We start from the raw sequence: 72,089 nt of genomic DNA, 5'->3' as shown, positions 1-72,089 counted from the left end.
GATAGACCCAAGCTGCAGAGCTTTGCGCAGGGATGCTTAAGGAATTTGGTGCGCGGGACAGAAGCAGCTCCCCTTTGGGGAAATCTGTCAGTGCGCACAGAGGGCACCCCTTCGGGGAGTTTGGGGGAATTTGGCTTGCGGGTCACAGCTCCCCTTTGGGAAATCTTAGAGTGTGCACAGAGGGGCTTCCCTTTGGGGAATTTTGCATGCAGGACGGACTCTGCCCCCCTTCGGGGAATCTGGGAGAGTGCACGGAGGCAACTCACCTTCAGGAATTTGAGAGTGTGCGCCGGAGCTGGTTTGGCTCAGTAGAGAGAGCACACACAGGATGCAGCTCCACTTCAGGGAATTTGGCACAACAGACACAGCTGCCTGGGATCCCTGACTCCCAGCGCATTCACACTAAGAGCCAGGGACCACAATTGTTGGTGCATGCACACACAGGGACCCTGATTCTCAACGAGAAACCGCACAAGGCAACAGAGACTCTGACACTCGATTCTTGGTGCAGACACAGGGAAACTCTGACTCCTGGCACATGCTAAGGATCTCATTTTCAGCACATACCAACAGTGTGGTGCAGACAGGGCCCCTGATTCTAAGTGTGCACACGAGACCACACAGAACACTGGGGACACTGACCCTGGGCAAGTCTGGTTCCCACAAACCAAAGGCAGCCACACGTCCTAGTGTCAGAGCACTTCAGTGAAACTCGGGTGGAGCGAAGTCCCCACAGCACACGGCCCAGGTCCACGCAAACGGAAGCTTGAGCTTTCTGGTGATAGCCAGAATGGGGAAACGAAATAACTCACAGAGGAAAGAAAATGTGGAGTTGAGAAGAAAGGAAATTAGTGAAACTGAAGCTTGCAACATGACTGAAAAGGAGTTCAGAGTAATGGTCGTGGAATTTATACATTGGATGGATGAGAAAATCAACAACTTATGCAAGAATCGGGAAGAAATGAAAAGTGATATAGCTACAATAAAAAACACCATGGAAAGTTTCAACAGTAGACTAGAAGAAGCAGAGAACCGAATTAGTGAGTTAGAAGATCAGGTACAGAAACAAGCTCAATCTGAACAGCAATTGGAGAAAAAAAATTAAAAAGCAGGAGGAAAGCCTAAGGGAGCTTCGGGACAACATGAAATGAAGTAACATGTGTATAATAGGGCTGCCAGAAGGACAAGAAGAGCAGCAGGGATTAGAAAATCTATTTGAAGAAATAATGACAGAAAACTTCCCGGATATGAGAAAGATAAAAGTTACGCGAGTACAGAGTGTCCCAAGCAGGATTAACCCCAAAAGACCCACACCAAGACATGTCATAATTTCAATGGCAAATATAAATGATAAAGAGAGAATCTTAAAGGCGGCAAGAGAGAGACAGAGAGTTACCTACAAAGGAACACCCATCAGATTGTCAAATGATTACTCAACAGAAACACAACAAGCTAGAAGTGAATGGAAGGAGGTATACAAAGAGTTGCAAAGCAAAGGACTGAATCCAAGAATACTATATCCAGCAAGACTATCAATCAAAATTGAAGGGGAAATCAGGAGCTTCGCAGACAAAAAAAGGCTCAGGGAGTTTATCACCACCAAACCAGCAATGCAAGAATTGCTAAAGGGAATACTGTAAAAAGAAGAAATAAACAGGTAAGAAGGAATACAGACACAAAAATAGATATGACTACAAACAAATACCTTTCAGTAATAACTTTAAATGTAAACGGACTAAATGCTCCAATCAAAAGACATCGAGTGGCTGAATGGATAAAAAAACATGGCCCATATATATGCTGTCTACAAGAGACCCACCTCAGAACAAGAGACTCACACAGATTGAAAGTGAAGGGATGGAAAAATATCTTTCAGGCAAGTGGAAATGAAAAAAAAAGCTGGGGTAGCAATACTTATATCTGACAAAATAGACCTCAAAGTAAATGCCATAACAAGAGATAAAGAAGGCCACTTCATAATACTAAAGGGATAAATCCAACAAGAAGAAATAATTCTGGTAAACATATACGCTCCCAATATAGGAGCACCCAAATACATAAAAAAACTCCTGGAGGATATCAAGGGAGAGATTAATAGCAATACAATCATAGTAGGAGACTTTAATACCCCACTATCACCATTGGGCAAATCCTCTAAACAAAAAGTCAGCAAAGAAACATCAATCCTAAATGATTCACTAGACCAGATGGAATTAATTGACATCTTCAGAACATTTCACCCCAAAGCCACAGAATATACATTCTTCTCAAGTGCACATGGGTCATTTTCAAAGATAGACCATATGCTGGGTCACAGGCAAAGTCTCTTCAAATTCAAGAAGATAGAAATTATATCAAGCATCTTCTCAGATCACAGTGACATAAAACTGGAAATCAACTACAATAAATACAATCCAAAGAAATCAAACACATGGAGACTAAACAGCATGCTATTAAACAAGGACTGGGTCACCAGAGAGATCAAGGAGGAAATAAAAACATCATGGCAACAAATGACAATGAAAACACAACAATCCAAAATCTATGGGACACAGCGAAAGCATTCTTGAGAGGGAAGTTCATAGCTCTACAAGCCTACTGCAAAAAACAAGAAACAACGGTAATAAATTACCTAACCCTAAAACTCAAAGAGCTAGAAAAAGAGCAGCAAGAAAAGCTCAGTGTAACCAGAAGGAAGGAAATAACAAAGATCAGAGCAGAGATAAATGACATAGAGACCAAAGAAACAATACAAAAGATCAAAAATCCAAGAGCTGGTTCTTTGAAAGGATAAACAAGATTGATGGACCTCTAGCCAGGCTCACCAAGAAGCAAAGAGAGAGGACCCAAATAAACAAAATCAGAAATGAAAGAGGTGAAATAACAACAGACCCGGCTGAGATACAAAGGATTGTTACAAAATATTACGAACAACTCTATTCCAACAAACTTGACAACATGGAGGAAATGGACATATTCCTAGAAAAATATAACCTTCCAAAAATCAATCAAGAAGAATCTAAACAGCTCAATAGGCCAATAACTATGGACGAAATTGAAGCAGTAATCAAAAAGCGTCCAGCAAACAAAAGCCCGGGGCCTGATGGCTTCACAGGAGAGTTTTACCAAACATTCAAGGAAGAATTAGAACCTATCCTCCTCAGACTATTATAAAAAATTCAAGAGGAAGAAACACTTCCAAGCTCCTTCTATGAAACCAGCATTACCCTAATACCAATACCAGATAAAGACAACACAATGAAAGAGAATTACAGACCAATATCCCTCATGAACATAGATACCAAAATCCTCAACAAAATTCTAGCAAATCGGCTCCAGCAGTACATCAGAAAGATCATACACCATGACCAAGTAGGATTTATCCCAGGAATGCAAGGATGGTACAATATCCGCAAATCAATAAACGTGGTACATCACATAAACAAACTGAGAGATAAAAATCACATAGTCATATCAATTGATGCAGAAAAAGCATTTGACAAAATCCAACACCCTTTCTTGATAAAAACTCTCAACAAGGTGGGAATAGAAGGATCATACCTCAACATAATAAAAGCTATATATGATAAACCCACAGCAAACATCATACTCAATGGACAAAAACTAAAAACATTTCCCCTAAGAACAGGAACAAGACAGGAATGTCCACTCTCACCACTTCTGTTTGACATAGTACTGGAAGTATTAGCCATTGCAATTAGACAAGAAGAAGAAATAAAAGGCATCCAAATTGAAAAAGAACAAGTAAAGCTGTCTTTATTTGCAGACGACATGATATTGTACATAAAATATCCGAAAGACTCAGTCAAAAAACTAATAGACTTAATAAATGAATTCGGCAATGTAGCAGTATACAAAATTAATGCCAAGAAATCTATGGGCTTTCTATACACCAATAGTGAACTTACAGACAGAGAGACTAAAAAGGCAATCCCATTTACTATCGCACCAAAAAAATTAAGATACCTAGGAATAAACTTAACTAAGGAGGTAAAAGACCTATACATGGAAAACTACAGGACACTGAAAAAAGAGATAGAGGAAGACGTAAACAGATGGAAGAACATACCATGTTCATGGATTGGTAGAATCAACATCATTAAAATATCCATACTACCCAAAGCAATCTATAGATTCAATGCACTCCCCATTAAAATACCAATGGCATATTTCACAGACCTTGAAAAAACTCTCCAAAAATTCATCTGGAATAAAAAAAGACCCCGAATAGCCACAGCAATCCTGAGAAAGAAGAATAAAGTAGGAGGGATCTCAATACCAGATTTCAAACTGTATTACAAAGCCACTATTCTCAAAACAGCCTGGTACTGGCACAAGAACAGACATATAGATCAATGGAACAGAATAGAGAACCCAGATATTGACCCAAACCACTGTGCTCAATTAATATTTGACAAAAGAGGCATGAACATACAATGGAGTCAAGACAGTCTCTTCAATAAATGGTGTTGGGAAAATCGGACAGATACATGCAAAAAAATGAAGCTAGATCACCAACTTACGCCATACACAAAAATAAACTCAAAATGGATAAAGGACTTAAACATAAGACAGGAAACCATAAAAATACTAGAGCAATCCACAGGCAGAAAAATCTCAGACATATGCCAAAAGAAATTCTTCACCAATACTGCCCCTAGGGCAATGGAAGCTAAAGAGAAAATAAACAAATGGGACTACATCAAAATAAAAAGCTTTGTTACAGCAAAAGAAACTATCAACAAAACAACAAGAAAGCCCACTGCATGGGAGAACATATTTGCAAATGCTATCACTGACAAAGGTTTAATCTCCAACATCTGCAGGCAGCTTATGCAACTTAATGAAAGGAAGATAAATGATCCAATAAAAAAATGGGCAACGGACCTAAATAGAATCTTTTCCAAAGAAGACAGAAGGAAGGCCAAGAGACACATGAAAACAAGCTCAAAGTCACTAATTATCTGAGAGATGCAAATCAAAACCACAATGCGGTACCATCTCACACCTGTCAGAATGGCTATCATCAACAAATCAACAAACGACAAGTGTTGGCGAGGATGCGGAGAAAAAGGAACCCTCGTGCACTGCTGGTGGGAATGCAGACTGGTGCAGCCACTGGGGAGAACAGTATGGACTTTCCTCAAAAAACTGAAAATGGAACTCCCATTTGACCCAGTAATCCCACTCCTAGGATATATCCTAAGAAACTAGAAACACCAATAAGAAAGGATATATGCACCCCTATGTTCATAGTAGCACAATTTACAATAGCTAAGATCTGGAAACAGCCTAGGTACCCATCAGCAGATTACTGGATCAGAAAACTGTGGTACATCTACACAATGGAATATTATGCTGCCATAAAGAAGAAGGAATTCTCATCATTTGCAGCAACCTGGATGGAATTGGAGAACATTATGTTAAGTGAAATGAGCCAGTCAATGAAGGAAAAATACCACATGATCTCACTCATTTATGGATAGTAAAGAAAATTATAAACTGATGAACAAAAAGATAGATTCAGAGGCAGTAAAGCATCAAACAGTCTGTCAAATTACAGCAGGAAGGTTAGGGAGAAGTGGGGAAGATAAGAGATCAATCAAAGGACTTGTATGCATGCATATAAGCATAACCATTGGACGCAAAACTCTGGGGGGTGAGGGCATATATGGGAGTGGGGTGGAGGGGGGCAATGGTAAGATGTGTACACATATAATACCTTAATAAAAAATTGAAAAAAAATTATATCTATTTTTTTGTTAGATTGGCAAAAAGTATATTTTTTGGTGTGTCACAGAATTTAAGTAATTTGTTTATGTGTGACATGAAATGAAAAAGGCTGAAAATGGCTGTTTTAGAGCCTCGCTTTTCCTATTGACCACGGTAGGTCCAGAGCAGCCTTTACTTTAGGCCTAACTGAACCTCACTGCTGAGATGTGGCCCTTCTAAGGGGTCCATCCAATGTCCTCTGTCTTCTGAGGTCTCCTCCAAGCCCTGAAAGAATTCCAGAAATTGTTCAGCTTATTTAGTGTTTTAGCGTTTTTTTCCCCCTGGTGTCATGGGGTTTCTTCCTCTACACACTCAGATCACTATTCAGTCAAAGACGCAAGGTCAAATCCTCTGTCCTCTAACCCTCCTGATCCCTGTAGCTGCCTCCTCTACAGTCATCTGTCCAGCCAATTCTAGCTGCCTCTGACTTCTCACACTCTGACCTTTATCTCCACTTAGTAAGACTGATGGGCTTTCTTGGGTTCTGCCTACAGCATTCTAGGTTAGAAACTTCCTTCTGGCCATAAGCTGTACAATGATAGGGCTCACTTTATTTGTTTCCCTTCTCTCTAGGGTCACAGTCTTGTGCTGCCTATTATACAATATCTAAAAACACTTGTTTAATATATTTTATTTTCCAATTTTCCGATTTGTTTTTGTGGTAGGAGAGCAATTACTAGCTTTAACAGAACCCAGGAAATATAAGCTCAGAGGGAAAACTAATGATATATTTAAAGAATGTGAATAACATAAAGTAACAGAATAAACAGAACAAATTACACCAAACAAGAATTAATAGGCCAAACAGAGAAAAAAAATTTAAATAAGCCTAAACACATCTTCAGATAGCTAAGAAATAATATTCAAACCATAGTAACAGAATAATGAGAACCAACCAAAGTTACTGGGTTTGAAAAATAAAATATTTTACTGCTTCCAGAAGTATTGCAGACTAGATATGCTGGGAAACTCCCCATGAAGACATCATGAAACTGGATAAATTTTTAAATGTTTTAAAATATAATACTGAATCCATAAACAAGTAAGTCTAGCCTCTATTTCCCCCCTTGTTCAACAAAAAAGAATGGCAACAAGTCTAGCCAATAGGGTGGAAATGATGGCTGCCCTCATTAGAATATAAGCTCCATGAGGCAGGGATTTCTGGTTACTTTATTTCTGACTAGACGCCCGGTGCATGAAAATTCATGCACTGGATGAGATCCCTCAGCCCAGCCTGCCCCCTCTCACAGTCCAGGAGCCCTCAGGGGTGGGAGGTGACCCAGCAATCAGGGGAAGGTGATGCCCCACCACACCTCTGCTGCTGCCACAGCCGGCAGCGCAAGCCTCAGCCGGCCCTGGTTTCCTGAGCCTTGGGCAGCACTGGGAGGCTAGGCAGCTGCTATCTGAGGCTTGCCTGTGCCTCGGGACGGCCCTGGACGGCCCTGAGGGGACTGGGGGATTCCAGAGGCAGGCGTGAGGAGTGGCCGGGCCTACCTGGGGGCGGACCCAGGCTTGCTGTGTGCCTGATGCCCCAGCGGGGTTGAGGGGACTGGGCACTACCATCTTCTGGCTGTGGGTGCCGCCATCTTTGAGGGCATGGCAGTAAATTAGCATAGTCCCTCCTTATTGGCTGTGTGTGCCGCCAGCTTGTAACAGTGTGAGGGTCAATTAGCATATTCCCTCTTTATTAGATAGGATGGAGCACAAGACTGGGAAACAATGCCTGGAACAGAACAGTGCTGAGCACAAATATGTTCAACAAATGGATGAGTGAATGAATGAATGTTCTAGGGCAAATGGTGATCTTAAAAACCTAGAACTTTTGAATATTAATAGCTTGTCATTACAGGTGTGTAGGACAAGGCCTGGCACACTGGAAGGTTGGAGGGCCACTGGACCTCCTCATATGAAGGTGGCCACATTTTTAGTGAAAGAATTAGCTTTAAAAAAAACACACCCACTTTACCAAAATGAAGGAATTATTCAGGAAACACATTTGTCTCCAGCATGATGTCTGGAAGGGAAAACCCAGCAATAATCCCCTGAGAAGCTGCAACCACTGGCCTTTCCTCACTTGGATCTGGTGTTGAATTTATATTTCCTGAGTGGTCAGAGAATGTATTTCACCTGAGATTATTGTTTGTCTGTCTTACTTTTTAATGTGGCTACTAGGAAATGCATTAGAGCAAGAACAAAAGGAGATGTAAGGTCTAAAAGGAAAGAGAACTATCACTGTTTCCTGATGATCTTTATAGAAAAATCTACAGATGCAACACACAAACTATTCACATATTTAGAAAGTTCAGCAATATTGTTGAATGCAAGATCAATTTGCACATATCCTTATACAGGAAATAATTATCTAGAAAATTTACTAGAAGATGAGATATATTTTACAAAACAACAGGAATGGAATATATCTAAGACTTAACCTAGTGAAGAAGGTGAAAAAACACTTTATGAAAAAATATTTTAAACTTTATTATACATGGAGAGATACAGCATATCCAGGCAACAAATTATGATGGTTTTGACGTAAGTGGTAGTGTTGGTATGACGTATTTTTATGGTAGAGCCAACAGAATGTGCTGATGAATTGAATGTAAAGTTTGAGAGAGAAAAAAGGAGTTAAGAAAGGATCTACTTTTTTTTTTTTTTTTTTTCCTGAACAACAGAAAGAATGTAATTCATGGTCTTCCCCCCTTCAGGGGAAGACCATGTAAAGTGGATCTGGGAGCAACGATGGAAAGTTTGTTCGTGGACACACTGCATGTGAGATGTCTGTTGGGCATCCAAGTGGAGCTGTTGAAGATGCGAGTGATATGAGTTGGAAGTTCAGAAAAGAAGTACAGTCTGGAGGTAAATACCAGGAAATCATTAATGAGTAAATGGTAGAAGAGCCCTGAGACTGGTTGGACTCCCAGAGGGAGTGAATATAGATAGAAAAGATTCAAGGATTGAGCCGTGGAGCCTTCCCACATGGCCAGAAAGGAAGAAAGAAAATAAAGAGAGAGCAGCGCCCACTGAAAATGTTTATTGGAGTAGGACGAGCTCACATTTTAAATTATAGGTAGAGTAAAAAAAGGACTGAAAATTGGTCATTGGATTTAGGAATAAGGAAGTCATCAGTGAATTGAAAGGACACAATTTACATAACAAATTCTCTCTGCTCTACTTTAAAGTATATTTGGTTGGGGCAATGCCTTCTTTGGAATGGGCTTGAAGGAGCATGAAAGGAGAACATTTGGAGAGGTGAGTAATAGACAATGTTTTAGAGAAGTTTTTCTATAAAAGAAGAGAAGTGAGGTTTTAGGTAGGAGAAGGTAATTCTAGATAAGATGTTTTCTCGTAGAGTGTAAAGGAGAACTAATGACAGGCAGGAAGTAAGTTAAGAAGTCAGGAAAGAAGAAAGATCAGGAGGGAGGAAAAGGAAAATAGAAAAGGGGATGGATGGAGAAAAGGGAATTAAAAGGTGAGAGAAAGAGAGAGTGAGGGAGACAGAGGGAGGGAGAATAAAACTGAATACTTTCCTTGTATTGCCTGTTCTTTCTACCTTTTCTATCTCCATAGCCAGACCGATAAGCCTTGGGAGGGAGGGACTTTCTGTAAATCCTAGCACCTGTTAGTGGCCAGACATGGCTGGTAGTTAACAGGCATCAAGAAACTGTGTATCAAACAGCAGGTGTGCATTTTGTAGCACAGACAGCCCTTTTATTGGTACTCAAGAGAGGAAAGCCCTGGTAGCATTTTACTGGAAACACTTTTAAGGCAGGGCCCTCTGTGATTTTATGACTAAGGGCTCCCCCAGGCTCCCACGTGACCCTATCATCATCTGGAGGGGCCTGTAGGAAACCTCAGTCTGACTCACTACAGGTGCACAGGTGCAGATCTTAAACACTCCTGATGTGCATACTGCTCCCACAGGACTCACCCACAGCAATACCACCTCGCTAGAGCCTTCCCTACTCTCACTCAGGCCTGCAGGCTCCCTGCGTGGGGCATCACAGCTGTCCCTCCATTCTGGCAGCTCTGTGCTCTCCTTCTAGACCCTGCTTCAGTTCTGTTGGGCTCAGCGGTCATTCCGTGAGGTCCTTCCTCATGCCAGCCCCAGGCCAGGTGCTGGGTGGGGTACCAGGGTGACTGAGTCATGGCCCTGCCCTCAAGGAGCTCAGGGTCTAGAGCAGTGGTTCTCAACCTTCCTAATGCCGCGACTCTTTAATACAGTTCCTCATGTTGTGGTGACCCCCAACCATAAAATTATTTTCGTTACTACTTCATAACTGTAATTTTGCTACTGTTATGAATCATAATGTAAATATCTGTGTTTTCCGATGGTCTCAGGTGACCCTGCTAGCAGTTCTCACGACCCACAGGTTGAGAACCGCTGCTGTAGAGCCTCAGACCATTGGAAAACACAGATATTTACATTGTGATTCATTAACAGTAGCAAAATTACAGTTATGAAGTAGCAACAAAAATAATTTTATGGTTGGGAGTCACCACAACATGAGGAACTGTATTAAAGGGTCGCGGCATTAGAAAGGTTGAGAACTGTAATGCCCAGTGTTCAGAATCCCCAAAAACCCCCCAGGAAGGAGCCAAGACCCGCTGTAACTGCAAGAGAACCTTTATTCGTGCTAGCACGAGCTCTCATCTCCAGCGCTCACCGGGGAAAAAGAGACCCTCTCTCGCCACAACAAAGGCTTTAAAGGGGGTCTCAAGCAGTGGGCAGGGAGAGTGTTTATGATTGGTCAGGGGTAGGGTGAGGGGTCCAGTTACACAAAGGCACACTGGGCAGCTTGCCTAAAGTGGACTGAGTCCACCTCTCTACATTCCTATTGGCAGGTTCATGCAATTGTTACATTCTCGCGGTTTTCTAAGAAAAAGGAGTTATATACATAGTTACACAGGGTGGAGGGTACAGTACATTTTGTGCTGTCCTGCTCTGCCCTTTCAAGAACCACTGGTCTAGAGTAAAAGACAGAAACAGAGAGAATTTCAAAATGAGGTGGCAAATGCTAAGAGAGCCACTAGCCCTCATCAGGCACCAGGCCTGGCCTGTGGTTCCAGGAAAGACTTCTGGGAGCTGCTGCCTGAGCTGAATCTTGGTGCTCATAGACTTTCCTCTCATAGTGCAGTTCTAAGCTCTGCTGCTTTTCCTCCCTAGACATTCCCAGGTCCGCAGGGGTCAGCTGTGCTCCTGGCCGCCAACACTACACATTCATCACAAGGCCTTTAATGATGGGGGAAAGTGGAGGGAGAGGAGCAAACTTTCCTCTAACTTTCTAGCTTCTTCCAGTGGGTCTAATAATCTAATCAACATGAGACAGGTTAACAAGAGAAAAATGAAAACAATTAATTACATGTATATATGGGAACCCCGCATACATGAGAGAGACCCTGCATACAAGAGAGGTTCAGAGACAGAAAGGGACAATGGTGTACACATGGCATTCTGAGCTAAGGAGAGGTAAGGCACCTTGGGGCTTCAGAGGGGAGGAAGGTCATGGCAGGACGATAAGAAGAGCAGATGCTCGGTAATTAGAAGTTTGCCCTGCCCTATAGGGAGGTCATAAAAAGTTATCTCTGGTGATAACTCTTTTAAGGAAGGGCAAGGCCCCAAATTTAAATTCTTTCAGGGAGAGAAGTTTCTCATGAGCCCACAGGGTCTCGATTGCCTACAGCTGAAAATAATCCACATGCCAAGCGTCACCTGGGGGAGGCCTGTTCTGACCCTTCAGGAGCACTGCCCTGAGATACCTCATACCTCACATGAGCTATCAGGAGCCACAGAACCAGAAGACCCTGTTCAAGTCCCAGGCCCATCTCTCACTAGCTGGGTGGCTTGTGGCAATTTACTTAACATCCCTCAGCGTGAATTTCCCCATCTCTGAAATGGGGCCAATAACATTCTCCTCAGAAGCCTGTCATGAGGATCGAGGAGGTCATGTTTTAGCACTCAGAGCCCTGGGGGTGGCACATGGTATAGTAAATACCATTTTCCCATTTTTGTCTTCTTCAGGGGGTGAAACAGGAGTTTTCAAACTGAGACTCGCAGAAACCTTCAGGTGCAGTTGCAGCTGGCTCAAGGCTGGCAGTCAGAGGGCATGCCACGGGGAAGGGGGCCTCCACAGTGTTGTGTGGGCAAGATTGCCATCTTTTAAGCAACCTTTTAAATAATGTGGAGGCATTACTTTCAAATCCAATTTTTCTTTTTATTCTATCTGCAATTACATTCTTATCTTCATCCTGTAGAGATAAATTTGTTCCCAAACATAATCACAGATTATCAGAAATCAAAACGTATAAGTGTTGTCACCTATGGATAGGGAATTTGTTACATTTGTTTTACAATGTGTGTGTGTGTGTGTGTGTGTGTGTGTGTGTGTGTTTCTGAGAGAGAGTGAGAGAGAGAGAGAGAGAGAGAGAGAGAGAGAGAGAAAGGGAGAGAGGATACATATCTCCCAAACCTCTGTGTCTCCACTACTTTCTATTTTTTTTTTTAAATTGATTTCAGAGAGAGGAAGGGAGAGGGAGAGAGAGATAGAAACATGAATGACGAGAGAGAATCATTGATCAGTTGCCTCCGGCACAATTCCTACTGGGATGGAGCTGGCAATCCAGGCATGTGCCTCAACCAGGAATCAAACCAGTGACCTCCTGGTTCATAGGTCGATGCTCAACCATTGAGCCACACTGGCCGGGCTCTACTATCTTCTACTTTAATACTTATTCATATCAACCCCACTTTATTTATTTATTTATTTTATTTATTTATTTTTAATTTCTTTATTGATTAAGGTGTCACATATTTGTCCTCATCTCCCCATTCCCATCCCCCACCCCTCCCCATGGATGCCCCCACCCCCCTGTTGTCCTTAATCATTGATTAGGCTTGTATGCATGCACACAAGTCCTTTGGTTGATCTCTCCCCCCTTCCCCCCACTCTCCCCTACCGTCCCTCTGAGGCCCGACAGTCGGATCGATGCCTCCTTGTTTCTGGGTCTGTTCTTGTTCATCAGTCTATGTTGTTCATCATTTCCCCTAGATGAGTGAGATCATGTGTTACTAGAAATATACTTATAAGAACTGAATGTGAGACGAGCAATAATAGTTATGCTGACAGGCAAATGAATCAGTCTGTAGTAAGTTTCTTTCTGGACCAACAGTTCTTTTGAGACCCAATTTCAATGTCCACCAGTTCCTTATGTGTACATGTCGGCACTGACTTTTCAGCTCTGGATGGTGGACAAATGGTGGTAATGCAGGTCTGACTCCCTCTGGTTTGGTCTCGCCTGGACCCAGGGGCGCGGCCTCACCCGGACTCAGGGGCGTGCGGCCTCACCCAGACCTGGGACCTAGCATCACCCAGGCCCCGGGGCGCGTGGCCTCACCCAGACCCAGGTGTGTGCGGCCTCACCCGGTCCCGGGACCCAGCCTCACCCGGACCCAGTGGCACGTGGTCAACCCCACTTTAATATATCTCAATTGAAATGCTTTCCAAAATCCTGGTTCTACAATTCCAAAGTATAAAAACATTCTAGGTATTCCATCTTTATGTTACTAACAGAAAATCAATTCACTGAAAGTCAATTCATCTAAGGATCATTTCCATAATGATGAATTTGTCAATTTTCCCAACTTATAAAAGACAGCAATTTATTACAGGTGCATGGCAGGGCCCAAGAGAGGCATGGGCAGTCAGGGATCCTGGGCCTCAAGTTCTCCTTTGCTCCTCATCTCCCTTTTCTCTGCTCTTCTGTCTCCTTCTTTATCTACACAAGCAACTAACCCCACATTAACATCTTAGAATGAGAATAACCATTTATTATTTCACGGGGTTCTTGTGGGTCAGGACTTCCTGGTGGAGGAGCTGGGCAATTTGGGGGCCGTTTATAAGGTTATAGCCAACAGAACAAATCATCTGAAGGCTGAATCTGGAGCACTGACTGCCCAGATGGGGCTCTGTAGTATACGTGCCTGACAATGAGCTTTTTTATTGTAATTTAAGTGCCCGACAGTAAGCTTTGGATTGCTGAGTCTCTCTTCAAAGACATCCATCTCAAATAAACACATTGCCAGCTACACAACTAGATAGAGAGCCAGCTGCCCCACTCATAAAGTCCCTCTTTTGGGAAGTCCTGAGTAACAAAGATAACTGGCTGCTTGAGTGAAAGAGAAAAATAAAAGAGCGAAAAAAGCATGAACCCCAGAACCTTTAGGCTCCACCCTCTACCCCAATAAGATAAAACCCCAGGTTCTCTATCTCTTTCTTTCTTTTCTTTCTCTCTTCATGACCTCACTGTGTGACCCTGGCATGCCAGTGTCCCTTTTGTACTTATAATTAACTAGAGGCCTGGTGCATGAATTCATGCATGGGTGGGGTCCAGCCGGCCCACCCCGAGTGAGGTGGGGGGGCAACCAGGGGTGGGGCTAGCTGGGGGGAGGGGCTGTGGGCAGTTAGCCAGCCAGCCCCGATCCTTGGTCAAACTCCCAGTTGAACTCCTGGTCGAGGGGACAATTTGCATATCAGCCCTTTATTATATAGGATAAACCTTGTTTTTCCCAAGTTCCCTAATGGCTGTTGCTGAGGTACCTTTTGCCATTAGCTTGAGGGTGGAAATGTCTGGTGAGCCCCCTGAAGAAGGGTGGGCCAGGTGCAGGCTCCAGGCATTCCCAGCTGATAGCATGACTGTGGATAGGCTGAGATTGACCAAACCCTTATTATATGGCTGCTGGCAGGAGGTCTCAGTTCCTCCCCACCGCACCTCTCCTACAACTGCGGAGTGTTGCACAACGTGGCATGGAAACCGGCATCAACAGTAAACATGTTTAGGCATTAGATCATGGAGTCTAAAGATACAGGCATAGGCTTTAACTAAATGTTGTAATTGCTGTGGTTGTCATGTAGCTTATAGTCAAAGAAAATATGTTAGTCATGTTCTGAAGGCCTGCCTGTGCAGCAAGTTCCAGGAGAGATATTTAAAAGTACACTTTGCTGGATATAATATAAAAATGTAGCTATTTAAGTACAAAAAAATAGCTTAAACAATGATAATGGTCATAAGATGTCTAGTTTCTGCATTGGCTTTAAAGATAACATCACTGATTCACAATTATGAGATATTTTGCAGGATTTTGGTTCTTCCTTCCCAGTGCTCCTGGTTTCCTACTATAATGAGGTTGCTGACAATTTCTTTGTCATGTGGAGGAGGTGACTCCAGGGTTACAAGGCGCATGTACGGGTTTGTTTTGCAGAAGGAATGGACGCCTCTATGAAAGTTGCAACCAGCTGCTGATGCCTGGAAGTCTGGTTGCACAAACTATTATCTGTGACGCAAGAAACTCAGACTTTCCCATCAATTCCCTGAAAAGCCCCCTCTCTTAACTCCCAAGCCACACAAAAACTCATTACTCCTGTTTCTTGGGGAAGACAGATTAGAGAGATCTTGTTCTCCTATCCTCTTGCTTTGGCCAAATCAAATAAACCTTTCCCTGAGTACAGGTATCTTCCGTGCTTGGTTTTACTGTCACTGGACACATGAGTCTGAATTTGGCATAGCAACAGCATTTCTATCCTAGAGTCAGTCATCCACGAGGGAGTAATGTAACTCTAACCCAGTGGTTCCCAACGTGGGGCACTTGCCCCACAGGGGAGAATTTGGTTTTTAAGGGGGGCAATTGGAGAATGAGTTATTAACAGTGATTTTTTTGCATTTCTTATGGTTCTAGGGGCCTCATATACAGTATGTAAATATATATTGTGACATATTTATGCATTTTAGTTCTCTATTATATGTTTTGAAACTTTATTTGACATTTTTTCATATCACTTCATATTATTTTTTTTAACAACTTCTTAGTGATTTCTTCCTATTTCATTTGCCCTTTCATTCTTTTATTTTTTTCTTTCATGGATGCCATGTTCTTTGGAAGCTTGTTTAGACCAAGTTAATGGCCTTTTAGGCTTCCTCCACATGAATAGAAGTTCACTTTTGAATAATAATAATTATATGTCACAGGGGGGGGGGCATCAGGATTTTACAGATGCTTAGGTGGGGCATGGCCAAAAACAATTGGGAAGCACTGCTCTAACCATTTATTGCCTCATGGCAGTGCCATTCCACAACATGCCCTTGGGTGCACAGGCCGTCCTTATCTGAGGTGGGAGAGGACTACATATAGGGTGGGGCTGGGGGCACCGGGAGGATGCCGGCTCCCACAGTCTCCCCTCCCTCAGATCCTCAGCCATAGCCTTGATTTCCTCTCTGCCCCTCAGTCTTTTCCTCTCTGCCTCTCAGACACTTGCCAAGTCTGCCTTTCAGCCTCTCCTTTCTTTGGGATCAGCAACCTGGCAGGCTTTTGCATTTATTCTCCACTTCATCTCTCTGCCCTCAGCCTCCTTCCACCAAGCTCAAGGCCTCCTCCCTGCCCGCTTGCCTCCACCTACAGCAAGGAGCTGAGGCCACAAATCGGCATTCCTTTAAATAAGAACCAGTCAACTAAACCCTATTTGAAATTGCCAAATCTACTGAAGACATGTCAAATGAATTGCTAGAAGTTTTACAAAAATCTAAAACTTTTATGTAAATCAATAAATTAAAAAATTGCAGAAATGGTCTTGAAAATGTAAACATATTTGCAAAACAGGAAATGGCTTCCCAAAGAATTAAAAAGAAATAAGTAAGACTTGAAAATTTTCCATGCACAACACTGATATTTTGGTCATGTGCATAAGAGGACTATGGTAAAATTCACTTATTATCATCATCATGAATTTTTTGCTCCTTAAAACAAGCTGGTTGTGCGTAGGCAAACTGGGCGGTGTTCATTGCAGAATCTCTCCTTTACAAGTTGGCTCTCAGAGAACTGACCCTAGGCAGAGCAGCCTCTCTGTCTGGCTGTGAAATCTATGTCAGCTTCCAGGAGTCTTTCTGGTTTAATGCCTGGAACACACCACCTCTCCAGCCAATAGCTTCAGCTCCTGTCCTCCACCCCACCCAACCCCCCAGTCCTCAAATATGCTGCAGCCCAGCTCCTCAGGCCAAGCTGTTTGTTTTCTGAAGTAAAATCTAGCCACCAGATGAAGCAGTCTTGCACTAATGTTTCCACTGTTCATATCAAAAAACATTTAATTCTCACAGCAACCCTATTGCTTTGGCATCATCATTCTTCTCACAGGTCACACAAGTGGATGAGTGAATTTTCAAACAGGCTATTGAATTCAAGACCAAATCTGGCCATCTGACCATTCCCTCCTCCTCTGACTATAGGTGAAAGAATTGCTTCCTTCTCAATGTGTTTGGTCCCCATTCTGCATTTCAGTCATGGGATTCTGGATCCTGGAACCCCAGGGAGGGGGCTCCAGATGAGAACTCCAGGTTGGGCAGACTGGTGGATTTGCCTTTGAAGGGAGATCTCCTTCCTAACACCTTAACTGTGTGCACTGTGACTGGAGGGCCTAGGCCCATCACTTGCCAACCAGAGTGGTTAGTAAGTGAACAGTGGACCCAGGAGCCCGCCCACTCAGCCTGTGAGCCACAGCAGCCCGTCCCTCCCCCCTGTTCCAGAGGACCCTTGCCAGGGCCAGCAGAGCCAAGACTCACTAGCAATGGCTTTCTCTAGGTGAAATGCGCGTGGCTGATTAGTCAGCTGCTCTCTGGAGAGGAAAGAGAATGAATCACTTTAAAGAAACTTCCCAATCACCAGAAAGAAAAAAGGGGAAAATCCTTTCAATCTCCTCTTTCCCCCTTTCTTCATTCGACTTTTCTCCTGCTCTCTTCGCCTTCTTTATTCCTTTCTCCTTTGTCTCTCTGTCTTTCCTTCGCACTGTCTCTCCGTGTGCCTCTTTCGCTTTCTCAGTTTCTCTTGTGAGCCAGTTCCTCTTGTCTAGGTTTTCCTTGAAGGTCAGAGACTAGCCTGACTCTTCCTTTGGGTCCTGGAGGCATTGCCTGACAGCAGGGGCCACCAACAGGCAGAGGAGAGGGAACTTCACAGGGGTGACAGCAAACTGCACAGTGTGGTTCTTAGGGGCCCACACCCACCTCACCCACCTAGAAGTGGATGACATCCTCGGATTCCTGTGCCATTGCTTTGTTGACCCCTGAGGAAGTGAAGCAGGTGACGGCAGGGGTTGTCCAAAGCAGAGAATAGCGTATGAGTGTGAGGCTGGGCGTTCTGCAGAGAATCCCAGAGAGGGCTTCAGTGTCCCAGCCCTGTGGAACTTAGCAGGGCTACATGAACACTGTGCAGGGTGGCATGGCTCACCAGGGTTGTTTGTAGGTGGCGCCCCTGAGTCTATTCTCTGTGTATTGCACAAAGAAATGGACTGGGGAAACCAGATCGGCCCATGGGCATGTCTCAGGACCCCTGACCCTTGTGCAGGGATCTGCAGCCGTGAGATGCTGGGAGGCATTTGCTCTGTGCTCCTTTTATTTTATTTTCTTCTTTTGCTCTGTGCTCCTTTTCTACGAGGGTCCACATAGTGGTGACAAGGCAGCAATGGGGAGTGACGGGCATCCCTGTGGGTGTCCTCTGAGGACACCAAGGGTAACACAGGACCTAAAAGGGCAATAGAGCAAACTAGCTTCCACCCTTGAGGACAAACCATGAACACCTAACTTTTATTAAAAATATATCATTTAAAAATATTTTTTCTATTCATTAAGCATTATTTTTTCTCTAAGTACAACTGTTTGCTCTTTAATATCCTAACAGCGTACTTTCAGTCACAGTAAATATTTTGTATAAGGAAGTCATCAAATTTCCACTTTGGGGATTATGTCTAGACTCTGTTTCATGCTTCCATGAAGGTAGTTCACTTTTACTTACGTGGCACTGGCTCTTTTTCATTCCTCTCTTTTCCTTTTTAAAGGGAGGACAACTAGCTAGCTCATTATACCCAATTAGGAAGGGTCTCCTGCATCCCCATTTTACGCTGATGAGGTTTGGGGTGGGGGGCGGGCTGAGTGAAACAGATTGATCAGGGTGGGTGGAGAGCTGTCAGAAACCTCAGCAGAAGAGCAAGTGATCTGAGGAAGAGGAAATGAAATGAACAGAACATTACTTTCAAGCTCAATGACCTGAGATCCATCTTGGGGCCAACACCGGCCCAGGGCACAAGTGTGCAGCAGCACATTTTGTCTTTAGGGTCTTGCCACCACTCCCTTTCCATAGCCTCCGATTTTGGCATTCCTTGCTTTATTTATTTCTGAAGGAATACTGAAAATATACTGTTTACATGTTGCTAGGCCTTTAAAAACCAGTTATGTTAACGTGATTTAACTGGTCTTTATGTTGTATTGAGTTGTAAAGTCTGTTCTGACTGACCCCCAGGGCTGCTTGCTGTGACTGCCATCCCACGTGTGAATCAGAACTGCAGGGCAGCACGCGAAGAAAGAGGAGGAAGCACAAGTCTTGGTGGCATGAGCACATGAGGAAACTCTGGATTTTGGATGAAAGAGGTCCCCGCATCAACTTAGGCACTGGCATTGAACTGGAGGTTCCTGTCGGGTGAGTCCTTTGATATGAGAAAGCTAATTTAAGTTGCCTAGACTCTACATCAGGGCCACTGATGTGGTAACAGAACATGCACTCCGAGGATGAGTGGTTGCTCCGCCCACTCTCAAGGGCTGTCCAGAGGAGGGAAAGCTCATATATGTCAAAGACACAAGGCATAATATAGTAGGTGCCATTGGAAAAGCTCTGAGGGTGTGGGGCTTCTAGGAAGGACAGAGGACAAAAGGAAGATTTTAAGGTGCTTTTTGTCTTGGTGGCACAGGAATGAGGTTACCGAGTGGAAGACTGAGGAATTTGGCTCCATCTAATAGGATAAGAGAAGAGATGCCACACACACTGCTCCCGGGTCACAGCTCATTTCCCTCCCACACCTACCCCAGCCACAAACCCAGGGAAACAGCAGCAATTGATTGTGGCACTTCATCCTGGCCTGTGTACGGCCTCAGAATCTATATGCTCTCAGCATGCAAACACAAAAATACCTAGAATCTCGTGGCAGCCATAGGGGTGCCTGTTCAGATAGGCCTTCAAGAGACACTTTTCCTGGAAGCACAGCTGATTGACCCCCTCCGCAGCTGCAATGTGCAAAGAATGCATTCCACCAGAGCCAGGGACACTCATCACGGGCTGTGCCAGTCATTCCGGTGGTGAAGGCCTAGACTAGGGCGGCGGCAGTGGGGGTTGAAAGGGGAGGTACAAGCGGCACTGCAACACGTACCTAAACTGATTATCCTGTCACCTGTGTCTCTCCTATCAACGTGGAGAACAAGAATAAATAGTGGGCTTTACAGCAAAGAGCACAGGCATGAAATTCTGGAAGCCTGGACTTGGCTCCCGCACTAACTAACCAGGCATCTAGGAGGCGACTGCCACTCTCTGACCTTGGTTTCCATCATCCGAGTGTGAATGGACATGGTGGGTGGGGTGAGCTGACCGTGAAATTCCACTCCTGTCTCGCATGCTTCCCCACCTTTTTATGCTTGTGGTAAAAACACATGCAACATTTACCACTTTAACTGTTTCTAAATGTACGGTTCAGTCGTGTTAAGTACTTTCACATTGCGTGCTGCCATCATTACCATCCATCTGCAGAACTCCTTTCTTCTTGCAAAATTGAAACTTACCCATTAAACAACTCCCTACTCCTCTGTGCCACTGGCAACAACCATTCTGCTTTCTGTCTTTAATAATTTGACTACCCTAGATACCTCATGTGAGTAGAGTCATACAGTATTTGTCCTTTTGTGTCTGACTTTTTTCACTTAGAATAATGTTTTCAAGGTTCATCCATGCTGTGGCATGTGTCTGAATTTTCTTTCTTTTTAAGGCTAAGTAGTATTTCTTTTGTATGTATATACAACTTTTGTTTATTTGGTTCTTCATCAATGGACACTTGGGTTGCTTCAACCTTTTGGCTGTTGTAATTAATGTTGCTATGAACCTGGGTGTACAAATATCTGTTTGAGTCCCTGTTTTCAATTCTTTTGGCCAAATACTGTGATATTATGATTTATAATAAAAATATATACGTGGCCTATGATTACGTTAGTGAGGTGCTTTTCGGAAAGCCCTGGGGAACCAATAAGTGAGGGCTGGTATGATTAGGAAGTTGGAACTTTCAGTCCTCACCCTCTCACCTCTGGGTTAGGGAGAGGCCTTAGAGGTTGAGTTCAATCACCAATGGCCAACGATTTAATCAATTATTTATATGTAATGAAACCTCCATAAAACCCAAAAGGAAGGGTTTGGGAGAGCTTCCAGATTGGTGAACATATGGAGATTCTGGGAGAGTGGAGCACCTGGAGAGGGAATGGAAGCTTTGAGCCCTTTTCCCATAGCTTGCCCAATGCATCTCTTCCACCTGGTTGTTACTGAGTTACATTCTTTTGTAATAAACCAGTAATCTAGTAAGCATTTTTCTCTGAGTTCTGTGAGCCACTCTAGCAAATTAATTGACCTCAAGGAGAGGGTCATTGAAACCTCCATCTGTAGCTGGTAGGTCAGAAACACAATGATAACCTGGACTTTGATTGGTGTCTGAAGTGGGGGGCAGAGGAAAGACTTGTTGGACTGAGCCCTTAACCTATGAGATCTGATGCTATTTCCTGATAGACAGTGTCTCTTGCTTGGTGGTGTGGAAGAACACACACATCACAATTGGTATTAGAATTCTAATACCCAGAAGTGGGTCTGCTGGATGTAAGCATGCCAAACTTGCAGCTGGCCACGAGTTTGACATGCTTGTCTGAAGCATATAGCAGCTTGCTCTTTTTTTTTTTTTTTCAAATCCTCACCCAAGGATATTTTTTTCCATTGAATTTTTTAGGGAGAGTGGAAGGAAGTGGGGAGGAGAGAGAGAGAGAGAGAGAGAGAGAGAGATGAAAGAGACATCAATTGGTTGCCTCCTGGATGGGGGCTGAGGATGTAACCTCAACCCAGATACATGCCCTTGACTGTGAATTGATCCCTTGACTGAAGGGTGCGAGGGCTGATGCTCTAACCACTGAGCAACCAGAGTGCAGCTTGCTCTTTTTAAAGCAGTGCTTCCCAAACTTTCCAGCAGAGTCCCCACAACAGCTGTGGTAAGTGAATTTAAACACTATTGGCTGTTCAAAATTGGCCAACACATCACAATCTCTTTGACAAATTCACACATATTTGGCATTCTGCTTCATCACACTGTATCCTTATTTGTTTTAATATAAAACTGGTATAAATTATAGCCTAGTTTAAGGACAAATTTACTCGGCAGAGTCCAGGTCTCTGTTCCACGGTGTGCTCACTTATGCCATGGCCTCTTCAGGCTCCACCATGACTACCTCGCTCAGTTGGATGAACACACAGAACTGGGTTATCTTTACGATCCCTTCCAGCTCTCATATTCCATGACTTAAAGCAACACTCACCCTGGGGAATCTTCCTGTTAAACAAGGATGAAGTGAGAGAAACATTCTTGTTATTAGCCAAAAGGAATGCGTCACTGGAGATGGGGATTTCAGGCATTCACGTGTTTATGACGAAGACTGAAGACGGAAATTTCTAGAGCAGAAATGTCACAGAGGCACAGCCCTGGTTTGTCTGGCACAGAGGAACTTCCTATTCAGAGAGACTTTGCCCTCCTGGGCCTGTTTCCCGGCTGCTGCAGTTCGGAGGGGTTTGAGAAGACATGCCTGGCTGTGACTCATCCACACGTCATCATGACAGGAAGTAGTTACCCTGTTACATGGATTCCGTGGAGACCTAGGGAAGAATCTTGGTGTGAACACGGTGTTGGATCTGACAGTGAATATGTGGATTCCCCATCTCAGGTGTTTATGGGCAGGGTGGGAGGTATGTGACAAAGGATTGCCACTGGCCACCAGAGCCTTTTCGTGATTCTGGAGCAGCCATGCTGGGAAGACACACCGAGAGGATACTGTAGCTATGGGTGTAGGCAACTTTAGATCCCATCCAAGGAAACATGAGCAAGGGCTATTGGAAATCCTTCCAAAGCAATTTAGCCAATACTGCAGCTGCCACTTCCCATCAGTTGAGCCTTGGCTTGAGCTGGCCTCAGGCTGGTTCAGAGTTCAGTGCTTTTGATTTCCCCTGACAGCCTGCGCTGAAAGTGTGAACAAGTAGGGGGAAGTGGAAAAGAAAGCAAAGGAGAGACAGGAAAGGATTGGGAAATCCCCCGTGGGAGTCAATAGTACTTGGATACATGAACTTTAACATGAACTCTCAAAATGGAGAGGAATGAAACGGGACATCACAATTAATCTTCATATCGATTCTATATCCCATTCCTTTCACATCCTCCTAGGATGTGTGGGAGGAACGTGGTAATGGCCAATGCTCTCACAGTGTTTGCACACACATATTCTCATGTTAGGGATATTCTCCCAGCTCCCCTTTCAAAAATGAAGGATTTAGTCCCCCAGCTGCCAGAAGTGTCACCAGCAGACAGTATTCAGCTGCCAACTGTCGTCCAGAAAGAGCTGCTTTGCCCAAGGTGATGGCTCCTTCCTTAGGCGGCTGCATACACAACTTGATGCAGAAGATAACTTGCAAGAGAAAGAGAAAGGAGTTCTAGGCAGTTCTGCTCCATGGTTAGATCATTGGCCCATGGACTGAAAGGTCACAGGTTCAATTCTGATCAAGGGTACCTACCTCAGTTGCAGGCTTGATCCCCAGCCCTGATCGGGAGGCAACCAATCGATGTGTCTCTCTCACATCAAAGTTTCTCTCTCTGTCTCTCCCCTCCCTTCCACACTCTCTAAAAATAAGTAGGGAAAATATCCTCAGGTGAGGATTTAAAAAAAAAGAAAGAGAGAGGAAAGATAAGTCAGAAATGACCTTGGGTAATGACTGGCAATTCCAGCTGTGGCTGTGAGGAGGGTTCTATAGGGAGGAGAGGGAGCCAAGACAGAGGCTGATGACCCCGGGCTCTCTGGTCTGAGAACATTCCTAGTGAAGCCAGGACAGGGTGGCAGGGTAGCAAACCAGGCATGCCATCCTCCCCCAGTGCCATGCTGAAACAGGTGAGACCTGGAACATGTGTGCAGCTCCAGGAAGAGTCAGGAGCAGTAACACCCTGAATTAACTAAGATAATTCCAAATTGGCAGAAAAGCCTTGAACTGACAGAGAAACAACTTGATTGCCTAAGAAATCACTGAATTTATTTTTGCAGATGACTATGAATTTCATACCTGCTGCATGGTGTTGGCAGTTTGAATGACCCCTTCCTGCTTTTCATTGCTAGGGTTCAGGCATGCTAGGCTAAGCTGGGGGCCAAGCTGGGGGAAGTGGGAAAGAAAGCAAAGGAGAGACAGGAAAGGACTGGGAAGTCCCCGGCCTGTTGGCTGGGGCCTGCTTCCTCCTGGGATGGAAGTCAAGTCATGTTTGCTGCTGGGAATCTGACAGAGCTCAGTAAGCAATCCAACAACATTCTACTTGAAAGGAAGGGTGTGGCAGCCACAGCGGTGCCGTGCTCAACTCTCCCCCCAGGAGAGCCTTCTGCATGGAGCATAGCATCCAGGTGCTGCACTTTTGACTCCATCATGGCAGTCATGCCAGGCTATGCTTCTCCAGGTGTCCAAAGAGGTTCTAGAGCCAGGCCATTCCTCTTTGCTAGTAGAGTCCTCATCTGGCAGCTCTGGCTCAGCAACTCCCTATTGGTCCAGCTGGGACTCTCAGGACCGCTCTGAGGTCTGAGACTCTTCCTGCCCCATCCTCCTTCCCTTTTTTCTCTCACAGGCACTCCCCACCTGCTCCTCCTGCTCCCTTCCCTTTATCATAAATGTTTCTCCCAATAAATCTCTTGCATGTCTACTCTGGTATTGACATCTGCTTCACAGAGAACCTGAGATGACACAAAGAAGAATGAAGAAATTCTCAGCCCAGCGTGAATTCCTTAAGATCTCCAGGTAGTCCCAGTGCAGACCACCCCGCAGGCCTGCAGCAGCCATGCTAGGAAGACAGCTATGCTGCAGGAAGTACTTGTGTGGGATAGCATTGGAGCAGGGACCTGCTACATCAAAATTAATTAAACTGTTTGTTTGTTTGTTGTTTTATTTTCTCTAACTACACCTCTTCAACCTCAAAATCCCATGATTCTATTTGGTGTAGATCTTGCAATCTGACCAAACTGCAAAGTCAGTGATATCAGGGATTATATGTGAATTTTATACTAGACCTATATTCCATTTAACTCTTATGGTCCCACGCTCATCGGTACTATGTAAATACTGCTTACTAATGGTTATGTTTGTAATAACTATTCTTTTTAATAATAAAGGCTACATTTGTGATAATATTGATGACCAAAAATTCAGAGATATAAAAGAAACTATTTCTTCAAAAAATGAATTCCTCAAGTCACCATTACAAACCAGACACAGCAATGGTGACAGTAATAAGCTGGGTTTGGTAATGATAACACAACATGAATAAGACTTGATCCCTGCTATGATCTCATAGTCTGATAGGAAAGACAGACACAAGTCAATCAGTTGGATTCAGTCAGGTAAGAGTACAAAGGGCTGGACCAGAGTACTTTGAAGGCACAGAAAGGGGGAAGACTAACTTAATCTTGAGGTGCCGAGGAAGGCTTTGGAGAGCCTGGGTAAGTGTTTGCCAGCCATTTTAGTGCATTCGGGCTGCTATAATTAAATTTCACAAACTGGGTGCTTAAACAACAGATATTTATTTCTGGAGGCTGGGAAATGCCAGATCAAAGTGTCAGCTGATTCAGTTCTTTACGTATCTATATATATAAAGAGCCAGGGTCCATAACGACCAAGGCTCAACTGAACACCAGAAGTCAGTGCTGGGTTGCCATGGCGACCCAGCACTGACTGCAGCCGGTGCCAGCGCAGTGACCCAGCACTGATTACCGAGGGGGGCTGTGGATCAGGCCCAGAGAGAGGCCTGCAGAGAGAGAGAGAGGCAGGGTCTGATCCCAGCCTCCATGGCAGCTGTTCATCAGCCATTGCCTCTCTCTTTCTTTCCCGGCTTCACCAGCAGCTGTGCCTGTTTCTCTCCGGGCCTCCTCAGGGCTGCTGATCAGCCCTGACTCTTTGATCAGGCCCAGAGATAGGCCTGGAGATGCTGACTGGCATAGAAACCGACCAATCAGAACCAAATCTGGGTGAAGTGCCAGGAGCCAAAGGTTGCCTAGGAGGCGGAGCTTTTGACACTGACTGGCATAGAAACTGATGAATCAGAACCTAATCTGGGTGAATTGCAAAGGCAGAATCTAAGGTGGGGTCTGAGGAGGTGTTTTAAGGGCAACAGCTGTTTGGTGTAAAGTATAAGAAAACAGTTCAATTTTTTCATGACTGGTTTGGTAGTATAGTGCATATGGCTGGCTATCAGTCCAGATATAGGGATTATGTCTTTTTGTCTGTCAAGAGCATCTCCTCCTGATGAAAAAGGCTCCCTCCCCATTTAAGTAATCCTATCCTATATAATCTATCTATACTATAAAAGGGTAATATGCTAATGAGACCGGGTCAACTGGCCATCTTCTGGATGTCTAACTTCTTTCCAGACAAAGCCATGGTGGTGGGGGCTGAGGCAGAGGCAGTTAGGAGCAACCAGGCCGGCAGGGGAGGGCAGTTGGGGGCAACCAGGCCGGCAGGGGAGGGCAGTTTGGGGTGAGATCAGGCCAGCAGGGGAGGGCAATAAGGGGCAATGAGGCAGGCAGAGGCAGTTAGGAACGATCAGGATGGCAGGGGAGGGCCGTTGGGGGAAAGATCAGGCTGGCAGGGGAGGGCAGTTGGGGGCAACAAGGTTGGCAAGGGAGGGCACTTGAGGGTGAGATCAGGCCGGCAGGGGAGGGAAGTTAGGGGCAATCAGGCAGGCAGAGGGGTTAGGAGCAATCAGGCAGGCAGGGAGAGGCAGTTAGGGGTGATCAGGCAGGCAGGCAGGTGAGTGGTTAGGAGCCAGTGGTCCCAGATTGCGAGACGGATGTCTGACCGGTGGTCGGACATCCCCCAAGAGGTCCCCGATTGGAGAAGGGTGCAGGCTGGGCTGAGAGAAACCACCCCCGTGCACAAATTTTGTGCACTAGGCCTCTAGTATCTATAATAATAAAAGCATAATATGCTAATTAGACCGGACAGCCGAACCACTTTCTGGACGTCATTCTAGATGTCCTTTTGGACAAAGCTGTGGTGGTGGGGGCTGAGGCAGAGGTGGTTGGGGTGATCAGGCAAGAAGGCAGAGTGGTTAGGGGTGATCAGGCAGGCGAACAGTTAGAAGCAGAGATCCCTGTGGGTTTGGGCCTAAACCAGCAGTTGGACATCCCCCAAGGGGTCCCAGATTGCGAGAGGGTGCAGGCCGGGCTTAGGGGACCCCTGCCCCCATGCATGAATTTCGTGCATTGGGCCTCTTGTATACATATATTTATTTCAGAGAGGGAGAGAAAGAGAGAAACATCAATAATGAAAGAGAATCATTGATCGGCTGTCTCCTGCGGGCCCCACACTGGGGATCGAGCCCACAACCCAGGCATGTGCCATGACTGGGAATAGAACTGTGACCTCCTGGGTTCATAGGTCGACACTCAACCACTGAGCCATACCAGCTGGGCTGATTCAGTTCTTGATGAGGCCTCTTTTCCTGTCTTATAGACAGCCACCTTCTTGCTGTATGCACATGTGGCCTTTTCTTGATGCATGGGTGTGGAGGGGGAGCAAGATCTCTCTTCTTCTTACAAGGTTACTAATCCCATCATGAGTTTCCACCCTCATGGGGCATCCAACCCTAATTATCTCTTTTGGCCCCACTTTCAAATACCTTTATATTGGGGTTAGAGTTTCAACACATGATTTTGTGGCCCCAGCACAAACATTCAGCCCATAACACCAGCTGACAACAGGGGGTGAGGAGAAGATACCAAAGAAAAGGAGGAAAGGCTTTTATAAGGGCAATGAGTCAAGGAAATCGTGGCTTTTCCCAGAATGTACTGGAGTATTGAGGCTTCAGGCACAGTGGCCAGTTACAGATTATAAAGCAGGTTAGCCCTAGATTTTAGGACCCCCAAACACTGCCCTGAGGAACCGAGACTATCCTGGAGTAATGGGGAGTCCTCTAGGGTTTTGTCATATTTTGTATTTCAATTATAAAAATGTTGCTGCTTTATTAAACAGAGAACTATCAATTATTGTTTTTTTGCATACTTCACCCATATTTACTCAATTTATAGAGATGACTAGTCACCCTCTAACTTTTGCATTAAAGATAAAATTAAGAGTTTGTTCCCTTAAAAATACATGCTATATGTAATATAAGCTCTTTTTTGAGATTGAAGGGAGTCATTTTTCCCCCCCTCAAGTTTATAAGGAGCCTCTTATTTAAATTGCATGTGTGTTCCAGGTTTACATCTTGAGGATAAGATGTTTCACAAAAATAGAAACAAAACAGTATTTCTTTTGTTGTGCTTCTACCTTCATGGGGTCGGGGTGGGAACCCAGGACCCTCAGATTCCTCCCAAACAGCTTGCAGGTCCCCAAAGGGGATCTCCATGTGCTCGGCTATCCTGTCCTCATCTGCCATCATGCTGGTCCCTGCCCTAAATCATGTGGGACAAGCCCTGCTTCAGAACACTCAGCTCTGCAACCACTGAGGCTGCCCGCTGTGAGCTGGGCATCTATGGAGGTCTGCATGCCCTCCCATCACCCCAACCTTAGGGAGTGGAGTAGATTTGTGATGGGTGCTACAAATAGTAGGAAAGGATCTGGCCAGGGACAGGAAAAGGGCTGCTGGTAGTGGGTAAAATTTGTGACCAGAGACGATAAACCTTTAGTGCCACCGTGGTTTCTTCTGCACAACTTGACTATCTATAAGAAAACTAAACAGATTGATCCCTGGTTTGAGGTAGGGGGCTGAGCCCAGCCCGACCAGGGAGAAAGGAAATCTGAATTTGCAGTGTTGTGTCAAAGGAGCCAGGTATGAGAGAGAAAGGGAAACTGGGAGGGTTGGGTTGGGATGAAAATCCCTGAGAGGGTGTGAGCCTGGAGTGGAGGAGCTGGTCTAGTGGGAATGGGTGAGAAGTGAAAGAGAGGGGCTTTAGGTTGGAGGCTTTATTTGTCAGAGTTTAAATGCCCCAGATCACAGAGGAGAATTTCATACAAGAAGCCTTGAGGCTTTCACGTGAAAAGTCAGCACATCAATATGCACTTCTCATCCCCTGAGAAATGTTTGCTCTTTGAGGTATGCTCTAAGCAATGCCACTCAGCCTTTTTGGGCTTTGGTTGGGCACTGGCTCAGCTGAGACCATTTACAAGTCTGTTTTGAACCCATATCGTCAAACCAACATCTTACCTGCAGTGTTGTTACTGAAAAGCAAATCTTTTTACTGATGTCCCCACCAGGGCTTCACCTGGATGGGGCCCCAGTTGAGGTGCAGGCCAGCAAGCGTCAGCGGCTCTGTGGCAGAGCCAGCAGGCAGGCAGGGACTTACCCCCATTCTGGCGTCCCATCCTCTTTAGATTGCCAGGGCCCTGGGGCTTCTTTAGATCCCAGGCCAATCCTCTGAGGAACTGTCCTGGTATGCCAGGCAGAGCCCAAAGCCCAGGATAGGCCTGAGGAAGGGGAAGCTGAGTCACCCTGCAGGCAGAGAGGACAGGCTGAGAGCATGGAAGGGTGAAATGGGAAGCCATCTCCACTGCACGAGTGAGTGGGGCTGTGGTCACATCCTCCGCTGCCTTGTGTCTGAGTCACGAGGGTCATCGAATCGCACCAGGGAGACGTGAGAAGGGCTAGAAAGGCTTTTTTCTTATGCGTCCTCCTTATACAGGACAGACTGGGGTGGGGAAGAACATGCTTGCATTTCAGATCTCATCCTCAGCAAAGGAAACTTCAGTGTTTCCTTACCCTTTCTATGTATTCTTTCATATCGCAGTTTCCCCTGAAGATGATTTCATGTAAATTAGGCTTGAATATTAATGGGCTGTTGTTACCACAGAATAAAATTTCAGCCTTTGGCCTTGAATTGAAGGGACTTCAATTGTCTGGCCCAGTCACAAAACATCATGTACTGGGAGCAGCCGGGGCCTGGGACATGAGGCCTCTTAAAACTGTAACAGGTGATTCATTCCCAGGACAAGCCCCTATTGCTCTCCTGGTGAGCCATCTCCTCCAGCCAGCTCACACACTTTCCCTCCTCCCGACTTTGTTTTCTGAAAGAATTTTTAATATAGAATTAATATCACAATAGCACTAGCAATTCAAAGGGAATAGGATACTGTTCTTAGTAGGAAAGTCTTCTACTTTGGAAAGTACCATGAATACTTTTTAGAGACAGGCAGAATAAAAATAAACAAAAAAGGAGGCTTTCTCCCTGGCCTCCTTTACAGCCTCTCCAAAATATTTTTCCACACAGTGATATGCTAATAGGTGCCAAATAAATATTTTTTGAGTTCTTAAGCTTTGGAGTTTTAGATGAGAGGTGTGAAATGGCTTCATGATATTCTTATTATTTTATTTTTGAGCTTAACATATTCCAAATATGTGACCAAATAGGAATGTCTGAACCCTCAAAGAGAAATGCTAAGAAATGGTTGCTCATGGCCTAGCAGGATTTGGCCCAGGCTTCCTTTAACACTGTGGGCCCCAGATGGCGTGGAGAGAGGAGGATGCAGAGGACAACCCCTTTCAAAGTGAAAAAATCCATGAGAAACTAATATACTACAGCCTGGAGATTCTGATATAAATCAATGGGGAAATAAGATTTAGTGACAAAAATTTGAATCACATACAAAATTTAAGGCACAAATCCCTCCCCTAAAGTCAGGCTCACCTCCTTTCCCAAGCCTTGTCACCAAGTGGAGGCTTCCACTGCCTCAGGGTAAAATTGGTTCTATGACCATATAAAAATGCTTTAACCCTCTATCTATCTATCTATCTATCTATCTATCTATCTATCTATCTATCTATCTAATCTATATATATATAAAGCCTAAGCAACCTTTACGACCCGAACAACTGTAATGACCGGTTGACCAGTCGCTATGACACGCACTGACCACCAAAGGGCAGATGCTCAATGCAGAAGCTGCCCCTGGTGGTCAGTGCATTCCCAAAGCCAACCTCCCATGGCCCAGCCCCCCGCCCAGCCAAACCCCCCCCCCCCGCATTGGCCCCGATTGGGGGGGGCAACTGGCCAACCTCCTATGGCCTGTTCCTCCAGCCAGCTGGCCCCCCATTGGCCCTGATCGGGGGGCCACCAGGCCAACCTCCTGGGGTCCCTCCCCCCAGCCGGCTGGCCCCCCCGATAGGCCTTGATAGCCAGTCAGGCCGAGGGACCCCACCCATGCATGAATTTGTGCACCAGGCCTCTAGTATATCTATATAATGAGGAATATGCAAATCAGCCAGGACGCTGTAATGTCACGACCAAACAGCAGGGACCTGAGGCTGCATGGCGCCTGGCCGAGGCGAGGGACCTCAGGCTGCACCCCCCTGCCTTGCAGGGCTTGATGGGGACCTCAGGCCATGCTCCCCACCCCACGGGGCTTGACAGGTGACCTCAGGCCATGCCCCCAACCCCGAGGGGATTGATGAGGACCTCAGGCCATTCCCCCTGCCCCAGTGCCAGGCTGGGAGACCTCAGGCCATGCCCCCTGACCCTGCACCAGGCCGGGATCCTCAGGCCATGCCTGCCCGCTCCAGCGCTGGGTCGGAGGACCTCAAGCCATGCCCCTCACCTGGCGGGGCCTGATGGTGGTCCTCAGGCTGTGCCCCTCACCCAGCGGGACTTCACAGGGACCTCAGGCCACAACCCCCCACCCCGATGCTGGGCTGGGGAACCTGAGGCTGCGCCCCCTGCCCAGCAGGGCTTCACGGGGAACCTGAGTTTGTGTCCCCCACCTGGTGCCAGGCTGTGGGACCTGAGACTGCGCTCCCCACCTGGAGGGGCTTGACGGGGGTGGGGCCATCCAGGTCTGGGTCTCACCCAATGGGGGTGGGGTCGGCCGGGTCTGGGTCTCTTGCTTTTTTGAAGTGCGTGCGGATGGTGGGCGGGGACTTGACTCTAGGTCCCATGGCACGCCCCAGACTCTGACAGGAGGGAGATTTTTATATACATTTTACTAATTTTCTTTCATCTCTGATACTTCTATTATAAAGAAAGGGCAAATAGCAATATTAAAATATTTCTTCTAGTTAATTCCCTTTTAATGTGCATGAATTTTGTGAACTGGGCCACTAGTTTCTTAATAAATGCCAGAGAATAATGCGTTTCTAGTTCTTTAAAATGTCCAACTTCTCTCAGCAAAAGAGCTCCAGGAGCCTCAATAATGCTCTTCTTCCATCATTTGTCAGGCCCCACATTTGTTTCCGCTCCCCTGATGGAATCCCACGTATCCCTGTCTTTTTCATCTAGATCTAGTGGAGCCTCACTGAAGTGCAGCAACATAAGCCACATTGCATTGCCAACTTTAGTGAATAACCTAGTGAGGGGCAGCAACTGTGGGCCTGGATCGATGGCTCTACTCCAGGTGTCTCCTCATGGCTACCTTCATCACATGCTTTGCTCCTATTTATGACCCTTTTCATATTACCTCCACCTCCAGGCAAGACCAGCCCTTTGTGAGCCATGTGAGCTTACTGCACTTGCTTCTATGATCCACGGTAAACTAGCTAACCCTTCCTGCTACCCTATGTTCTGCTGTTGCACCGGATGCTGTATGTCACCTGCAGCAATCATTGTAACAGTAACAACCATCATAAAACTTGACATTTCTGCAGGAGTCTACAACTTACAAAGGGCTTTCACATACATCATCTCACTTAGTCTCACATGGGACCATGTTATTTCCCTGTCTGTAATCCTCCGGTGGCCCCTACTGCTCGCAGGATGACACCCAGTCTCCTTACCATGGCATTCAAGGCTTTCGTAGCACTGGCCACCAGCTCTCTCGCTGGTTTCCTTTACAGCCTCTCCATCTCACCTACCACTTCATGTTCCAGGAACATCAAACTGTTTGTAGTTCACTCCACACACATCACCCTTTCTCTCACCTTTCATGTCTTGGCTTTGCTGGCCCTTTAGCCTACATGTCCTTCCCCATTTTTCCTAGCTCTTTCCTTCCTATCCCAGCCATGCCAAACCTCTCCTTTTATGTCTGGCTTATTTCAATTAGTATACTGTCCTTCAGGCTCATTCATGCTGTGGCATATGTCAGAATTTCCTACCCTTGTAAGGATGAATAATACTCTATTGTACGTATACACCACATTTTGTGTATCCAATCACCTATGAATGGAACCATTGAGTTTTACAGGTGTCTGTGTTCCTCTCTCCCTTGAGGTTGGACACCTTGTCTGATACCTCTTTGCATCCATGCACCATACACTGTTGTCTCAATAAATGTTGAATGAATGAGTCAATCAATAAACATGCTGATCATCACAATAGCCCTTAAAGTTAAGCAGGCTCCTCTGTTACTATCTTCATTTTACAGATGAATAACCCAGACTTGGAAAGGTAAAGGGACTTTCCATTATGTGGATTGCCTTTCTTATCCTACTTGTAATTATACTGAGTAGAAATCGCCCTGCTTTGTCCAGACATCATGTCCTATTTTAGACCTCAATCATAGTTTCATTTCTATGATGGTGATTAAACTTCCAGGAAAAGAGATGGTTCAGCTGTTAGAATGATGCAGAGGCAAAGCCAGGGACATTCTGGGCCCACAAATGAGCAAAAATGTCACAGACCAGAATCCTTTATGGTTCTCTCTCAACCAAGGGCACTTTGCCCCACCCAACCCCCCGGGGATATTGGGCTATGTTTGGAGACATTTTTGATTGACCTAACTGTGGGGAGGTACTGCCAGCACCAGTGGGTAGAGGTCAGGGATGTTGCTCAATACTCTATAATGCACAGGACAGTCCCCACTCCTAACAAAGAATTATCTCGTACAAATATCAATAATGCAGAGATTGAAAAATCTTTCCTGAAAGGAGTTGTAAGGAACTAAGTAGTCTCAGCAAGAGGGGAGCAAACAGAGGGGGAGATGAGGGTGTCTTGAGGAGAACCAGAGGCAGACTTGTGAGGAACCAAGCCAGGCTGACCAATAGTTAGAAAAAGGCTCCTAGTAGGTACAAATATTAACATCATGGTCAGTACCTCACCAATTTATTATAATATTATGTATGTGTTGCCTTCAGGGTGAATATAAAAATGACATATATAGATTAAATCAGAACATGGACATGTGTATGTAAAATAATGCTGAATGGGAAAAAAATAAAACAGATGTAAGGTACTACGTGGAGCTAGTTCATCTGTGTTCAAACATGCATTAATGTACATAAACAAAGGTCAAGAAAGTTTGAAATAATATAGCATTCATATACAATTGTGATCTTTGTGAAAATTTTACTTTAAAAGTTATTATGTAAATATCCACTTAGAGTTTAAAAAATCAGGAATCTAGCCCTTCTCTCAGAATGAACAGCTGCCATTCTATGGACTTTTACACTCCTCCAAGCACCATGCTGGGTGCCTGGTAGACATTATTGTATTAAACCATAAATAACCCAACAAGGTAGGCAGTGTTGTACCTGTTTTTCAGATGAGAGACCTGAAGTTTGATGATCATGTAATTGACCAAGGTCACAAAGCAGCAAACGTTGGGCTGGTATGTTTACCGATTGAAGTGCCTGTACTAGGATCCATGGAATATGCCAGGCTGCCTGTGGGATTTGGCGATCTAACACTCTTGCTGGTTTTATCAAGTATTATGGAGTTTCCAGTCTGGCTCACTAAATAACTCTTTGCAGTTTGGCAGCTTGAAAATAGTTGGTATTACCACTTGACTTCTTCTGTGGTTATGACCCTTTGGGTTTCAGTTTTCACATGAAAATACATGTTTATCTTTAACATACTGATATTATGATCTGAATTGGATCTCAATCCTATCTAATAAAAGAGTAATATGCAAATTGACCATCACTCCAACACACAAGATGGCCACCCCGATGTGGTCAAAGATGGCCACCCCCATGTGGACACAAAATGGCTGCCACAAGATGGCTGGCAGGGGAGGGCAGTTGTGGGCAATCAGGCCAGCAGGAAAGGGCAGTTGGGAGGGACCAGGCCTGCAGGGGAGGACAGTTGTTGGGGACCCAGGCTTGCAGGGGAGAGCAGTTGGGGGGACGAGGCCTGCAGGGGAGGGCAGTTGTGGGGGACCAGGCTGGCAGGGGAGGGCAGTTAAGGGTGACCAGGCTGGCAAGGGAGGGCAGTTAGGGTTGACCGGGCTGGCAGGGGAGGGCAGTTAGGGGCAATTGGGTCAGCAGGGGAGCAGTTAGGCGTCGATTAGGCTGGCAGGGGAGTGGTTAGGGGGTGATCAGGCTGGCAAGCAAAAGCAGTTAGGGGCAATCAGGCAGGCAGGCAGGCGAGCGGTTGGGAACCAGCAGTCCTGGATTGTGAGAGGGATGTCTGACTGCCCACTGGGATTGGGCCTAAATGGGCAGTCGGACATCCCTCGAGGGGTCCCAGATTGGAGAGGGTGCAGGCTGGGCTGAGGGACACCCCCGCCCCGTGCACGAATTTTGTTCACCGGGCCTCTAATCATTTCATAAAATCAAAATTATTTCTAAGTGGTATTTATATCAGTGTCCTTAAAGGATGACTATATCCCTAAAGAACATGATCTGGTCTTAACTACAATTCATTCAAATTATCTTTGCCATGCCATGCAAAAATAGCTTATTTAAAACTAGAAGCCTGGTGCATGAAATTTGTGCACGGAGAGGGGGTTGTCCCTCAGCCCAGCCTGTACCCTCTCCAATCTGGGACCCCTGGAGGGATGTCCGGCTGCCCGGTTAAGCCCGATCCCAGTGGGAGTGGGATCGGGCCTAAATGGGCAGTCGGACATCCCTCTCATAATCCAGGACTGCTGGCTCCCAACTGCTTGCCTGCCTGCCTTCCTGATTGCCCCTAACCGCTTCTGCCTGCCAGCCTGATCACCCCCTAACCACTCCGCTGCCAGCCTGGTTGATGCTTAACTGCTCCCCTGCCAGCCTGTTTGCCCCCAACTTCCCTCCTCTCCTACAGGGTTGATCACCTCCAACTGCCCTCCCTTGCAGGCCTGGTCCCTCTCAACTGCCCTCCCTTGCAGGCTGGGTGCCTCCCAACTGCCCTCTCCTGCTGGCCATCTTGTAGTGGCCATCTTGTGTCCACATGGGGGCAGGATCTTTGACCACATGGGAGCAGCTATATTGTGTGTTGCAGTGGTGGTCAATCTGCATATTACGCTTTTATTAGATAGGATAGAGGCCTGGTACATGGGTGGGGGCCAGCTGGTTTTCCCTGAAGGTTGTCCCAGATCAGGGTGGGGGTTCCCTTGGGGCGTGGGGCGGCCTGAGCGAGGGGCCTGTGGTGGTTTGCAGGCCAGCCATGCCCCCTGGCGATCCAAGCGGAGGCCCTGGTATCTGGAATTTATTTTCCTTCTACAATTGAAACTTTGTAGCCTGGAGTGGAGCCAAGCCTGCTGCTCCCTCCATGGCCAGAAGCCATTTCTGTGGCAGTTAATTCACCTTCTATAATTGAAACTTTGTAGCCTTAAGTGGAGGTTGGGCCCGGCCAGGGTGTGTGGAAAGCTTTGCTTCCCCTGTTGCCGCCGGCAACCCTGGCTTGCTCTCTCAAGCTCCATTCTGCTGCCATTTCTGTTTGAATTTATTTACCTTCTATAATTGAAACTTTGTAGGTTGAGTGGAGGCTTAGGCCTGGCAACAGCTCGCGGAAAGCTTGGCTTGCTCTGTTACCTGGGAAACCTTGCTCTCTGTGGCTGTAGCCATCTTGGTTGGGTTAATTTGCATACTTGCTCTGATTGGCTTATGGGCGTGGCTTGTGGGTGTGTCTATGGTATGGTCAATTTGCATATTACCTTTTTATTAGGTAGGATTTGTTAGAGAATGATTGAATTTTACTCCTTTCCTCGTTTTTCATTAGTTTTAGGTTTCTGAGATACAGACAACACAATGTTGCCATTTTATAGGACTCCAATTGCAAAGATATGGCTCAAAGGTCATGGGTTTGCTGTGTCAGGGTGATCAGCCAGACAACATGCCTTCCTGTGGCTTGGTGAGCACAGATATTCCATGTGCCCTGTGATTATTGTCTTGGGTCAGAGTGCCAGGAGCAGAGCCTAAAACAGGGATCTGGTGCATACTGTTGTTTTTTTGTTTTTGTTTTTGTTTTATAATTTTGATTCGTTCACACTAGATGACTATGGTTGTATTGGCTGTTGTCATTCTTTTTTTTTAAAATATATTTTATTGATTTATTACAGTGAGGAAGAGAGAGGGATAGAGAGTTAGAAACATTGATGAGAGAGAAACATCGACCAGCTGCCTCCTGCACACTCCCTACTGGGGATGTGCCCACAACCAAGGCACATGCCCTTGACTGGAATCGAACCTGAGACCTTTCAGTCCGCAGGCCGACGCTCTATCCACTGAGCCAAACTGGTTTCGGCTGGTTTTTTTTTATTTATTTTTTTATCATGTATTGTGGGAGTACTGTCCAGGAAGAACTATCTGGGAGTGAAGGAGTAGGCTAGGGCAGGGGGAGCTGAGCAGGGGTGTGACTCCCATCCACTGTGAGGAGCTCTGGAGCATAAACCTCAGCCCAGTCTTGTCTCCCACTTACACAGAGAGTTAGCCTTTGTACCCTCCCACAACAGTCAGTCATTGGAATAGGCTCACAACCCCATGCAGGTGGGGGTGTAACCACCCCAGTGAGGGGTCACCTATGGTCCAAGAGCAATTAGCAACCAAACTCCCAGCACTGAGGGGAGGGGTGGGAAAATGGGAGTGGGGGGACAATGAGCTCACTGAACCTTTGAAGGGGATCATGTGGGATTATAAAAAAAAATCTAAGATCAGGTTTTTCTAAAGAACACTGCATTATAAAATATTAATGTATAAAGCAAAAACTAAATAAAGCATAGGTAAGTTCACTTAGATACCTCTTCCACTACCCTTTCATTGCTCTAACTCTTGTTCTTGTCTTATTCTGAATGAGGATATACTTGTGCAGCTTATCTCTATGTGAAACCCAATTCCTATAAAGAGCCAGGGATTCAAGTATCTAGGGCCTCACCATCAATTTGAACTTCTTTGGCCAGAGAAACTAGGTTGGCCTGGTCTGGCCCCTTCCACCAGTAGTGTTTGGGACCCTTGCTGCTCAGCCCAGATTCTTATTTTCTTGGCATGAAGAAGACACTACCAGGGTAGGGGACAACACCTCCTCCTTAGCCCCCTGCCCCAGTCTTTCTGACAAATGCAGTAAAAGGAAGAGCTTAGTCCCATTGGGCTTCCCAACCCAGCGGTGAGATTCCTCTGGCTGTTTTCCTCAGTTAGAGGAAGGTTCCCCCACACCCAACCATCTCCTCATGATTACCTTTTCTATTCTAATTTAGGGGATAAAAGCATCCCTCTTGGCCTCTTGCCTCTGACCAAACTACTAAGGCTCTAGTAAGAACCAAAAGTTGCCTCTGATGGTCCCCATGGCAACAGTTTCTTTCCTTACATGAGTGCCTTCAGTTAACCACTGTTACAAAAATCTGCTTGTACCAGAACATTACTTTTTAAAACACATTTAAATAGAGTTTGATAAGGATTTTATATAGAGATATAAAGCAGTCTTACCACAGTGATTTGTAAATATCAAAATGGTTTATGATTATGGCTCTTAATTTACCCCGTAATCATCATCATTATCTTAACAATATGATGAATGATGGAGGTCTGTGTGAAGATTTATATATTTAAGATGTACAAACATTTAGAGAAAATGAAAATGATACCTCTGAAGAATCTTCATGGATAAAGATTTGAAGGGGGAATTGGTGTGTCAAGACCCGAATGATAAGTTTGTAATGGACTTGTCTATTTTCTACATGTGCTACAGTGTGAAAATGCTGCTGAAATATTTGTATCTACAGATAAAAGTGACCAGAACAGTTTTTGTCAAGTATTGAGTCTCCAACATCTTTTCTGCTAGAGAGCCATCTGCAAATTTTACTTAAACACCATCACCATCTATCACATTGTAGTTCAAAATCTATAAATCAGAAATAGTTCATTGCTGAACTATTGGCAACAATTGATATTGAACAGGCTGCCTAGCAGAGAGAAACTTCCACACACTCAGACATACAGTTGATGGAGCACTCCATTCATTTGGATGACCTGTAGTTACTGCTGCCAAGTTTGCCCCTGGAAGATGTCATGGGATGAAGAGCTGCCAAGGGGCTGATTTCATCTTTCATAAACAAGAGTCTGAGCTAATTTGCATCCACTGCATGTGGGGTAGTCCTTCAAACCCTGGGACCCTTTTTATATACATGTGAGATAATCAGTAAAATTCACAGAGATGGACAATGAATATAGTTTAGAGAAAGCAAGATGTATTTTTTAAGGTCAAGAACCTGCCAGCCAAGGGACACTGGATTTCTGTTGGAACTCTAATCAGTTCCTTTCCAAAGCCAATACTTATAGTTGCCCAATACTCGCATCTAACCAAACAGGAGGCTAATTCTCCTGTTGGGGGTTCATGAAAGCACAAAAACATGCCACATCTGGCAGCTGTGGGAAGGAGGGCCTCCCTCTGGTTGGTAATCATGCTGGCAGCACTGGGTAATGGCAGGGAGAGGCCCTTCACTCTGGTGCTTGAGAAATGGGCACACAGACAAAAATCCAGTTTCCTAGGCTAGAAAATCTCCATAGCAACACACTCTTGCTCTAACCCTTCTTGGTCCAAAACCTCCAACCCAGACCTCTTAGCAGAACTATAAGCTGAGAGGATATGCTTATTAGTCTTGTCATCTCTCTTGTTAAGACCTAGTACCTATCCACACTGACCCCAAACAACTACATGCACCCAGGCAACTACATGCACCCATTTACTCAGAGACCTTAAAGGAGACACTCCTGTGCCTCTGTCTCCCAGAGCAGATATTTTTATCCCAAGGTTTTCATCTGATGAGGAAAAAGAATTAACAGTCATTACTTGTAAAAACAGTAGCCATTTCAAAAACAGAGTGGCTTATGTTGAAAGTAAGTTGTAGTCATTATGAAGAAAGTAATTTCTTCCCAAAATGACGGTTTGAATCTGTTGGAAGTTATCTCTCTGTTTGCCCCCATTCCTAGCTTCATGGACAGTGAACACTGGAAACCAGCTTATTCTCAGACAAGCCAAATAACCATTGATGAGCTAGTGGAAGGTGCTGGTAGCAGGGGTGGTCTTGAACTGCATAATAAGAATGTAAAGCCTGGGGTGTCCATGGAGAGGGAGAGTCCAGTCAGCCAAAGGGACAAACCTGGGCCAAAGAAGGAAGAAGAGTTCAGTTGACCTTCCAGAAGTCACCAGTAGATTGAGAGGAACATGTAGACCACTGGTTCTTGAACTAAGAATAAATCAGAATCATCAGGATGATTTGTTAGAACATCAACTGGTGAACCTCATTCCCAGAGATTTTTAAAAAAATCCTCACCTGAGGAAATCTTTTCCATTGATTTCTAGAGAAGGTGGAAAGAAGGAAGGAGGGGAGAGGGAGAGAGAGAGAGAGAGAGAGAGAGAGAGAGAGAGAGAGAGAGAGAGAGAGAGAGAGAGAGAGAGAGAAGAGAGAAACATTGACATGAGAAAGACACATAGATTGGTTGCCCCCCGCATGTGCCCCGCAGCCTGCAATCGAGGTACATGCCCTTGACTGGGAATCAAACTTGTGACCCTTTGGTCTTCAGGTCAATGTTCTAACCACAGAGCAAAGACAGCCATGGCCCATTCCTAGAGATTTTGAATCAGTAACTCTGGAAAGAGGCTGGAGAAGTTGGGTTTCTAGCAGGTCCCAAGTGATGCTAAGATCCAGGAACCACATTTTAGAAGCCAATGGTATAGACATCCAAGTGACCACCTTATACTTTCTGTCCTAGGTTAGAGCTGGGAGTGCTAAGGGAGGAAGGTGGTAGAATGGTGAATTAGTCAAGTACTGTTTACTATTCATATAATCTTCCTAGCTTATGATAGATAGGATTTGCCCATCTTTCTGATGAGGAAAGTGGCTTAGAGATTATTTCTCAGGTTCACATAGCTAGGGTCTATCAGGATGTGATTTAATTGACTTGGAGGCCCAAGTATCAGATTGTTTCTAGCTCCCAGGTGATTGTCATGTGCAGCAGAGGCTGAGAGCCATTGGTTTGGGGCTTTCACTTTAAATCAAGTGCCAAAACAAGAGACCATTGACACCACATTGTAGGGATTCTTCCTCAGGATCTGCAACAGAAAGTGATCGTGTCTAAAGTCACCTCTTTTAAAAGAAAAAAAAATTCATGTTCCAGGCTTAGATGAGTTATTGGGAAAGGGAGACATGAGTGAACAAAGATATTGAGGAAAGGTTGTTTTTAAAACAGAGAATTTGGATGTTATTCTAGGTTGCTGATTTCTTTTAGCTGGTTTGAGACAGTAGACTCAAGTTCTAGAATTATCACAATTGGAGGCATGATTAACTATCATATTCACACCAGGAATAACCTGGCCAGTGGTTATGACTCATCTATTTATGGACAGGATCAACCTTGATCTCTGCAGGAAACAAATGGCCCACTCAAATTAAGATAATCTGAAGATTGTTCATTAAGGGACAGCTATTTACAAAGCCGAGGGCAAGTGGGGAAACCACAAGAGATAGTGCAATCCCCAGAAGGATAGAAGTGTGTAGAGATGGTAACTTTGAGAAGAATAATAACCTTTGGTCAAGTTCAGTCTGAAGCTATTTCACAAGAAGGAAGCCAGCAGAATAAATATTCCAACCCATCGGTGTGCTGGTCAATGTCTAATAGCTGACTGACTGGGAAACATTTTGTTTAAACTGATAGCATCTGCCCATTTTCCTGGTTTAAATACTCCTTGTGTGAGCTATTCCAAGCTCCCAAAGTGATATCTGTATGCAGAATGGCAAGAGATATGGACAATCAGCGCTAGTGAGCTAGTACAAGCAGCCTCCAGCCCATCAATGACCCAACTTGACTCCTCCCTCTCCCTCCTATCTCCTGCCAGGTCTTCCCATTGGCTATACCTAGATGGAAGCCAAAGGAGAAGGGGACCCATGCAGGCAGGCCACACAGACAGTCTCCCAGTCTTCCAGGGAGGGACAACATTGGAAGAGGAGAGGAGCTTCACAAAGGTGCCCCTGGGGAAGTGGTTTGGCCTTCCCTCCAGGCTCTTCAGGCTCTGATGACCCCACTGCTTGCCACTCTAAACCTTTTCCTGGCTGCATCCCTCATGCCTGTGTGCTGCCTAAATGCCCCAAGGTTTATTAAAATAAGAAGACAAATCTAACATGAGTTGAAAATGAAAAGTAAGAGGACATCTCACCCGAAGACTTGAGTCTCCTGATTTTTTCTTTATTCCATCATGTGCAGAAAAGAATAAGTGGAGATGAGAGTCTCCTGTGGAGAACTTAGTAACTTTAACACAGGCCATTAGATCCAGGTCATCTGATTAAGCAATTGCTGTGTTGCTACCATGTGCAGAGCACTGCGTGAGAGCTGAGAGGAGTTATTTCCTACGGTAGCAATGATTTTACACAAACCTGTAAACACGTTCCTTTTTCACCAACGTCTGCCAGGAAATAGGAACTGCTCTAGACCTTTCAATAGAAGGGATTTAATGTAGGAAACTGGTTACACAGGGGTGGAAGAGCTGGGAAGCAAATAGCCACAGAGGAATCTCCTACCGACCTTAGAGCTGGATGAGGTGAAAGGAGGTAGAGGTCTCAGGGTCTGGAAGTTGGGTGGGGCCTTGAGCCTTATAAGGAATCAGCTACTGACACCGTAACTGCACCTGCTCTCCTATTCCTCCACCCCCCAATCTCTTTCTTGTTCTCATTGGCTGCACCTACCCAGATCCTGGGAAATGCAGTTCTCTCTGCACACAGCAGACAAGGAAAAGGTGGGGATGGATGTGAACACAAGCAGGCCCATCAAGTCTCAGTGTAATTATTGGGTGCATCTGTGTGTTTGTTACCTGGATCAAGCAGTTCACTTTCTGTGGTCAGGGAATCCTGGGAAACCAATTAATCATAATAGGATTGAGGAGGCAGTCAACTCCATCAGCCCACATTCTAGGCATCTGTGTCAGCAGTCTCTTAAAGCACCCTCTTCCTTATAGGACCCTCCTTGTCCCTATCTCTTCCTGCAAGTCCCATCCATTTCTTCTCCCCTTTTAGGACATACACTAGTAAGCAACCTCTAGACCCCATCTGGTGGCCGATCCCAGTTGGACTCCAACAGTTGACTTTTACACAAACAGACTGCATTATGGAGCACATTTTATTCTGTAAGTCCTCTAGTATATTTTGGTGAACGTTGATGTTTCTGCTCTGCTGAAAGTAGTTGGCTTGCCTGAGGTCACCCAACATATCAGCAGGAGTTGCAGAACTGAACCAAAGCTCCTGAGTCATGGCCCAGTGACAAGCCCCATTGCATCATGAGGCTTTTTGTGGCTATAAAAAGATCCATCTATGGAAAGAGCCTCCTCCAAGATTTGCTGAGACAAGCTGGGTGTTGGGCACTGTGTGTGCACCTCAACTGGGCAGTGGGCCACCAGACACCTGACAACAGGAAGGGCTCTCAGGGGAGTTGAAGAAGAACTTGCAGGTGATAGCATTTTACCTCAAATGTCCCAACTTGCAATCAAGACTTGACACAGATATTGTGTGTATATTATAGACAAATTTATCACATGTTGAGAAAAAAAAATCTCTTTTTCAATTGCATGACTAATTACAGCATTTGCCAATTTTCTTGGTGTAAATATTCTTTCTCTGGCCTATTTCAATATACAAACCTGAGGTCACTGGACACAGAATCGGGAAGAGATGTACACAGTCAGCTCCATCCACCCCTGCACTGACCTCACCCTCTCCTCCCAATCTCCACTCAAGGACTCTGAATTTGTAGCGATGGAATTTTCCATCCAGAGCTTATCATTTGTGACACCCATCCCAAAGAAGTAAGGATTCTGATGCTCTGGCAGACAAAATGGGCTTGGATATTATCTTTGTTAAGTGATGCCTGGAAATAAACACAGACTAACCATTACCACATCTGCTCCACAAATTATAGAGGTTAAGGGCATGACACTGCCTTGGTTTTAATCCTTGCTTTAATACTTAATAGTTCTGTAACTCAGGAATTTACTTAACTTCTCTGTGACTTAGCTTTAGAATAATAATAATACAAATTTCACAGGTAGTTATGAGAGTTAAATTATTTAATGGTATAAAGCACTTAAAATAGTGCCTAATAAAGGTCACATATTATTATATAATGTTGAGAGATGGAAGTGCTTCTGTTAACACAGGGGAAGTTAAGGATCATCTTTCATATCAGTCATTCTCAGTTGTAGCAAGGGTTAAGAAAAGCCATGTTGAACAATAGACTTTCATTTCTGGAAATGGGTGCTGAGGACATTTAACCCAAGCTCCCACACAATGGGGACATTCCTTCTGCTACACCAATTTTTGCTGGAACATCTCCAGAGTCAGGAATTTTCTTCTCAAGGATACTATATTTATTTTTAGCCCTGCCCCCAATTCTGAATCAAAGTCAGCCTCCTAGCAATGCACAGTTTATTGGTCCTAGTTGGTCTTGCTGAAACCACATGGAAAAGTTTGATCCCTCTTCTGCCTAAGGAGGAATAAGTTGCCATTTTTTGATTCTAGCATCTGTAACCAATTCTGTAAAGCAAGCTATGTTAGGTCACAGAGTAGAGTGACTGAAGGCTGACCCATGGGAAGGCTGGTGCCCAGAGGATCTCAATATTCATAACCACTGGAGAGCCCCTTAGGCACTGTGTGTCAGGTACCACCGTGTTCCATCTTCCTGTTATTCATTCTGCTCACCATTGGACTTCACAGAGAGGGCCTCAAAAGCCAGCTCAACTCAAATGTCACCCTTTGGCTAGGGGAGGGCACCCTGATTAACAGTCTCATCAGGAGTGCACACGTGAGAAAAAAGTAGGTCTCAAAAAGCAAAAACCTCTAATCAAAAGGTAAGGTGGTCAGAGAGTGATGTCTTCTAAAACAACCCTTCAAATATTTGAAGACACTACCCTAACCCATGCAAGGTATTTCTTCCACAGGATAAACATTCCAAATGTCTTCTATAGGAGAAAGAGCATTAGTGATGGGTATGGTTCAGGCATTGAACTTAGTGTAAATACTTGGATCACCAATTTTTTAGCTGTGTGACTTGGAGAAAGTCATTTGGCTTCTGAGGTCAGTTTCCACAACTGTAAAGTGGGGATAATAATAGCAACTCATAGAGTTATTGAAAAATAAAATAAATGTGTTAGAGTGGTGTTTGGTGCCCAGTAAGTACTCAAAGGCCATAGGTATTATTATGATAATTCTAGTTTAGCACAATTATGCCTTTGCTAACATAGTAAAGAGCATTTCTTTAAAACAAACAAACAAACAAAAAATACCGAAGTAGTTAGACATTACTTAATTATGTTATATAAGTATAGTCACACTATGGAGTCATTTGAAAAGAATACATATGCATAGATAGAGTCTGGTACTTTCTTGATTAGCTCAATTGCTACTGAGTATTCTTTAACATAACCCTTGCTTTTATGTCCATGTGAAAGTAGTAAAAAGTCTCCTCTCGTTCTGAAATCTTTAGCACTGTTACAGCAATACTCTTTCTCTTACTGCTATTCCCCAACACCTACTCCCTCAAACCTGAAAAGCCCAGAGTTATTTCATCTGAGTCATTGCATCAATATATGTTTAAATTGTTACAAAATAATAACAGCTTAAAATCAAACAGATTATTATCTTAGCAATAGAAGAATCCTTTGGCAAAATTCACCTAGCATCAGTATGTGCTAGGCTTTAGGGAACAAGACAGACATGGAAATTCTGTCCTCATGGAGCTTACATTCTATCCATCCATACATAGTACCTCTATGTATCCATTATACTATAAATATGTGTACATATTTATTTACCCTGCTGCTTGCCAGTTCTTCCAGACATTTGACCTTGTTCACCTCTAGTCTCATGCCTGTAGCATACATGGTGTTCAATAGCCTTTAATGGATTAATGAATAAACAAATGAATAGTGGAATGAATGAATGAGCCCATGTATTTACAATACTCCTTGCCTCCAATGTGCAATCTTAGATTTCTTTTTTTTTTTTAATTTCCCTCTTGGAAGGAAAAAAAGATGGTGGCTGTCAGGACGGAGGTGAGGGAGAGGGTGTGAGTGAGTGAGGGGATGAAAGGAGAGTGTGTGGATGTATGTAGTGTGTGTGTGTGAATGAGGGACAGTTAAATCTGTAGGAAGAGCAGGGACTGGCAGACCAGGTTCTCTTGGAAAAGGAGAGACTATCACCGCTGAGGGCACTCCCCGGACTACGGACTGTGGGACTCGGGCACAGAGCCCACACTATCTTGAAGGGGAGAGCGGCCTCTTCTAGGAACTCTTCAGCACCACCACCCAGACAGGCCTTGGACACTGCCTGCGACCCGGCAGTGACTCCAGCCAAAATCCTGCTGCCCCACCCACAGACCCAGTGACTCCAGCCAAAATCCTGCTGCCCCACCCACAGACCCGCGGACCCTGGGACCTCCACCTCCAAAGGTGCATGTTCCCACAGCAGTAAGTGCAACTCCCCCCATCCCCAGCGGCAGAACTCAGGACACCACATTCACATGTCTCCAGCGAGCAGGCATCCAGGGCACACCACTCCGTAGGCAGCACCTGGGAGCCACTGGGAGCCCCCGCTGGGTGTGATTTTGTACAGACAAGGGCACACTGCCCCACAGTAAATATTTTGAATTCCCTGTTCCTGAATAACTGCCCGCAGACACCCCAGCTGCACAACTTCAGCACCAGGGCCCCTCAGAGTGCGTCAGAGCTCTATGCTAGCAAACACACTGCTACAGTCACGCATTTCCAGCAAGCAGGCCCCCTGAGCCCATCAATCCACAGGGCGCTCTTGGGAGTCACTGTGAGCCCCCACTGAGTGCAATCTTGGACAAACAGGGACACACTCCCCCGGCAGTAGAAATTCTGAATTCACTCATCCTGGATACCTGCCCATAGACACCTTGATTATGTGGCTTCAATGCCAGGGCCCTTCAAAATGCTTCAGTGTGTCACACTGGCAAATGCACCGTGGGTGCCCCTGTGAGTCACCACTGGGAGCGTGTATATCCAACCACAGATGCAGCAGCAAAAACTGAGTCTTCCCACCCCACAAGCTGCAGAATTGTGGACACTATAGTCACACGCTTTTTCAGTATACAGGCCTCCCAAGCCCACTGCTCCACAGGCAGCCCTTGGGCACCACTGTGAGCCCCCATTGGGTGCACACTTATACAAACAGGGGTGCACTGCTGGGCTGTAGAAACTCTGAATTCCCTCTTCTGGGATACCTGCTCACAGACACTGCGATCACGTGGCTTCAGTGCCAGGACCCTTCAGAGTATGTCAGTACACCCTGCTGGCAAACGAAATGCACTGCGGGTACCACTGTGAGCCGCCACTGAGGGTGTGTGTATCCAACCACAGGAGCAGCAGCAAAAGCTGAGTCTGCCCACCCCACAACTATAGAACTCTTGACACCACAGCCTCGCCTTTCCAAAGCACAGACCTCCTGAGCCCCATCACCCCAACAGACAGCTCCTGGGTGCCACTGTGAGTTCCCAATGGGCACGTGAAATTTCAACCAAGGGCACAAGACAGCAAAAATTGGGACACCTTCCTCCATGGCTGCTGAATTCTAGACACCGCAATTGCGCCTTTCCAGCTTGCAGGCCTACATCAAGAGAACCCAAATTGCTCAAGTATGGAGTTATGCTAGATTACCAAGCCCAGGAGACCTGAGAGATCACACCAGTAGCACCATCCCCAAAAGAACCTGGGTAGCAAAGCAATCGGATCTACAATTAAAATGTTACAGCAAAACATGGGAAGATAAAAAAGCAATCCCCAAAGGAAAGAAAAAGAGGAATCACCAGAAAGGGAGTTAAATGAAATTGAGGCAAGTAACTTGTCAGAGAAAGAATTCAGAGTAATGGTTATAAGGATGCTCAAATGGCTGGATGACAAATACACACAACTCAATGAGAATTATAAGGAGTTGAATAAGAATGTCACCAACATGAAAAGGAACCAAGAGGAAATGAAGAACAACATAGCTGCAATAAAGAATACAATGGAAGACTTAAACAATAGACTAGAAGAGGCTGAGGACCGCATCAGCGAATTAGAAGACAAGGTAGAAATAAAACACACAAACACAGCAGCAACTGGAAAGAAAATTTAAAAAGCAAGAGGATAGCCTAAGGGAGCTTTGGGACAACACAAAATGAAACAGCATTCACATAATTGGGGTACCAGAAGGAGAGGAAGAGAAGCAAGGAATAGAAAACCTGTTTGAAGAAATAATGACAGAAAACTTCCCTGATATTGGCAAGAAAAAAACTACGCAAGTCCAAGAAGCACATAGAGTCCCAAACAAGATGAACCCCAAAAGACCAAGACCAAGACAAATCATAATTAAATTGGCAAACACCAACAACAAAGTAAGAATCTTAAAGGCTGCCAGAGAGAGACAGAAAGTTACCTACAAGGGATCTCCTATTAGAATATCAACTGATTTCTCAACAGAACCACACCAGGGCAGAAGGGAATGGAATGAAATATACAAAGTGATGCAAAGCAAGGGACTGGAATCCAAGAATACTACACCCAGCAAGGCTATCATTCAAAATTGAAGGTGGAATCAGGAGCTTCACAGACAAAAAAGGGCTAAGAGAGTTTATTACCACCAAGCCAGCAATGCAAGAAATGCTGAAGGGACTGCTATAAAAAGAAGAAAGAGAAAGGCAAGAAGAAACACAAACATTAAGAAAAAAAATGACAACAAACAAGTACTTATCAATAATAACATTAAATGTAAATGGAGTAAATGCTTCAAAAATACATAGGTTAGCTGAATGAATAAGAAAACATGACCCATATATTTGCTGTCTGCAAGAGACCCACCTCATAACAAAGGATTCACACAGACTGAGAGTGAAGGGATGGAAAAACATTTTTCAGGCAAATGGAAATGAGAAAAAAGCTGTGGTTGCAATACTTATATCTGACAAAATAGACCTCAAAATAAAGGCCATAACAAGAGATAAGGAAGGACACTACATAATGCTAAAGGGAGCAATTCAACAAGAAGATATAACTCTGGTAAACATATATGCACCCAATGCAGGAGCACCCAAATACATAAAACAACTTCTGGAAGATATCAAGGAAGAGATGATAGCAATACAGTCATAGTAGGGGACTTTCATACCCCGTTGACAACACTGGATAAATCCTATAAACAAAAAATCAGCAAAGAAACAGCAATCCTAAATGACTCACTAGGTCATATGGATTTAATTGACATCTTCAGAGTATTTCACCCCAAAGCTACAGAATATACATTCTTTTCCAGTGCACATGGGACATTTTCAAAGATAGACCACATATTAGGACACAGGCAAAATCTCTTCAAATTCAAGAGGATAGAAATCATAAAAAGCATCTTCTCAGATCACAATGGCATAAAACTAAAAATCAACAACAATAAAAACAATGGAAAAAAACAAACACTTGGAGGCTAAATAGCATGCTATTAAACAATGATTGGATTACCAAAGAGATCAAGGAAGAAATAAAAAGCATCCTGAAAACAAATGACAATGAAAACACAATAATCCAAAATCTATGGGACACAATGAAAGCAGTCCTGAGAGGGAAGTTCATAGCTCTACAGGCCTACTTCAAAAAACAAGAAAAACTGGTAATAAATTATCTAACCTTGCAACTTAAAGAATTATAAAGAGAGTAACAAGAAAAGCCCACAGAATCCAGAAGGAAGAAAATAATAAAGATTAGAGCATAAATAAATAACATAGAGACAAAAACAAACAAACAAACAAAAAACAACAATACAAAATATCAACAAAACCAAGAGCTGGTTCTTTGAAAGGATAAACAAGATTGATGAACCTCTAGCCAGGCTCAACAAGAAACAAAGAGGGAGGACCCAAATAAACAAAATCAGAAATGAAAGAGGTGAAGTAACAACTGACCCCACTGACATACAAAGGATTGTAAAAAAATACAACAAACAACTCTATTCCAACAAACTGGACAACCTCAACGAAATGGGCATATTCCTAGAAAAATACAAGCTTCCAAAACTCAATCAGGAAGAATAAAAAAACCTGAATAGGCTGATAACTACTGATGAAATTGAAACAGTAATCAAAAAGCTTCCAGCAATCAAAGCCCTGGACCAGATTGCTTCACAGGAGAGTTTTACTGAACATTCAAAGAAGAACTAAAACCAATCCTTCTCAGACTATTCCAAAAAATTCAAGAGGAAGGCACACTTCCAAGCTGTTTCTATGAAGCCAGCATTACCCTAATCCCAAAACCAGATAAAGACATGACAAAGAAAGAGAATTACAGGCCAATATCCCTCATGAACATAGATGCCAAAATTCTAGCAAATCAGACCCAGCAGTACATCAGAAAGATCATACACCATAACCAAGTAGGATTTATCTCGGGATGCAAGGATGGTACAATATCCACAAATCAATAAATGTGATACATCACATAAGCAAATTGAGAGATAAAAATTACATATTCATATCAGTTGATGCAGAAAAAGCATTTGACAAAATCCAACACCCTTTCTTGATAAAAACTGTCAGCAAGGTGGGAATAGAAGGGTCATACCTCAACATAATAAAAGCCATATATGACAAACCCACAGCCAACATCATACTCAATGGGCAAAAACTAAAACCATTTCCCCTAAGAACAGGAACAAGATAGGGATGCCCACTCTCACCACTCCTGTTAGACATAGGATTGGAAGTACTAGCCATTGCTATCAGACAAGAAGAAGAAATAAAAGGCATCCAAATTGGAAAAGAAGAAGTAAAGCTATCCTTATTTGCAGATGACATGATATTGTACATAAAAACCCCTAAAGATTCCATCAAAAATTATTAGACTTAATAAGTGCATTTGGAAATGTAGCAGGATACAAAATTAATGCCAAGAAATCCTTTGCATTTCTATACACTAATAGTGGACTTACAGAAAGAGAGACTAAAAAGCAATCCCTTTTACCATCACACTAAAAAAATTAAGATACCTAAGAATAAACTTAACTAAGGAGGTAAAAGACCTATATGCAGAAAACTACAGGACACTGGAAAAAGAGATAGAGGAAGATGTAAAGAGATGGAAGAACATACCATGTTCATGGATTGGTAGACTCAACATCATTAAAATGTCCATACTACCCAAAGCAATCTATAGATTCAATGCACTCCCCATTAAAATGCCAATGGCATATTTCACAGTCCTAGAAAGAACTCTCCAAAATTTCATCTGGAATAAAAAAAGACCCCGAATAGCTACAGCAATCCTGAGAAAGAAGAACAAAGTAGATGGGATCTCAATACCAAATTTCAAGCTGTATTACAAAGCCACTGTTCTCAGAACAGCCTGGTACTGGCACAAGAACAGACATATAGATCAATGGATTAGAATAGAAAACCCAGAAATCGACCCAAACCACTATGCTCAATTAATATTTGACAAAGGAGGCATGAGCATACAATGGAGTCAAGACAGTTTCTTCAATAAATGGTGTTGGGAAAATTGGACAGATACATGCAAAAAAATGAAACTAGACCACCAACTTACACCATACACAAAAATAAACTCAAAATGGATACAGGACTTAAACATAAGACAGGAAACCATAAAAATATTAGAGGAATCCACAGGCAGCGAAATCTCAGACATATGCCAAAGCAATTTCTTCACTGATACCACTCCTAGGGCAATGGAAAATAAAGAGAAAATTAACAAATGGGACTACATCAAAATAAAAAGCTTTTTTATAGCAAAAGAAACCATCAACAAAACAACAAGAAGGCCCACTGTATGGGAGAACATATTTGCCAATGTTATCACCAATAAAGGTTAATCTCCAACATTTACAGGGAATTCATACAACTTAATAAAGGGAAGATAAATGATCCAATAAAAAAGTGGGCAATGGACCTAAATGGATACCTTTTGAAAGAAGACAGAAGGAAGCCAAGAGACATATGAAAACATGCTCAAAGTCACTAATTATCTGAGAAATGCAAATCAAAATGACAATGCGGTACCATCTCACACCTGTCAGAATGACTATCATCAACAAACCAACAAGGACAAGTGCTGGCGAGGATGCAGAGAAAAAGGAACCCTTGTGCACTGCTGCTGGGAATGCAGTCTGGTGCAGCCACTGGGGAGAACAGTATGGAGTTTCCTCAAAAAACTAAAAATGGAACTCCCATTTGACCCAGTAATCCCACTTCTAGGAACATATCCCAAGAAACTAGAAACACCAATCAGATAGGATGTATGCACCCCTATGTTCATAGCAGCACAATTCATCATAGCTAAGATTTGGAAACAGCCTAAATGCCCATCAGCAGATGAGTGGATTAGAAAACTATGGTACATCTACACAATGGAATACTACGCTGCTATAAAAAATGGAATTCTTACCTTTTGCAGCAGCATGGATGGAACTGGAGAGCATTATGCTAAGTGAAATAAGCCAGGCAATGAAAGAAATATACCACATGATCTCACTCATTTATGGAAAATAAAGAACATTATAACCTGATGAACAAAAAGATAGATACAGAGGCAGTAAAGCATCGAACAGACTGTCAAATTACAGCAGGAAGGTTGGGGAGTGTTGGGGAGGGGGGGAAGAGATCAACTGAAGGACTTGTATGCATGCATATAAACACAACCAATGGACACAAGACACTGGGGGTGGTGGTGGGATGAGGGTATGTGACAGGGAGTAGGGGAGGCTGGAAGAAGGTCAATGGGGGAAAAAAGGAGATATATGTACTACTATTTGTAATACTTTAAACAATAAAATAAAATTAAAAAAAAACCCCCACACATTTCTAAATAACCTATAGATCCAAGACATTTGATGAGAATTGGATAATATTTAGTACTAAATTACAATGAAAACATTACTTATCAAAACTTTTGTGATGTAAATCAAGAGAAATTTAGAATGCTACTTTAATACTCATCAGTTAATGAGTTGTCAAACTTTAAGGATAAACACTCACTGATAAAGACAATCACAGAACTGTAACACTTATAAGGTTGCTCCCCCTGTATAGGGTAAGTCAAGACTTGTGCCTAAAGGCTTTCAACTTCAGTGTGAGTTCTAGAGTGAGAAATGAGGTGTGAAGGCTCACTTAAGGCTAGCCTTTAGTCACTTAATTCTTAAAGCTTTTGCCCAGTATGTATTCACTTGTGCATTATAAGGTTAGTGCTGGTGCTGAATGCTTTTCCACAATGAATACATTTATAGGTCTTTACTCCTGTGTGAGTTCTCACATATACCCACAGGCAAGAGGAATTCCTAAAGGTCTTCCCACATTCTTTACATTCATAGGTGTTCTCTCCAATGTGCGTTCTCTTGTGCATAGTAAGATAAGAGCCCATGCTGAAGGATTTTTCCACATTGATTACACTCATAAGGTTTCTCTCTAGTGTGAGAGTGTAGATGTTTCTTAAGGGATGACTGATCAATAAAGGTTTTTCCCCAGTAACTGCATTCATAGGGCTTCTTTCCAGTGTGGGTTCTCATGTTTTTGGAGGGAGGAAGGAACAGTGAAAGCTTTGCCACATTCCTTACAGTCATAGGTTTTCTCTGCAGTGTGAGTTTTTGTGTGTGCACATTCAGATGAGAGCTCTGTCTGGAGGATTTTCTACAGTGATTACATTCATAAGGTTTCTCTCCAGTGTGTGATCTCACATAGTTCTTAATGGAAGAGTGAAAAATTAATATTTTCCCACAGTCACTACATTTATAGGTTTCTCTGCAGTGTGAGGTATCACACATTTCTGAAGGGACAAGGGGCCAGTGAAAAATTTTCCATGTTTCTCCCATTTTGAGCTTTCCTCCACAGTATATGAGTTTTTGTGCACACTAAGAGGTCTTTTTCCATAGTCAATGCACTTGCAGAGTTTCCCTCCAATGGGTTTTTGCACATGTACTGAAAAGGAAAAGTGTAATCTGAAGGACAGAAGACATTGATTACACTCAGAAGATTTATCTCCTGTGAGGTTTATTATGGGATTGAAAGATCTGCTACAATCAAGAAATTGAGAAATGTTCTCTTCAAAAGGAGAAGTAATATGACTCCTAAGAGTTAAGAAATGGCCAAATCTTTACTATATTCTTTATATTTGTAGCATTTCTGTCCTTTGAAATATCTTGTACTAATAAGGTGACAATTCTTTCTGAAGAATTTTCCATAGTGATCAAATTACAAAGGTTTCTAACCAGGGTGAGTTGGTGCCATTTTTGTTTTTAGAAGTTTTTCCCCACAGGAGCACTCTGCATAGGAATTGCATGTTTTGGTTTAAGTTGAGTAGCCCAGTCTGAAACTGAACAGGCCCCTTGGATATCTTTTCTCTCCCCTAGCCTCAGTTCTTCCTGTTCCACCTCAGTGATCAGACCATGATTGCAGAGATGATACCCCATGGATGCCAGGCTCCTAAATTTCTCCATCATCACATCTTTGTACAGGATTTTCTGAGCAGAGTTCAGTAGTGCCCACTCCTCCTGGGAGAAGTCCACCAGCACTTCCTCAAAGGTAGCCAAGTCTTGTGACCAAGTTGTCAGCAATCCTGAATCCATTCTTCCTCTTCGGTGTCTCCTTCCTGAGCTGGTAGAGTTCTGAACAAGCAGAGCGACTACAACCAGATTCTTGTGGTTCCCCAGCACCACATCTCTGCATAGATTTCTCTGAGTTTAGACTAGTAAAGTCCATTCCTTCTAGTTGAATTCCACAACTACATCCTCAAAGGTCCCTGTCACAAATGTTCTAGCATCAGGCAATTGCCTCAACCAATGTTCATTGAGAATAATGTGTCAGACAACTAGTGATAATCTTTTCCCCCTTTGACTTCTCTTCATGAAGACAGAAAAAGTCTCAAGAAAAACAACCACAAGGAGAAAGATCAATGGCCAGAATCCTGTGAGTCTGACAGAAAAATCTGCCTGAACACTTCTTGTTCCCAAATTCAGTAGAGTAAGACCTGAGTTTCTAGATTCAGGTCTTGGTACAAATATGTACAAAACAAAGATATTTTTATGAGCTATCACAAAACTCATTGACATGACATCTTATAATGGATATCTCTGCTGAGAATGAAATTGAAGAAAATATGGTAGAGTGGCTAAGAGAAGTTGGTATGCCAGTAGATTATGTAAACAAGCTTGCTAGAATATTTCAGGAATAATAAAAGTATCTGAAGATTTGAACCAAGCTTTTAAGGAAATGCACAAAAATAATAAATTAGCTCTGCCAGCTGATTCAAGTTAATATAAAAATGTTGAATGTTGGTGCCTGGTCAAGAAGCTCTGAGAAAGTTTTTGTCTCACTTCCTACTGAACTAGAGGATTTGATACCTGAAATGTAATTCTATTTTTACAAATCAGAGTGGTAGAAAATTACATTAGTATCATCTCATGCCAAATGGAATTACAACATTTAAGAATGAAGTAGGGCAATATGACTTGGCGGTAACAACTTTTCAGCTGGCTGTGTTGTTTGCATGGAACCTAAGACCCAGAGAGAAAATCAGCTTTGAAAATCTAAAACTTGCAACTGAACTCCCTGATGTTGAGCTTAGAAGGACTTTATGGTCTTTAGTAGCTTTCCCAAAGCTCAAATGGTAAGTTTTATTGTATGAACCTCAAGTCAACTCACCCAATGACCTTACAGAAGGTACTTTCTTCTGAGTGAACCAGGAATTCAGTTTAATAAAAAATGAAAAAGTTCAAAAGAGTGCTAAAATAAATTTTATTGTACTCTGGCAGCTCAATACAGAAAGAATGGGAAAAGAGAATAAAGAAATAGTTCAACTACAATACTAATAACCCAGGAAGCTATCATACAAATAATGAAGATAAAAAAGAAAATGAGTAATGCTCAGTGCAGACTGAATTAGTAGAAAATTTGAAAAGCATGTTCTTGCCACAAAAGAAAATGATAAAAGAGCAAACAGAATGGCTAATAGAGCACAAATACATCAGAAGAGATGACTCTGATATCTACACTTTCACATCTATGGCATAATTTTAAGATCATGGACCGTATTAAGAACCTGAATTTTGTATTGCTTGGCAGAAAGTTGTAACAGTTTGTGCTGGGAGAAGGTTTATTTGGACTTTGATTAAAATCTCTGCCTTACCTAACAAAACAACTATATTTTGCCAATCACATTAGTTAGCATGATGGCATGCCCTTCATGCTGCACACTCTTTAACAGCATGCTGCTTTGTGGAGACACTTGCATTCATGAAGAGCCCTTTATGAACTTTTAAAGTAAATTTAACTTATACCCACCAGAAGAATTGCAAGGGTGGGGTTCTTACTGTTTTCTTTTTTCTTCTTTTTTTTCCTCTTACAAAAATGTACTTGCACAAAGAAGGATGTTTAGATATTTGTGCACTGAAAAATGCTGTTATGTGTTGCTTTTAAAATGAAATTAAAACTAGAAAGAGCAAAATATTACATTTACTTTTATAAAAATAAAAACCAAAAAGAGCGTAAAATAGAGAAGGGCATCCTGTTCATAAAGATGAAGTTCTAGGAACATTGGATACACTAATTGTTTCTAGCACTTGTATAGTTACCAATAAAGTGAGACTTAGCTGATCTTGATTTTTTTCTTTTTACAGGTTAAGGTAAAGAGTCCTTTCTCAAACTAGAAACAAAATAACAAAGATAATGGTTGTTCCCTGGAAACAGGCTTCTCTGACATGTCTGAATTATGTAGCATGAAACATTATAATAAATGTTTTTTAAAAGAGAAAAGGCTGAGTTGTTGTTGTTTTTTAATCAATGCTTCTACCTTGTGTCATCTGCAAAATTAATTCCAGTGTGGTTTGTGTTTTAAATGTGAAAGGTAAAACAATAAGGCTCTAGAAAATAACATAGGAATTTATCTTTATGACTCTTAGGATAAATAAATATTTCTCAAACAGGACATATAAAGGGTAAAAAAACATAAAATGCACTGATTATAAAGGAAAGACTAATAATCTGGACTCCATTACAATTAAGAACTTTTGATCAACAAAAGATATTATTAGGTGAGAGATTGAAAAGGCAAGCCACAGAGGCAGGAAGATATCTGTGATACATATATTCAACAAAAGGCTTGTGCTCACAATATATAAAAAACTCCTTTATAAGATGGCAAAAATGACACAAGGAAAATATACAGGCTAGGTTTGGGCAACAAGATTAGTGTTTCCATAATAATGGGCAGTTCTTGAATAATAATGGACTGCATTCCAAGATTGCCTCCCAGGTCCCAGGGGCACTCCTGATTTTATAAAGAAAATGGAATAAAATAATACTTTATCATTAAAGCCACTGAAAGTCAGTGAGTTATCTCTGTTACAGAATTTGCCAAGGAAAATGCCTTGGGTAATAATAATTGGCTTTAAAATCTCAAAGTTGTTAAGGAAAAATATATAAAACTAAAATGAAGAATATATGATAAAAAATATTTTTGAGTGGTAATTATATATGCCTAAACATAGTTTTCCAAAGTCTTTGGTAACTTAAAACTTTGGAGTTTTCTGAATTAAATAATAAAAATTATTAAATATCTAAGTGTTTTGAAATAACAGAATACTGAAATATTAATCTGAGTTTGCTTCATATGAAAAATCTAGAGGATACATTTTAATCTATTAATTAAATATGTTTGATATTTTATTTTAAAAATATCTCTTAAAATAGGAATATATTACTAATCTGAGAAATGCTAAGTATTTAACTTGTACCTAAAATTTGAGGCTTTTAAGAGTTACAAGTTTAAACTAAGTTGGGAGAAATTATATAATTGTGATAATAGAATTCATAAAGTATGAAAATTCATTTTTGAGAAAAATAATTCTTGTGTTTTCTCTGGAAAAATTAGTCGTTCAAAATATATTGTAGTCTTTATGTGTACTATGTGTGGTAAAATGTCAACTTAGGATATAATATTTTATTGGCCTGATTAAAAAAGAGGATTAATTCTATGTTCTGAACCAAATTTTTAATATTAAAAACAGTTTAAATTTAACCTTTTGCACTCGGATGTTGAGTGTGACTCGACACGGTTAGCATCAGTAGCAGCTCTTTTTATACTCTTTGAATGTATCAATAATTTGAAATATAAAAAAATCCAAATAAATAAGTTTGTATGAAAAGAAACTCCAGTGTTTTATTCTACTGCCGTGCTTTGTAAAATCTGGGGTATTTAAAAAATTAAATCCCGAGTAGAATAAAGGAATCGAGAAAAAAGCAAGCGAGTGCAAAGGGTTAATTGACATCTTTCAGAATAATTACAAAAAGTGTATAATATAATCTTTAGATTATGTATATTTAATAGTCTTTCCAAGTTAAATTTCAAAACTTTAACTGAGAGATAGCTTTGGGACATTTCAAGGGCCCTGGAATGATTCAAGGATTCATTCTCTCTTCTTAAAAGAAATATTTTAAAACTAAATTAGGCTGATCTAATATATTTTAAATCACATGGGAAGCTTTGTCAAATAAAAATTAATAACTGTATTCTATTTATATACATATATTTTAAATGATATAAAGGTTTCAGCCTCTAAGCTTGGCATAACAATGTGGCTGAATAATTCTTAAGCAAAACCAGAATATTCAGCAGCAGAATTTCAAAACAGGAACATACATAGTGCCTCACACCCCCACCCAGCCTGCTCTTCAGATTGGCTGGGGGTGGGTGGGGTGGCATCTATACTTCAAAGGTCAAATGTGTAGGTTTGCTTACTTTGCTTTTTCAATAAAGGTACATACTTTAACAACTTAATAAATTATCTTTTTACAATATAATCATGGTCTCATATAAACTCATGTATATGAGAAGCCAATATTTTATAAGCAATTCGTTCTACTAAAGTCCAAAGTAAAATTTACATACATATGCAAATAAGCACTAGCCAAAAAGAATGCTGTTTAGAAGTAAATTTAAGCTTAAAAAGGAGAAATTTTAAAATCTCTTCTGCTACTATTTACAAAGCAAACTAAAAGTTATTATTCAAGCATTAAATCTCACCATTAATGAGACACCATAAGTAAAAAGAAAGTTGCTTTTTGTTGAGATGTATGCATTGCCTTATTGGACAGCATATCTCTCTCTTACTTGTTTTTCTGAAAAGCAACCAAATTGGTTGTTCTGTTTAAAAGAAAGTAAAGGTCTTTAATGAAGCAATTTATGGCAAGCCCACAGAAAAAGCAAACTTTAGCAATGCTTACCCAATTAGAAAAGAAACTCCCTAAATGTGGCTTAGAGAGAGCTCTGGAAAAAGTACAGAAGGAAATGCCCTCAAATATCTAGCAACTGTAATTAAAAAGAAATGTATTAGGTCTCAAAAGGTAAAAATATGAAAGAATTGCCTTAAGACCTTAAATGACTTTTAGAAATTATTAGAGAACCTTAATTAATTAAGACCTTATCTAAAAATATCTATGGAAGAAATGACAAATTTATTAAATGTACTTAGGGAATCCTAAGGAAGCTTTTATTAAGTTAAGGGTATGCAAAGATCTATCATTTTCTAATTTCATGGCTCACCTCACTTGAGCAGTGAGATGGCAAATACAGCATGTAACAGCAGTTTACAATCATCTAAAAAAATCTAAATGCCAAGTGGTTTGGGGCCATCTAGTAAATCCTATCTTCCCTAAACCTAGGACACTTAAGAGTAAATAATTTGCATTTTGCCTCCCTAAACAGAGGGTAAATAGCTTATGTCAATATCCTCAAAAAGACTAATAGCAGAAATCCAATTAGTGTCATTTGCTGTCCACACCCAAGGACAAATAAAGTTAAAAATTAAATATTATTTCAGACTGATTTTAATTGGCAAATTGAAATAAGTGAATATTCAGGGGAACTTAGTTGTCATCTATTGAAAAACAAGTTACTACAATTTTTATATTACACCCCTATTAGTATACCATAAAATTCTAGACATGAACCTATTCCTGAAGCCTTAACTGTTTTTACTGATGGTTCATCTAATGGTAAAGCTGCTTATCATACAGTAAATTCAAACCAAGTCATCCAGACTAGTCACACTTCTTTACTAAAAAATTAAAGCTATTAAGGCTGCATTTCAGAATTTCCAAGAGCCTCTTAATATTATTTCTGATTCTACCTATGCTGCTAGTCTGGTAAATAGAATTGAGACTGCTTGATTAAAATAGCTCAGTGACTAAAGTCTACTTATACTATTTAAACAGGTACATCAAATTGTACAGCAAAGACAATATACCTTTTATATTACTCATATCAGAGCTCATACCACCCTGCCTGGACCTTTAACAAAAGGAAATGCATACTTTATTACAACAGGCACGTTATGGCAATACCATACAATTCCCAAGGACAGACAATTATATAACACCAACATCAGCAGCTAAAATCCCAACTTGAAAACAAAAAAGGGGAATAGTGATGCTGGAGAAATCTCCTGTAGGTAGACTACACCAAGCCTTTATTACTTTAAAATTTTTCACTGTAATGCTGATGGCAAAACACCTATGGAATTACACTGGTGTCAGAATAAGCCAAAAGAAAAAAGGCTTGATCAAATGGAAGGATCCTGAGTCTAGTTTATGGAAAGGTCCCAACACTTTATTAACCTTTGGTCAAGAATATGCTTGTGTATTTCCAGAAAACTCCTCCAAGCCCATGTGGATTCCTGCAAGAAACATCAAACTCCAACATAGAGCCATGGAAGGAACTGACCAGACTAATGAGGACCTTGCACCTGGAGCCTCACCCTGTACCTGTGGCTTCAGACAATCAACTACTCCAGCCACAGATAGCAGTAGCCCCAAGCAACACAAAGAAGATGAGGAATGGGAGGAGAATGAGACAGATGACAGTCCGGGGATGACCTGGGGGATGGTGAAGAAGACAGTCCAGAAAGCTGAGCGAGTTTGTGAGGAAACAAGAACCCTGAGAACACCTGAGAATGTTTTCCTTGCCATGCTAGCATTCATCAGTTGTATGAAGGTGCAGGTTGCCCTGGACAAAGCCAGAGAAGGTCAGACCTGCATTGTCATTGCCCACTGTTTGTCCACCATCCACTACTCGATTATCATTGCTGTCATGTCACAGGGGACAGTGATTGAAAAGGGACCCATAAAGAACTGATAGCCCAGAAAGGAGCCTACTACAAACTAGTTCCTTAGATGCCTGGCAGCAATTTAAAAAGGACATAAAAGAACTCAATCCTTTTCATTGGCTCTCCCTACATTTGACTCTTAGCATAACCACTATTGTCTGTCATTTTTATTCTTACATGTTTAATTATAGTCTGAAGATGCAGAATGAAGAGTCTTAAAAGGTCATGAGCCCTGCAGATGACATACACCTTTCAAGATTTATTAAGAAAACGAAAAGGGGGAGATGCAGAAAGCCACCACTTGCCAATATTGTCATGAGAGTGCACCAAGGAACGAGGAATGCCAATGGACCTTGGGGGCGTTAGCAAGGCTGATGCTAAGCACCACTTGTTTGAGTTGAGATAGTGGTGCCTTAAGGCAATTCCCTAACCTGATAATCCTTTTACTGTTTATCAAACTTTACCTTTGATATACCTGCATTGCTAGAGGGCAAGATGTGTATCTAAAACTGAATAAAGAGCAGGTGGGATCCAGTCTAGGTGTGCCTCTTCAAGAAAGAGGTCTCCACCTGGTCCCCAATGCCTTCTAAATTCATATTTCTTTTTTTTTTAATTTCTTTATTGATTAAGGTGTCACATATTTGTCCTCATCCCCCCATTCCCATCCCACCCCCCTCCCCTCGCATGCCCCAACCCCCTGTTGAACTTAACCGTTGGATAGGCTCATATGCATGCACACAAGTCCTTTGGTTGAACTCACCCCCTCCCCCCACCCTCCCCTATCCTCCCTCTGAGGCCCGATAGTCCGATCGATGCCTCCTTGCTTCTGGTTCTGTTCTTGTTCCTCAGTCTATGTTGTTCATCATTTCCCCTAGATGAGCGAGATCATATGTCACTAGATATATACTTATGAGAACTGAATGTGAGACGAGCAATAATAGTTATGCTGCCAGGCAAATGAATCAGTCTGTAGTGAGTTTCTTTCTGGACCAACAGTTCTTTTGAGACCCAATTTCAATGTCCACAAGTTCCTTATGTGTACATGTCAGCACTGACCCCTCAGCTCTGGATGGTGGACAAATGGTGGTAACGGAGGTCCGACTCCCTCTGGTTTGGTCTCGGCCGGACCCAGGGGCACGGCTTCACCCGGACTAAGGGGCACGTGGCTTCACCCATACCCAAGGGGCGCGTGGCCTCACCCGGGCCCGGGACCCAGCCTCACCCGGATGGATCCAGGGGCACACGGCCTCACCCGGACCCAGGATCCGGCTTCACCCGTACCCAGGGGCGCAAGGCCTCACCCGGACCCAGGGGCACATGGCCTCACCCGGACCCGGGGGCGCGTGACCTCTCCCAGACCCAGGGGCACGTGGCCTCACCCGGGCCAGGCGCGTGAGGCCTCAACCGGATCCAGGTACACATGGTCTCACCCGGACCCAGGGGCGTGTGGCCTCTCCCAGACCCAGGGGCGTGTGGCCTCACCCGGACCTAGGTGCACAAGGCCTCACCCGGATCCAGGGACACATGGTCTCACCTGGACCCAGGGACGCTTGGCCTCTCCCAGACCCAGGGGCACGTGGCCTCACCCGGGCCTAGGTGCACGAGGCCTCACCCGGATCCAGGGACACATGGTCTCACCCGGTCCCAGGGACGCTTGGCCTCTCCCAGACCCAGGGGCACGTGGCCTCACCTGGGCCTAGGTGCATGAGGCCTCACCCGGATCCAGGGACACATGGTCTCACCCGGTCCCAGGGACGCTTGGCCTCTCCCAGACCCAGGGGCACGTGGCCTCACCCGGGCCTAGGTGCACGAGGCCTCACCCGGATCCACGGACACATGGTCTCACCCGGACCCAGGGACGCTTGGCCTCTCCCAGACCCAGGGGCACGTGGCCTCACCCGGACCTAGGTGCACAAGGCCTCACCCGGATCCAGGGACACATGGTCTCACCCGGACCCAGGGACGCTTGGCCTCTCCCAGACCCAGGGGCACGTGGCCTCACCCGGGCCTAGGTGCACGAGGCCTCACCCGGATCCAGGGACACATGGTCTCACCCGGACCCAGGGACGCTTGGCCTCCCCCAGACCCAGGGGCACGTGGCCTCACCTGGGCCTAGGTGCACGAGGCCTCACCCGGATCCAGGGACACATGGTCTCACCCGGACCCAGGGACGCTTGGCCTCTCCCAGACCCAGGGGCACGTGGCCTCACCTGGACCTAGGTGCACGAGGCCTCACCCGGATCCAGGGACACATGGTCTCACCCGGACCCAGGGGCGCTTGGCCTCTCCCAGACCCAGGGGCGCTTGGCCTCACCCGGGCACGGGACCCAGCGTCATCCGGGTCCAGGGGCACATGGGCTCACCCGGACCCGGAATCCTGCCTCACCTGTACCCAGTGGCACGTGGCCTCACCCAGACCCAGGGACGTGAGGCCTCACCTAGACCCAGAGGCGTGTGACCACACCCGAGCCCAGAGGCGCGCAACCCCGTCCGCACCCGGGTCCCAGCGGGGCCCCGTCCTCCCGATCCCAATTCCTGCTGGTCAACCCCCCCTCAGCAATTCCCCTGGCCATCCTGCCAGAGCTCCAGGACGGCTGCTGCAGAACTCGTCGGGCGGCTGCTCGGCGAAGCTCCGGTGCGCCCGGTGCATGGCGGCGGGCCGGTCCGGCGTCGCTGCGTCGGCCCTTGGGTCCGCAGCGGTGGCCGGTCGCCGAGCATGCGCACCTGGCCACTTCCGGGGCATTGAGATTCTTGAAGGACTCGGAGGTCAGCAAGCGCGGAGTCTCCCACCCCATGTCTCATAGGGGCTCGTCTGTCCGTGCTCGGCAGCCAGTGGAGCCGTCCCTTCAGCCGGAGACCGCCGGAGGAACTGCGCCGAGCACGTTCCAGGCCGCCATTGTGTCACCTGAGCCGTAGTTCTTAAAGTGTGGTCTTTGGGTCACCGGCATCAGCATCATCCCGCATACCCCTATTTTATTCTAGTTGTAGGGCATCCACTCAGCCAGCCCTATGGTGGTCTTGGATGGTGTCTGCTCTGCTCTCCTGTCGTAGTCTCAAAGTTGTTGTGGTAGGCAACAATCAGGCTTCCGCCCTATGCCTCCATCTTGGTCCTCCTTTGTATAGTTAAGTCTTGATTGTTGTTGGTGTCACTGGGAGGGCTCTCTTTGTCTATAAAGGAAGAGTTGCTGTGCAGGAGACACGTTTATGGGCCGGGTCTTGGTGCAGCAAGGCTTTGGCGCTCACTGAATGTGTCCCTTATGCGCGTGGTTGAAATCTGGTGTCATCTCCCACAGACCACTAGATGCCCTCGTTTCTGGGTCTCCAATGGGGTGTAGATCAGCTATTGCCTTAGGCACTCAGCAGGGATTACAGCAAAAACTGTAGTTTCCTCCTCCTGTCTGAGTGGCCCTGGAGCAGTTCGACTAGAACAGCAGTTCATCTGGTCCGCTGCCAGAGGGCAGGCCACCCACATGCATAAGCCGTTGCTTGGAGCGCAGGTGCGCCTGCAAGACTTGCGGGGCGGGTCTTCAAAACGTGCGGGGCGGGTCCCAGGGCGGGGCGGGGTCTCAGGGCGCCAACAGGCCATGGTGCGGCGAGCCGCAATGGCTGCGAGTCTGCTCCTTCTGCCTTCCACATTTCTAAGTCCCCTCGTTCCGCACTCCAGCGCAGCAAACACTGATTGCTGGGCGCACCTCCGCAAGAGTCCCACCTCTCCCCACAGGCATCTGGGTCTCCCGCGGGTCCCCAGAAGCTGGATTTCAGGGTGATGGAGAGCTAATCTCCCCTAGGTTTGGAACAAAAGCCCCTTTCCCCCGCCACCAGCCCGACCCACGCGCCTCCGCACCTCGTCCCCTCCGATTTCGCTGGATTCCTCTTCCCTCTTAGCTGTAAATCTACCATTCAGCCATCTCTCCTGTAGTTCTGGGCTGCAGACGCTCTGTCCTCCAGTCGTGCCCCTGAAATTGCTGTGCGCGGCGCAGTTCGCAGTTCCTTTGTTTAACTTAGCCGCCTTCTTGATTCTCCTCTGTCAGAATGGCTAGAGGACTTGAATGTAAGATGAGAACTCCTAAGAATCCTCCAAATCAGTGTTGGCGGCCTCCGGGGCCCCGAGGATCTCACTGCGCAGCTCGGCCAGGTCGGTGGCGCGGATGAGCCCCTCCTGCAGAAAGATGGTCTCTTCCTTCACCGAGAGCCGCTGCGCCGAGTCCGCGGCCGCCGCCACAGCAGCTGCCGCGGCGCCCACGAGCCCATGGCCCCGGCTGCGGTGCTGACTGAGAGGAGCAGCCGCCCGGTCTGGGGAGACGTGAGCAGCAGTCGCCACCCTCACCAGTCCATGTTTCAGTTGTATTTCCGAAACTGCCATGCGAGGCAACAGATCAGCCTTTCACCTCCGCCGCCATCTTTTTTTCATCCCTAAATTCATATTTCTTGTATAGCATTTTCATTTGTGCATCAGCCCTCCTTCAGATCCTGAACCCTGCCACAAAGGTCGCAGCATTATATAAAGTACAAAAAACAGGCAAAACTTACTTATATGGTGATAGAAGTAAGACTGTGGTTACCTTTTGGGACTGAATGAGTAGTAACTGGGAGGAATGCTTCTGAGGTACTGATAATATTGCATTTTCTGATCTTGGTTGCATTACACAGACATGTTCACTTCGTGCATTTAGAATTTGCACTTTTCTGTAGCATGCAATTTTTTCTATACTTTAATAAAATTATTTAATATTGATTGCAGAACAACATGAATGTGTGTGTATATGTACATACACACTGTACACAATAGTGTGTATAAGCACTACTGAATTATATACTTAAAAGTAGTCAAATGGTAAGTTTCACGTTATGTGTATTTTACTACAATTTAACTTTTTTTTTTTAAAAGAAGTAACCAATCCTACTGACACCTTATCTTTGAACTTTTGTCCTCCAGAACTGTGAAAGAGTAAATTCCTATCATTTCAAACAAAAAAAAATAAAGTAATAAAACAAAATATAGCCAACCTTCGTTCTTCCACATAGTGGAATGATAAAAATGTCACCGATATAAAAATGTTCCATGTTTAGAAACTTTGAATTTCCATATCAGTATATTTAAGCTCAAGTTAGTTTTCTTATATTCTTAACTAGGGGCCCAGTGCACAGATTCATGCACCTTGAAAGGAACTGTGGGCCACGAGGCTGTGGTAGGCACAGGGGCGGGTCTCGGCCCATCCTTGGCATCCCCACCTGGCCCCTCCTGCCATGGCCCCTGGTCCCCTGTCTGTCAGCAGCCCTGCTCCTGCTGTTGCAGCTCCCACATGCTGATGGTGCCAGTCCTGCTCACACTGATAGTGCAGAGTGATTGGGGCTGGCGCCAGCAGTGGGTGCAAGTGGTGGTTGCTGTCCTGATCACCCCTCTGGAGCAGGGGGAGGTGGAGAAGCCCTCAGGGATAATCAAGGCTGGCAGCCGCTGCTTACACCTGCTGATGGCACCAAGCAATTGGGACTGGCACTGGCACCGGCAGCAAGTGCAATCAGTGGCTGCGGCACCAGCTGTGGGTGCAAGCAGGGCTGGTGCTGGCAGTGGGTGCAAGTGGCAGCCCCAGCACCAGCAGCGAGTGCGAGCACCGGGTGGGACCTCAGTATGCAAGAGCAAAGAATTTTCAGTAACTACCAGAGGCTCACCCCAATGACAGCAACTGGCTTCCTGCCTTGGTCTGGAGCCTCCACTCACCTGCTCCACCATCCTGCCATGGCCGACGCCTGCCATGTTCCGCGTATGCCCCCTGGTGGTCAGGGCACGTCATAGTGACCAGTTGTTCAGTTGTTTGGTTGTTCCGCTGTTTGATCTATTTGCATATTAGCCTTTTATTATATAGAATACCTGTCACCAAAAATAAATTTTTTTCTAATAAAAAATTACCTATATTTGAATAAAGAAGTCTCACTCTATATTCTATAGCTAATAGAAAAAAACTATAACACTCGACTGGGGCTCACCAAGCTCTGTGGTTAGGTCAAGCAGATAGACTTTAACACTATAGGCAAGCTCCCTACATCGATGCCTCAAGGCCCCTGGAGAGAGAGACAGCTGAACCTAGACAAAGGGCACAGGGCCCACACAGAGAGGCAGAGCAATTTTTAGTCATCGCTTTTCTTATCCCCATGTTGAGTTGAGCTGGCACCAGAGGCTGACCTCAGCTTCAGGTCCTATGGACTGTCTCCAGAATATACTGAAGGGTGGGATCAGATCACAGCTCCATGAGGCCACAGTCCCAGGACTACCACTGACCTCAGCAGCTTTCTTCCTTTTCTCTTCTTTCTTCTCTTCCTTCCTTCCTTCCTTCCTTCCTTCCTTCCTTCCTTCCTTCCTTCCTTCTTTCCTTCCTTCCTTCCCTCCCTCCTTCCTTCCTTCCTTCTTTCCTTTCTTTCTTTCTTTCTTTCTTTCTTTCTTTCTTTCTTTCTTTCTTTCTTTCTTTCTTTCTTTCTTTCTCTTTCTTTCTTTCTTTCTTTCTTTCTTTCTTTCTTTCTTTCTTTCTCTCTCTCTTCTCTTTCTTTCTTTCTTTCTTTCTTTCTTTCTTTCTTTCTTTCTTTCTTTCTTTCTTTCTTTCTTCCTTCCTTCCTCCCTCTCTTTCTCTTTCTTTCTTTCTTTCTTTCTTTCTTTCTTTCTTTCTTTCTTTCTTTCTTTCTTCTTACAGTTTAGATTCAATATAATTCTGTATTCATTTCAGATGTACAGCACAGTAGTTAGAAAATCATGTACTTTACATAAGGGTCCCCCCACTGTCTCAAGCACCAACCTGGTCTCATACTTATCATAGTTATCATGATACTAAAGTCCTGGTGCATGAAATTCATGCATGGGGGCGTGCTAAGCCAAGCCTGTGCCCTCTCGCAATCCGAGATGCCTTGGGGGATGTCTGACTGCTGGTTTAGGCCTGATTCCTACAGTCGGACATCTGGCAGTTGGACATCCCTCTGGCAATCCAGGACTGCTCTCCCCTAACCGCTCGCCGGCCTGCCTGCCTGCTCACCCCTAACTACTTGCCTGCCTGCCTGCTCAGTGAACGTCATAGTGTCTGGTTGTTCCAGTTGTTCCAGTCATTCCGCTGTAATGGTCACTTAGGCTTTTATATATGTAGACTAGGGGCCCGGTGCATGAAATTCATGCACTGGGGGTTGGGGGTCCCTCAGCCCAACCTGCCCCCTCTCACATACTGGGAGCCCTCAGCAGATGTCCTACTGAAGGCTTAGGCCCGTGCCCCACAGGGAGCGTACCTAAGCCGCAGTCTGGCCTCCCTTTGTGGGAGGCAACTGGGCTGGTCAGAGGAAGGCACAAGCCCCATCACCCCACTGCTGCAGCCACTGTCAGTCACCGCAGCCACCAAGGTGTTTTCATCAACATGGACTCCAGTCCCTTCACCAAGAAAATATGACAACTTTCTTTAGGCATTTTCAAGATGTGTCTTTCATAGGATATGGATTTCTTTATTTATTTTTTATCCTCACCTGAGGGTATGTCTCCATTGACTTTTAGAGAATGTGGAAGAGAAAGGGAAAGACAGAGAGAAACACTTTGATTGGTTGCCTCCTGCATGAGCCCTGATCTGGGCCCCAGCCAGGGAGGAACCTGCAACCTAGGTACATGCCTTTGATCAGAATCAAACCCAGACCCTGCTGTCTGCAGACTGAAGCATTATCCACTGAGTCAAACCGGCTAGGGCAGGATGTGACATTTCTTAGCCTTCCAGCAGCAGACCTTCATTTTTTTCTCCAGAAGTGTGGTGGAAAAACCCTAGATCACCTTTTTGGATTCTTATTACCCAAGTTACTAAGAATATTACCAGTGGCATACAGGAAGCTTAGCCAATGTGCAGTCAGAAAAGGTGTTTCCTCTGTAGTTCACACCAATGGAGGGCTGGGCCCTGCCCAGGCCTAATGCCTCTGGCCGAAGCTTTAGGCCTGGGCAGGCCTCTCCAGCTCCATCTGATCACCGGCTCAGCCCCTGCCCAGGCCTGCCAAGATGGAAAGCCTCTTGGGCAGGAGCAGACCCCCAGCTCCCTACAATCAATCGCAGGGGGTCCGCTCCTGCCCAGGCCGAAAGCAAACCCCAAGCTCCCTGCTCCAGTGATCAATCGCAGGGGGCCCGCTGGTGTACCAGGCTGAAGAAACCCCCAGCTCCCTGCAATCGATGGCAGGGGGTCCGCTTGTGCACCAGGCCAAAAGCCTCTGGCGGGGGCTTTTGGCCTGGTGCCGAAGCAGACACCCAGCTCCCCGCTTTCGATGGCAGGGGGTCCACTTGATATGCCCACTATCCAATCAGAGCGAGGAGCTGGGTGTCCAGCACGCCCACCATCCATCAAAATCGGGGAACTGGGTGTCTGCTCCGGCTCCAGGCCAAAAGCCTCCAGTGGAGGCTTTCAGTCTGGTGCCAGAGCGGACCCCAGCTCCCTGCAATCTGTCACAGGGGTCAGCTCAGGGCGCTTATGTATGCAAATTAACCACCATCTTGGTCGGGTTTATTTGCATACGTGCTCTGATTGGCTGGTGGGCGTGCCTTGGCTGGTGAGCATGGCTTAGGTGTAGCGAAGGTGCGGTCAATTTGCATATTACTGTTTTATTAGGTAGAATTATTGGCTATCCTAGTGGCCCGGTGCATGGATTCATACATATTGAAAGGAAATTAGAAGGTGGCTGGCAGGGCATGACTGGGCGAGATGGTCCAGACACACCCTAGAGCCAACCTCCCACGGTTCCTCCCCTGCCGGCCATACGTGGGGTGGTGCCACAGCTGAAAGGGTGTCGCAGAGTGAGTGGGGTCCCTCCAGCAGGTGGGATCCCTTGGCCTGGCCTGCGGGAGTTGGACTGAAATGGGCTCTCTGACATCCCCTGAGGGGTCTCAGAGTGCCAGAGGGCACTTTGCAAAGTTGCTGTCACTCAGCAGCACCTGCGTTGAGCGTCTGACCCCTGGTGGTTAGCGCATATCATACCTACTGGCCGGTTGGATGGTCGGATGGTAGCTTAGCCTTTTATATAGATAGATAGATAGATAGATAGATAGATAGATAGATAGATAGATAGATAGATAGATTCCCCATGCTGTAATCTATAGCTCTGTGACTGATCTAGAACTACCAATTTGTTTTGCTTAATCTCATCACCCTTTTCACCAGCTACCCAAAGCCCTTCCCCTCTGATAATTGTCAGCCTGTTCTCTGTATCTATGAGTCTGTTTCTATTTTGTTTGTTTATTTAGTCCTTTAGATTTCACATATACTAGTAAGTGAAATCATATGGTATTTGTCTCTCTTTGTCTGACTTATTTCACTTAGCATAACACCACCCAGGCTATCACAAATGGTAAGATGTCATTCCTTTTTATGGTCAAGTAGTATTCCACTCTGTGTATATACCACAGCTTTCTTATCCACTCATCTATTGATAGGCACTTAGTTTGCTTCCATATCTTGGCTATTATAAATAATGTTGCAATAAACATGGGGGTATATATATTCTTTCAAATTAGTGTTTTATGTTTCATCAGATATATTCACAAAAGTGGAATTTCTGGATTATAATACAATTCCATCTTTAATATTTTTGAGGTACCTCCACACTGTTTTCCATAGTGGTTGCACCAGTCTGCATTCCCACCAACAGTGCACTAGGGTTCCCTTTTCTCCACATCCTCACCAATACTTGTTCGTTGATGTATTGATGATAGCTATTGTGACAGGTGTGAGGTTGTATCTCATTGTGGTTTTAATTTGCATTTCTCTTGATGATTAGTGATGTTGAGCAACTTTTCTTATGTCTCTTGGCCATTAGTATATCTTCCTTGGAGAAGTGCCTATTCAAGTCCTCTGCCCACTTTTTAATTGGGTTGTTTTTTTTGGTGTTAAGTTGTCTGAGTTCTTTGTAAATTTTGGATATTAACCCCTTATTAGATGGATCATTGGTATTAAAACAGTCTATTCAATAAATGGTGCTGGGAAAATTGAACAGATACATGCAAACAATGAAGCTAGACCACTTTCTTATACCATATACAAGAATAAACTAAAAATAGATTAAATGTAAGACTCAAAACCATAAGACTCCTAGAAGCAAACACAGGCAACAATATCTCAGACATTTCTCTTAGCAATATTTTTTTCTGATATATCTCTTCGAGCAAGTGAAACAAAAGAAAAAATAAACAAATGGGACTTCATCAAACTAAAAAGTTTTTGCACAGCAAAGGAAACCATTAACAAAAGGACAACCTACTGAAAGCAACAGCATTCTTGAGCGCATTTTTCATTGTCTGTAAGAAGTGTAAGGAGAAAGTACCTGTCACTGTGCTTGTCAAACATCCCACCACTCATTTTTTTAATCCATGCAATAAATCTTCATTGAGTCTCTATGTTTGAGACACTCTGCCTGGTTTTCTACAATAGGAAGAAGCTGTAGGCTCCATGGAGATAATCCTATTATTAGATAGTCAAAGGTTTACCTTGTAGGGACAACATAGAATATGGACATCCATAAGAAGAAATTGGTGGGGCACAGGCAAAAAGTAGATTTCTGCATCTTTCTCTCTGATATTCTATCCCTCTCCCCAATCGCTGCCTTGTGTCTGCCTCCAGAACCCTCATTCCAGGATGGGAAGTAGGCAAGAAGTGTAGAAGGCAGAAGGGGCTTAATTTCAGTCTTCACTTAAGTGAGTGATGGGCACCTGTCCTAAACATCCTTAAGATTAGCCACATGGAAGTCACTTCTCCAAACCAGCTCCCTTCTAGGATGGTAACTGTAGCTTTCACTGTTTTGTTGCTTGTCCAACATCTGTTTCTTTCATCCACCTATCCTCCTTTGGAGCAGACGCCTGAATGTCTTATGATATCTTTTGTCCTCTGTGCAGGGAAGGCCTCTAGCTCAGAAGGGAGATCCCAAGAGG

The 72,089-nt window shown here is 44.3% G+C and overlaps 1 pseudogene; it reads left to right on the top strand.

Annotated features, from left to right (window-relative positions):
• Positions 1-19,226: 19,226 nt before the first annotated feature.
• Positions 19,227-56,078, top strand: LOC129150328 (cullin-5-like; annotated as a pseudogene).
• Positions 56,079-72,089: the final 16,011 nt, after the last annotated feature.

The sequence above is a fragment of the Eptesicus fuscus genome, chromosome 9, assembly GCF_027574615.1.
Source record: "Eptesicus fuscus isolate TK198812 chromosome 9, DD_ASM_mEF_20220401, whole genome shotgun sequence".
Taxonomy (NCBI): Eukaryota; Metazoa; Chordata; class Mammalia; order Chiroptera; family Vespertilionidae; genus Eptesicus; species Eptesicus fuscus.
Note: the sequence above shows the minus strand (reverse complement) of the source record. Positions and strands in the feature narration are given on the sequence as shown.